Consider the following 72,089-nt stretch of genomic DNA (forward strand, 5'->3'; position numbering starts at 1 on the left):
GATTGTGAGATTTGTATTTCCAATTTAGGAATCTCCAATCCTCTGCCCCTCCAATGTGTGTATAAAACCCCATTGGTGGTAAAATGTGGCAAATGTAAAATTTCTTTCTGAAATCTTGGAATAAGAGCGTAATCCTTGTAAAACATTGAGATACTTCCTTTTGAAAACCAGATAGTAATACGTCCTCTGGATTATCTAAGTATTTTTTTCTGAATGTCAATTCTTTGTCAGGCATAAGGCTGATGGTAAGATTCTTTGTCCATTCTTGCAACTTATTGTCTGACTTGACCCCACCCAGTGCCAATTCATGGATATGTTTGTGTTAAAATATTTTGTCAATTCCCCCAGGACAATGGATTGGATCTGATTCTTGTCAATCTTCCAGTTCCTTTTGACCTGTATGTGTAAGGTCTCATTTTATGAAAGGAATGGAACCCTCCAGTTTTTGTTAATTGACAGTCTGGCATTCTCACAAGTGTTGGACAATCTTCAAATTACACCCCCTACCTGAGTGAGTTTCACTGAAGTGGTGTATGATCAGCAAATGCCAGGGGCACACAGTGGATAAGATCATCTTTAAAATTCATAAAAACACCTGACTTCCCTCCCAATGTACTAAAACAATCCATAGCGATATTAAGCAATAAGGGACAAAGGATCACCTTACTTAGCACCACAAGCTATCTTTATAAACACAAAATTAATGTCTCCATCACTGTCATATTATTTGTCCAAAGATTTATCATTGTATGAAATACTCCAGCTACTCTGTAATGATTTAAAAGTAATTTGTGCCCGATCAAATCAAAGGCCTGAGCTCAGTCCATGAAAGCTGCCCAATCTCTCCCATTTCCCTTTGTCCCATTAATAACGTTACTGACGGTGAAAGCATTGAGACTGCAACCCAGGGTTGTCCCAAGGAAACCTTCTGTCTCAGGGGAAGTACAACTGCTTCGCTGAGTCGTTTTGCAATACGTTTTGTAAATATACGAAGCCGAAGTGGCCCTATAGTTACTGGTCGCCAGTTATTGGTGGTCTTGGGGATAAGCACTGTCCTCCCATTCTCTAGCATTTCTGGTACCACACCAGTTTGGAGCCACAATGAAACCAGCCTGGGCAGACGTGTACTATCATCCATATGAATGGACTCTCTCCTTTAACCCAATACCATTGGGTCCTGCTGCTGTTCTGGGATCCACCCCACGAATGATCATCCATTTCCTCTACTCACTGGCTCCATCAGGTGATCAGTGGAAGTAATACCTCCATTAGACTTCAATCACATCATGAGCCTTTATTGGAGGTTAATGTCCCTCTCTGATCTATTCACTGACCCGATGGGCTTTCAACCTGGTATCAGCAACAGACACAAATCTGGGGGTCTCCAGCGGTCAGTTAGTGTTGAGATGGTTGTCATTTTTCTGGTGTGGTTAATATTTGTCACAATCCCCCAGCACAAGTGAGCTTACAGGGTGTGGCCAGGTATCTGTCCATCTGGAACTTGGAAGATTGACTGACTAAATCTCCCATTATTTATTTAATAGCACTGTCCAATGACAGTGCCTAGAGTCCACATGGGTTAGCAGATGACACCAAAATTGGAGGTGTAGTGGACAGCGAAGAAGGCGACCTCAGATTACAATGGAATCTTGATAAGATGGGACAATGGGCTGAAGAGTGGCTGATGCATTTTAACTTAGATAAATGTGAGGTGCTTCAATGTAATGGAGATACAAGTGGAACATTGCTCTTCATTTCATTAAACTGATGGAACACTCCCGTGTTATACAAAGCAGACGGCTTTCTGAATATAGTATCCTCTAAGCTATCACAATATTAGACACACACTGACTACCAAGTGTGACCATGTTTAAAATCCTGTCGTCAGCTCTCCAGTGGGACTGACTTCAAAGTGAGTGGAGAGAGGCCAAGTACTTAATTCAGGGCCATTGGGGTCTTCAGTAGTGACCGTGCAGGATGGGGTTTTGTGACTGTGTCTGTAGACCAATTCCACTTTATAACACTCTCCATGTAATGCCTTTCCCAGTGGAAGGATTTGATTGAATTTCAAATTAATTTCTTGTAATCAATAATGTTTGCTTTTTCTGGGATGTGGGTATTATTGAGAACACGTGTGTGTGTGTGTTATCACCCCTAATATCCCTTGTCCAATAAGCTGCTCAGTTCACTGTTGAAGTCTGTTCAGAGTCAGCCATGTTGCTCTTGATCTGGAGTCACATACCTACTAGACCAGGTAGAGACAGCAGATTGTTTTCCCTGGAAAGCTGTGTGTAAACTAACGGCTTGTACAACAATTATTGTCTCTGTCCTCAGTCCTCAGGCCAGCTTTACATTCCAGACTGGTCAGCTGAAAATCCATTGGCCTGCCAGGACACAGTATTTGAACCCATGTTCCCAGAGCAGTCGCTGAGCCTGCTGGATTGAGAGTCCAGTGACGCTGCCATTGTATCAGCATCTTCCCCACCACCCTGCCCTCCCCTTGCCTCTATCTAATTGACTTCCCCTTCAAAATGAAGAAGGCTCCTACCTGAATCACTGACCTCTTTCCCCCTCCTGATGCTCCCTGGCTTACTGTGTTCCTCCAGCCTCCTGCTTGTCCACCTTCTCTTCAAAATGGCTGTCAAATTGATGAACTGCATCTACTTCCTGCACTGATTACTATCCAATTGGTCTGGCAAGCTCTTCAAATCTCTCCCCTCACACGGCACTGCAACAAGTTTCATCTTGGAGGGTTTCAATAACTTCTAGAATTTCCAACTTTGGTTTCTGTGGACAGTTTCTAACGTATAATGGATGTGTCCCAGTGTCATGCCTTATTCAGGCAGTTCTTCAAACTCCTGAATACCAACTGCCCGTCACAATTACAACCCCAAATCCAAACGAGGTGAGGGTTTAGTGTCCACGGGAGTTGAAAGTAAGTGGAAGCTGAACTGAAATGGAAGACATTGTGGATGTGGAAAGGCTGTTCTCGTTTGGGACAATCTCAAACCAGAATTTGCTGTTTGTTTGAAAACAGTCATCAACTGAAGACAGATGAGAATGTTGTTGTTCAGAAGATTGGTCTGGAGCTGCCTTTATCAAACAAGGGAAGCAGAGTCTTTGTTTGAAGGTGGAGGTAGGTTTTTGATCATGAAGAGTTGGTTTGTAATGATGGCAGTGTGGAGTGACCAGATCAGCCATTATCCTGGTGAATGGCAGAACAGGCCTGTGTGGCTCCAGCCTGAGCTTAATGCTCATTCTGTTTGTTCCAATTTCTAACTCCGCCCAGACTCTCTCTGACACACATCTCACTAAAATATGAAGATCTCAGCCAATGAATGAAATCTCTGATGTTTAAATGAATGAAGATAGTCAAGAGACGTGTTAACATTTCAGCAAAGGCTCTCACTGTGGGTCAAAGCCCGATTTACAACTGCTCAGTGAAAGGAACGTGAATTGACTTAATGTTGGAATGTCTCAAACTGGCTGTAAGCAAACTAAATGGGGGGAGGGGAGGGGGAGCAGGATTTGGGTGGGTGGTGGGATGGTGTTAGAGCATGTTGGTGTGTGTTCAGTGAAGAGTTGGAACGCATTGATATTTTACCTGGAATAAGACTGATGTGTAGAGGAATCCACTGGAACAGGAGACTGTTCAACCCATTGGCCAGTTCCTGGGGTTATCTCATTCATCTTCTGGTCTTCATATGAAGTTCAACACCTTTGTTAAAAATTGTGAACCTTACCTTGCCTCTCGCTGATCATCTCCTCCCCTCCCCCATCCCACTTACTGTCCTTTCCAGGCTGGCAGAAGACACACACCATTGATCTGTCGGTCTCACTTTCCGATCACAGAAGCTGAACGATCAACATCTTTTCCCCAGCAGCACCTTATACCCATTACCCCCACTCCTGGCATACCCCCCCACCCCCCCCCCTCCCCCAAACTGCAGCATCATGACTGTCCCCTCCACACTTCACTTCAGCTCTGATGAAGAGCCATCCAGACTCGAACTGTGAGCTTACTGTCTCTCCATGGATGCTGCCTGACCCCCCTGTGATCTCCAGCGTTTCTGTCTGACATGTGACTCCAGATCCAGAGCAATGTGGCTGACTCATTTTTCTTGTCATCTGTGTGCAGGTGTCAGACACAATGAAGATCAACAAGTGTGTACATTTAATTTATATTCCACCACCAGCAGGAAGAAAGGAAACACCCGTGTGGCCAGTGACGAGCAGTGCCCTTCACATCAAAGGGCAAAGCTGGGTGACCAAACAGTAAGGGGAGGGCAGGGATTAAATCACAATACAGTTGGAGGGTGAAATAATACACTCCACTCCCAATATATACACAGTCCACAGACTCCACAGAACAATGCACTCCACTCCCTGGCAGGGACTGGGCTCAGGGACCTCCTCCCTCCGCCCATCCCATCTTCTCTTCCCCAACCCCCCACCCAGGCCCATGACCAGGCGATTCTGTAACGTGGTAGGGGTTGGGCCTGGGGTCAGGGATCAGGCACTGATTTTTTGGGGCCGGGTGGGGGTCAGGGTTCCTGTGCTAGGGTGACACTGGCACAGCCACAGGAGCATTGTCGTGCCAGGGTGGGACAGATCAAGGGTCTGTTTTGGGGGAAGGTGACAGGGTGGTCTCCGTGTGTGGGCCTGGCACGTTGGGTCGTCTTTAGCATCTTCTGTCCAACCGGACACTCACTCACCCCCACCCCCCTCTCCCCGCTCGAGGCTGAGGGATTGAAAGCCTCTGGCTTAGTTCCCACTGCTGGGGCTTGTGGTGTTGACTTTGGGGGAGAGGGAGTGGGGGCGGCAGTGCCACCCCTAGCCGTTGGTGTGGGCTGGGCAGCCTTCTGGGTGGGGCAGTTTTGTGCCCTACCTCATGGCACAAGTGGCTCCGCATGCCATCTGCTGTCCACAAGACACAGTAGGCTGCACCCTCATGGAGGAGGGTAAACGAGCCCTCTCTGACCTCCTCCCGGGCCAGGCAAATGAACACCTGGTGTCGGAAGGAGTAAGTGTGCTGGAGGGCAGGGTCTTTGAGACAGAGCAGGAGCGGTTGGACACCTGACCGCATCTCCCCCAAGGTGGTGAGGTGGGGAAGAAGCTGCTCACTGGGAATGAAGAGCAGGAAGTTGGAAATCATGACCCTTCGGAGGTTACAGCCCAGAGGGTCGATGGGCAGCTGTGTCCTGCCCACAGTGAGCCCCCTCTCCATAGCCAGGTGGGCCACCCACTCTTTCTTTAGGAAGAATACTGCCTTCCCGTACATCCTGGCTACAGCAACTATGGCCAGTGGGCCGACTCACACTAACCATGGCCTTACTGCAGGCCTCAATCGTCATGTCCAGGTGGTGGGTAGGCCTTGACAACGGGGCGTTTGGTGAGGTGCTGAAGGTGGTCGGGGTTGTAGCTGGGGCTGGTCTAAGGCAGCGGCTATCCTGGTGTAGGTACGGCTGGGGCCTGCTGTGCTTGGTCTCTCCATGAGTTTTGCTGTGTGATCCTAGGTTTTCTTCCTCTGTGTGAGCCTCAGGCAATGGTAATCTTGAGACTAGGAGGCTGAGGCAGTCGTACAGGCAGTCCAGAGTCCCAGTGGGCCCTAGTGACAGCAGAGGATTTGGGGCGAGGCAGCAACAATGTAGGTAGGCCTGGGTGTGTCTGTGGCCCAGGTATCAGCAGCAGTCTCAGGAACAGATAGATCCCAGCCAGCAGCAGAAGTAGGCCTGGGTGCAGGTGGGACCCAGCCAGCAGCAGCAGAAAGGGGCCCCAATGAAATGCAGTAGATGCAGGCCTGGGCGTGGGTGAGGCCCAGGCAAGGTCCAGGCCCCATTAGTGGGAGCAGGCCCAAACTAGTAGCAGCAATGATAGTAATAGCTGCCTGTGCAGCTGAGTACTGCTTCAAATAAGCAAAAAAAGAGAAAAAGCCAGAAAACAACCACCCACCCACAAAATAAACTCCTCCTTACTGCAAAGGAGCCAACAACAAAAATCAGTCTCCTCTTCTCTTGAAAGAGCAGAGTCCTTCCCTTCTCTCTCACACACTGGTCCAGCTTCCTCAGAGCCAGCTCAGAGAACAGAACCTCTGACCCTCCTGTTTAACTGCGGTAGTGTTTATTTTCCCCAGCGCGCACATTCTGTGCAGGTCAGTCCCTTGGTTATTTTTTCCCCCTGGGTTATTTTTCTGTGAACTTTCAGGTTCACACAACAGCCTACCCACCCTCCAGCTCTCGGGGTGACCTATGAACCTTCCGGCTCTCAATGAGGCCGACTAGACTCATGGACACAAGACAGTGCAGGTGCTAAACACAACAGGCAACATGAGTCAATTATCAACCACCAAACAGGAGTCCTTCCTGGTACAGAGTCCATTCCTAGGATCGGAGACTGTTCCAGTATAGAATACCTTGTCAGAAATGGGGTCCACTCCTGAAGGCAGCAAATGCACATCCCACAGCACACAGGTGTTCAGTCTCCATGGAGTCCTGGCCCAGCCTTGGAGAACTGGGCCCACTTACAGGAACATAATATACTGTAAAGGTGCAGTTAACTCACAGGGTGTGGTCCACTCCTGAAGGAAAGGTCTTCCCCCAAACTCCAGGATACAGCAAGTACTCACCTCCCAACACACACACGTGTTCAGTCTTGAGGCCCAGTCCCAGGGCTAGGCCTCCCCACAGGAACAGCTCCTCTGCTCAGATGTATTTTCTCACAAGGGCTCAGTCCAAACACCAAAAAGAAAAGTGAAAAACAAACAAAAAAACCAAGAAAACTAGAGGGCAAGGGCTAAGCCCTGCCACACAATCACATTTTTCTCTTTTACTTTGAGAAAAGGACAGAGTAAGACAGGCTGTAACCAGCCAGTGCCACAACAATCCCCTAATGAGGCCTGAGTTACACCTGAAACACTGGCTGTGTGGATCAGGCAGTTTAGAAATCAGTCCTCGATTTTTAAAAACAGAGTTTACAAAACTGGCTTTGTAAACCAGCCAGTTCATGAATCGGGCTTACCCCAAAAATCACAGTAACCAAGCAGAGATCTTCTCAACACAGGGTAATGTGGAGTCAAACAGTGCAGGGATTAAATCAAAACGGAGGGGGAAATGATGCACTCCACTGCCTGCGGCGCCCACCTCTCCCTGAACGACTCCAGGGTGTCGGTGGACACCGCGTGCTCCTTCTCCAAGGACACCCGGGCCCTAACGTAACCCCGGAAGAGGGGCAGGCAGTCGGCCCTAACGACCCCCTCCACGGCCCGCTGCCTGGACCTGTTGATGGCCAGTTTGGCCAGGCCCAGGAGCAGACCCACGAGGAGGTCCTCGGACCTGCCCTCCCTCCTCCGTACCGGGTGCCCGAAGATCAGGAGCGTGGGACTGAAGTGCAGCCAGAAACAGAGGAGAAGGTTTTTAAGAAAATCAAAAAGGGAGTGCAGACGCCCACACCCAATATATACATGGTCCACGGACTCCACAGCGCCACAGAACAAGCAGTTGGGCTGGGAGTCCGTGAACCACCGCAATCTGCGGTTGCAGGGGACTGCTGCGTGCAGCACCCTCCACCCCAGATCCCCGAGAGAAAGGGGGAGGACTCCCGCGTAGAGAGCCCTCCACTGGGGATCCCCACCGCCCGGTGGCAAATGGGCACGCCAAGGCGTGTCCGGACGGTGGATGAGGGAGAAGAGGTGGACGGTGTGCAGCAGCAGTCGATACAGGGCCTTCCTTTTTATATCCCTTAAGGGGACAAAATTAAAATTCCGGAGGCGGCTCAGGTTGTGGGGCACAGGCTCCCGCGGGAAGTACGGGACCTTGGGGCCAATGTGAAATTCCGTCCGGGCCGGGGTGAGCGCGGACGGGATCCCACCGCACACCTGAGCGTCCTCCAACCGGTGCACTACGTCGGGTCCGAGCACCGCCGTTTTAAGGCGTCGGATGGCGGTGGCCACGTACCGGACGTCTACCGCTGCCCTGCTCGCTATGTCCTGCGGCAGCGTCCAGCCCAGGCCCCCGGCACCCAGCACGTCCCCGACCCTGGTTGCCCTCGCCGCCACGGCCCTCCCCTCCGACAGCCACTCGAACCCGCGAGTACGGAGGTGCGGATTCCTGAGCAACGGCTCCCTGACGACAGCCGCTACTCCAGCCGGAGGGTAGGCGCGACGCGATTCGACCATGTTCCAGACAGTGATCAGGTCCTGGTAAAAGACAGGCAGCGCCTTGAGGGCGACCTCCAAACCGTCACGGTCGACGAACAGGAGCTGCGTGTCGTAGTTGAGGTTACGCACCTGGCGGAAAAAATACGTCGCCAGGGCGCACCACCTAGGAGGAGGCTCGACGTAAAGGTATCGCCGCAAGGTCTGAAGGCGGAACGTCGCGACCTGGGTGCGGACGCACACCAGCGACTGACCGCCCTCCTCGATAGGGAGACTCAGGACCTGCGCGGCGACCCAGTGCATCTTTTTGTCCCAGAAGAAGTCGACCAACGTTCTCTGGATGTCAGCGACAAAGCCAGGAGGAGGGACCAAAGTGACCAGCCGGTACCACAGCATGGCGGCCACCAGCTGGTTTATGACCAGCACTCGACTCCTGTAAGATAGCACTCGGAGCAGTCCTGTCCAGCGGCCTAGGCGAGCCGAGACTTTGGCCTCCAGCTCCTGCCAGTTGGCCGGCCAGGATTCCTCAGCCGGGCTGAGGTAGACCCCCAGGTAGAGGAGATGGGTGGTACTCCAGCTGAACCCCCGTAACTCCTCCGGCAGAGAGTCCACCCGCCACGGGCCGACCAGTAGTCCGGAACACTTGGCCCAGTTGATCCTGGCGGAAGACGCCGCCGAGTACACGGCCTGGCACTCGCGCATCCTCCCCAGGTCAGCCGGGTCGGTGAAAGTGAGGAGCACGTCGTCGGCGTAGGCCGAGAGGACCACCCCCGTGCCCGCGCCGCGCAGAACCAGCCCCGACAACCTCCTCCGCAAGAGGCGCAGGAAAGGCTCCACGCACAGGGAATACAGCTGGCCGGACAGGGGGCAGCCTTGACGCACTCCTCTCCCGAAGCGAAGGTGCGCCGTCAGGGACCCGTTAACTTTAACCAGACACTCTGCGGCGGCGTACAAAAGTCGGATCCGGGCGACGAACCGCGTCCCGAACCCGAACGCCCGCAGAGTCCCGAGCAGGTACTCGTGATCGACCCTGTCGAACGCCTTCTCCTGGTCGAGAGACAGGAAGGCGCTCGGCAGACCAGCCCGTCGACAGAAATGGATCAGGTCCCGGACCAGGTGGACGTTGTCGTGTATCCTCCGGCCCGGGACCGTGTAGGACTGGTCCGGGTGAATCATGTGGGCCAGCACGGAAGCCAGGCGAGATGACAACATCCTGGCGAAGATTTTGTAATCTGTGCTGAGGAGGGAGACCGGACGCCAGTTCTTTTTTTTTTTTCTTTTTTTTTTCCCTTTTTTTTTTACCCCCACACTTGTTTTTATTCCCCAGCACCCATGGTGTGTGCGCAGGTGTAAAACACAGTGAAGGACACAAAGTATACGAATCTTTATTCAATTTCCACCACCAGGAAGATAGGAAAAACACCCGAGTGGCCAGTGACAAGCACCGCCCTCATCTCCTAGTTATTTTTTCTTTTTTTTTTCTAGCAGCAGTGGTAGTGGTGGTGGAAGTCCTGGGGAGGGGCCCCAAGGCAAGCCCCAGGCAGCAGCAGGGAGGCAGGCCCCAAGCAGCAACAGGAACAGTCCTTGCACAGTCACAAGATGGTCCAATCTCTCCAGCAGGGAAGGAAACACACAAGTGGCCAGTCACAACTCCAGGGTGTCAGTGGACACCCGCGTGCTCCTTCTCCAAGGACACCCGGGAAACTCTTCTGGTTATTTTTTTTTTTTTTATTTTTTTTTTTATTTTTTTATTTTTAACCCCCACACTACCGCCTAAGTGCGGTAGTGCTTATTTTTATTCCCCAGCACCCATGGTGTGTGTGTGCAGGTGTGAGACACAGTGAAAAGACACAAAGTGCACGAATCTTTATTCAATTTCCACCACCAGGAAGATAGGAAAGACACCCGAGTGGCCAGTGACAAGCACCGCCCTCATCTCCTAGTTGTTTTTTTTTTTTTTTTTTTTTTCCCCTTTTTTTTTGTTTTTTTTTTCATCCCCCACACTACTGCCTAACCGCGGTAGTGCTTATTTATCTCCTAGTTATTTTTGTTAACCAGGGCCTCCTGATTGGCCTGGGCTTGAAGACCCCAATCAAGGACCTTGTAGGACATAAAGCACCTCACCCTCCCCAGGGGACTGGGTCAGCTCCTCTTGTACCTTTTTCCTGTGACGTGTCCACCCCAGCTCCGGTCCCTCTGATGCAGACTCTGACACGGCCCGTACCGGACTGTAGTTCCTCTCCTTGTATCTGGAGCATCTCGAGAGGTTCCTCCTCCTTCCAGCGGTAATGGTATCGAGGCTGCATCCATCTTGGCCCCTGAGGTTTCCTCGACACCAGCCAGAGGGGAGAGCCCATGGTTTCTGACAGGCCTTCTGGTTGTTGACAGGGGCCTAGTATGTTTTGCTCCTGCCCTGTTTGTGAGGGAACAGCTTTCAGGTGACCCACGTGTTGGTTCAGGACTGCCTCACTTTCCCCAAACTTTGTAAGTCACGGGACCTGACCTCACGTCGACCTCACCTCGTACCCGTACAGAGCCGTTTCCATGGTTCTGACACCAAACATCATCCCCTCAATGAAATGGTCTCCCTCGCTTCGAGGAGGCATGTGGCTGGCATTGGTGATCCTGCTGCTGTTTCACCCCAACAACCCTCCCCCAGTTTGGGGAAATATCAGGTTTAACCTGGTGCAGTGTCTGCTCCCCATCACCAACTCTGCTGGAACTATCCTGTTGTTGTGTCTGGGCTGGGCCCAGAATCGATCAGGAACCAGGACTGTTTGGTATCACGTGACGCAGTAGGCTGCTGCTTTAAGCCTGCCTTCAAGATTTGGAACAGTCTTTCCACCAGATCATTGGACGATGGTTGCCATGGAGCTGTCCTTATGAGGAAAATGGCATTTTCCCATAATGTGAGAATTTCCTGATGTCAATGATGCTCCATGGTCTATGACTGATACTTCCCGGACTCTCTGTATCGTGAGCAATGCTTACAGCTTCTCCATCATTCTCATCACGGAGTTCGCTGAATAAACATTCAGCGCGTCCAACTACTTAGTTCCTGGTCATTGTCAACGCCCATTGTGCTCATGGAAGGACCTGCATAGTCGATGTGTAACCGAGCCATTCCCACAAATGTGGGAGCTCAGCTGGTGGTAATTTTTATCCTTGGCACTCTGGGCACTGCCCACCAATGCAGCTGTTAGCATCCAATCCCGGCCACCAGACATAATTCCTTGTTTGTATCTTCATCTTGGAAACCCCTGGATGACCCTGGTGGGGTTCAGTCAGTATCTGGTGATGACCTTTACTCGGACAATCCCACTTGCTCCACATAGTAATCTGCCGTCCTCGACGGTGATCTGGTCTTGCTGGGATCGGAAAGGTTTCAATCCTGGTTGTGATGGCCCTTCTCCTTCCCCCATTCCCACCAGCTGTTTGTTTCACCAGGACAGGATCTTTGTGCCCACAGTCGGATATTGTCAGGAGTGACCGCAAGGGTGTCCAGGATGTTTTATACCAGAACGGACCCTTCCATGGGAACTGGGAGACCATTTACCCAAACAGTGTTTTTAATGCCATCTGATTTGGATGTTGCTTAGCCATTGAATTATCCCAACCCACGTGGAGGGGGCTTTGCAAGGTGGGCACTCTCCTGGGTACCAGCCTACAAGTTTGTTACTCAGGTCAGACCTTGTGGGACCCTTTGCTGTCTTGAGTCCACACACCAGCAGCAACTACAATGGCTGTCTGAGCCAGATCCTGAAGGACTCTTCAGCCATTTGGCCGAGGCTGGGCTTTTTTGTGAGGTCCTGCTGAGGTCTGGCCTTCGGGCCCTCTGTTCAGGACATGCCCAGCTTGAGGCGGATTGACTACACTCAAATGGTGCTGCCCAAGCTCAGTCTGACAGGTGAGTGTCCCCTTCCATTGGGATGGCCCGACAGCTCCCATGATGCACTTACTGCAGTTTCTAATGACAAAGCCAGGTGTAGTAGCTGTTTGAAGTCCAGTTGGGCTTCAGCCGGTAGATCCTTCTGTGTGGTTATGTCATTAATCCCACATCCCCACGTACTGACTAACAGTGGGAAAGCTGGCTCCACCCCCTTGTCTCCCATGCCTCAGATCGGTCTCTCAGCATCTCCTTCAGTATTAACCCAAAACCACATGCCTCTGCCAGTCGTCTCAACCTCGTCAAAGATCTCGACTGATTCCCCGGTCCTCCAACAGCTGAAGAAAACCAATGGCATCTTAGGAGTAGAGATGGTTTGTGGTCGTAATATTCCTTAAGCAACTGTAATTCTCGGAAGGTTCTGGTATCTGGTGACTCTGGGAACATTTAAACCCCTTGTGACTGAAAATGCTGTGGGTCTGCAAGCATTCCGAAGGATTGCTCATTGCTTTTCACCTGCCCCAGTGTCAGTTGCCCAGAAAAAATATTGCATTCTTTGTGCATGCTGGGCCCAGTCTTCGACAGCAGGATCTCCCATGGCCACAGAAATGACTGCGCCGATGTTTGAATTTTCTGATCCTCAGAGTTCTTACCGTCTCTGGAAGTGAGTTTTTAAATTCCAGAATAATTTCTCTCCGATCCCTGTGTCTCTTTTCTATCTTTAATGCCCTCCCCTACCTATGGACATTGTTATGTTTAGTTCTTTCAAACCGGATACATATCTGACCTGGTTCCTTTGTTGCTGACCTGCTGCCTCTGTTTCTGAAATCCATTTGTAGCCACTCGAGAGCCTGTTTACCATCTTCACAATCTCTTCACACCCCCACCTGACAGCACTGCAAACACCTCACTCGCCCCACCTACCAACTACCATTGGGGGGGAACGACCATTACCCCCACAGTCTCTGGCCCAGTCATCTGCCTCACCGGTTATTCAAAATAATTCAAAAAGGCTTTGACGTCTTTATTGTTGAATTTTGGTAATTTGGAAATAATAGCCTGTCTGCTAATCCTGAAAGTTTCTCTTTATTTCCATCTTTCTAAACTTCCTCGGCAAATTTGGGAAGTCTGTTCAAACCCAGAACGTTTTTGCAATGTTAAAAGCCATTTTCCCCAGCTTTTGATTTGACCAACCACAAGTAACCAAAACTAACCGTTTCTTTCCACCGAAGATTTATTTTAAGGTCTCAGTCAGTAATCCCCAAGTCTGGTTGAATCGATCCAACTCCATCCCAATCTGGGACCTGAGCCCCCAGACCCTGTCACCATGTCCCCCTTGATTTACTTGGACAGAGTACACTGGCTGTGACCAGCCAGCTCCGAGTCAGGTTCCTGAACTGAGGAGATTCTCAATCCCCGGGTAATCCTGGTCAGCCAGGAGTCCACCAGATTCACCTGGTCCCAATCACTACACGGGGTGGGGGGTGGGCAGTCACTGTGACTGTCACCCACACAGCTCTTTCCAGGGGGGAGCCCTGGGTTCAGAGGGGTGCTGCCAACTTCCTTGTGACCATGACTGGGTTTGGAGTGCCCTACAGTCGTGGGCAAAGTCTCCAATTCAACAGCATGGGGTAGGTCCAGAGGAAGGGGGTGGGTGGAGGCAGGTGAGGTCTATATCAGGGGCTTTGTGGTATATTCCTGCCCCTTCTCCCATTCCTGCCAGTTGGAGGGGTGAGCGGTAGGAAGCCTGGACCACACTTACACTTACTTTCCTGGATGGCGGTTGTCAAGTCCCTCCCTCCTACAGCGATCAATTTGTGGATGACCCATAATTCCACAGACCCCTCCCTCCCCCTCTCTGAGGTAATGGGAGACAAAGCTGTGGACCCAGCTTCTGCCTTTGTGGGTTAGTGTGGTGTGGGTCATATCCCTGAAATCACAGACATATTGGACAGATTCTCCAGGCAAAGCTGCTGGAGTGTTCGCCTGGTTGGCTGCATTTGTCTAGGGCCTCGATGGGTCTGCCTCATCTTGCCTGATGGCAGGAGGACCTCCGTTCCTGGTGTCAAGGGTGTCCCTCCTGATTTGCTGGTTCTCAGGGTGGGTCTGAGTGGCCTGCTGGCCTGAGGCATGTGACCCTCAGTGTCCAATCAGTGTGTGACGGCCTGGAGACCTGTTTTCATCAAATAACAGACATGGGTCTTTCCTTCTGGGTACATGGGTCAGGGGGTGGGTGCTGGGGGCATAGTCACCCTGGGGAAAGATGTTGGGGCTCCCTGTCTGTGGGGCAGAGGTGGATCAGGTGAGGCTGGGTCAGTGTTGAACCTCTCACTTATCTCCATGGGGAGGTAGAACCCCAAAGGTGCCCGTTTAGCCCGTTCTGGGCTGAGACTGGTTTCTCCTGGGGCCTGGATTTGTTCCTGGGACTTTGTTCCGTGTTCGGGTCAGATGTGTATCGCTCCATGTTACAGACCTGGAGGAGACCGGTACAGTCCCTTGGAGCTGACTGTAATGTTGTTTCAATCTGTCAATGTAGAGTAAGGCTGTCTCCTGGTCCCCAGTGACCCTCCCCTCACTAGAATAAACATTTCCAAATGGTGGCTGGAACTGTTCCACATGGATCAAGCTTTCCTGTCACTTTCAGTCTTGTTGCTTTGTTGAAGAGCTTGAGCCTGTCATTCTGCTCTGTTCTAGAGTGGAGTTGATTTCAGGAATGCCTGGATCCCATGCTGCCTTCCCCTGGGGAGTCTGTCCCAGCTGCAGGCAGCAGCAATCACTGGGATAAGCTTTATAGCTTTTTTCCCCACTTCCCAATGGGCTTCTCCCCACAGCTCCTGGACCAGGGAACCTTCACCCCAACGCCAGGCTGACTCCCTGGCACATGCTGCCCCTTTGGGCCATTTCACACAGATATTGCTTCAGGGTGTCCTGCTGTTTGTGCCATTGGGATCCCTTGTCATTTTAACAGATTTATGTCGTCCTTTAATCAATCCGGTTAAAAGGAAAATGAGGATCCGGTGAAGTCCCCCGGCCCGTGCTTTGCCTGTCCCAGTTTAAGGCTCCATGGGTGGTCAGTGCCAGTGTTTCTCATGTTCAGTTTATACCCTGGCCTTCACGTGGGGCAGCTGCTCTCTTCAAGACCAGCTCAGGCTGAACGTGCAAGATACCGGCAAGGAAGGCAGTTCAGGTTAAAAGGACGTAAAGGGTCACGTTGTACTGAAGCCAAAATGTTATCTGGAACGGGGGGAGGTCTCAAAGACCCTGTGGACACCTTAACCAATGTACACAGTATTAACTTCCCCAGGCACCATGGGGTGTGCTCGGAAGGGGCTACACTGCACCAGTCTACAGACAGGGAACCAGGTCACAACTTTATTTGAACAAAGGTTTAGAGTTCACCTTCAGACTGTTAAGTATTTATTTTGAACGATCTTATTCTTTAGAAACTGAAGCTCCTTCCCAGATACTGGTAGCTGGTCTGTCGAGTGTTTGTTCATCAGGAAGGGCTGAATTGCCCTTTCACACATCCTCATGTGTTCTGATGCCTCTAGTTGGCAATTGTCTGGGCTGAGATCTTGTAATGACTTTTCTGAGGCTGAATTGTCTTTTGTCTTGGTTCACGTATTCCCAGCATGCTTTGTATTTTGGCCAGTTTTGATGCCCTGTTTATTCCAGTTGCTGTGCCCATATTTCCAGCCTCCCTTCCTGACGGGTTTTATTTCCAGTATCTGCAGTCTTTTTAGTGTCTAACCAAGTTTGTTCCACTGTGAAGTCTCTTCAAAGTATGCCCACTTTGAAGAAGTTCTCTCCCAAGAAGGGTTACCCCCTGAAACTTAGACTCCCCCAGACACTACCTGGCTCGATGTGTTCTTCCAGCCTCCTGCCTGTCTGTTTTATTTCACTTGAGCAGTTAAAGGCGGCTGCAATGGCAGCATCCCATAAACACATCCTTTTGCAAAGGCAGTTGAGTCATACAGTTCTTACACCGCTGTTAGGAACCAGACCAAACCCCTCGAACATACATTGTGAAGATACACTAGCCCCCAAATGGCCAACCTGCCAGACTTGAAGCAAAACAAACTTTATTCATTCTCCATTGTTCAAATGTAACAAAAGAAACCAGAAAGTGGAGTACATAATTCCATTGCAAAACTTAACACTATAATTTTAATTAATAAACTGTAACTGTTCCAATATAGTAACATCACATACTTGTGACAGGCAAATTCAGTAAAAGAGATGATCTCATGTACAATGCTCCCAGTCCAGGAGGAAAAAAAAAGCATTGGGCGATGGAAAGATGAACTGCAGCTTCCAAGCTCAGCTTCAAGACCCCAACAACAACTGCGACGGAGGAACTGAACTTAACAATCCTGGCTGTGGGGGAGCTTGACCCCACCCATTCAGGCTGCTTCTATTGTTCCAAACTTTGTAAAACCAACCTAGACCTCAAGTTATTTATTGTCACACCTCACCACTTTTTAAACAAAAAAACCTCATCCATTCACAAAGATGGCTTCATTTGTTGAAAGCCTTCAGCTTTAGGCTGTTAGTAGACCACAATAAATACACCCTGACTACAACTGTGCGGACATTCACCATTACAGACCATTTTGTCAGTTTTCTCCTGGTACTGAACACCTCCATCTCTCTCAAAGCTGCAGCAATACATCAGTATTTATGTTCTCTTGTCCTGCCATGTGTATAATCTTCAAACTGGCTGCAATAATAAGCTCCATTTAAACAATCTGGAATTTTTGCCCTTAACCCTTGAAAGTTTTCGGGATAAATTATGATCAGTGTGTATACAATTATCTCTAACACCTTACTGACAATGAAAATGTTGAAATGTTGCAACACCAACTCTAAGCTCAAGGTCTCCTCAATCGTGGAATATTTATTTTGATAATTCAATTTGATTGCATTTTTTCCATAAATCTATCTTATTGTCGTCTTGCAAGAAGACAGCACCGACACCCACATCACTCTCATTGATAGCCACCTTGAATGACTTTGTGCCTGACACTGAGGCAGTGGTGAGCACAGCTTTCAGGATGTCAAATACCTTCTGCCTGTCTGTCTTCATCCACTGAAAGTTTATGCACTTCAAGTCCGTCAATGAAGCAGCCACATTGTCATCAGAAGGTTGTACGGTATTTTAACAATCAGACAGTCGCAGGAATCATGGTACTTCTCTCTTTGGAATTTAAAGCTCCCCAAAAACCTTTGTTTTCACATCCCATGGGCGATGTGTGTGTTCGATCACATGGCCCAGGAATGTGACTTGTGCTTTTGTGAATTCACTCTTCACCGAGTTTATCACCAAGCCTGCTGCCCGAAGGCAATAAAATAATTCTCATCGATGCTTCAAATGGAAAAAAAAAATGTTGAAGTTCATCAGAAATCAATGATTTTGGACAGACTCTCCCACCACAGTCCCTCCTCTTGATCCTGAACGAAGGTATGATGGATCACAAAATAGAAGACCAATCTCTGTCCGGTGGGTCTACAACCATTCAGACTCTAATAAAGCACAATATATACATAACCAACTGGAGTGTTACAGATGGCATGAGAAAGGTACATGGAACTCAGATCAGAAACTGGAATAAATAAGGTATCAGAAACATGAGCAAATACAAAACAAGAGGAAACTACAATGGCCACATAAATTCATAAAGTCATTAACAATAAAAGAAATTCAAACCGTATTCGTGCACAAGGGTGGCTAAGATTCACTCGCCTGATCAAACAACAAATGAAATGGCAAAGCCAAACAAGTTCTAAAATCAAACCAATTTCTAACAAAAAATTTCAGAACTGGGAACTTGAAAGTGAAGAAACGTTATAAAACCGGGGAATACTTTATACATTGGAAAATGGAAAATGGGAATATCGAGCAAATGTTTTAAATCTCAAAATTCGCTAAGAAAACAAATATTACAGAACATTGTATGCACAATGGTAACGAAGACTGATTTTAATTGGGTTTAATCAAATATCGACAAGGTTTCAATAGGCTGGGGGAGACCGGAAGTGGACAGAGGTCTCCAAATTCAGTTTGACAGTTTGTTCTTCCACTGGGTAAATGTAACAGTGAGGACTGGTGATGTACACTGGGCTCACCAGAGTCAGTAACACACACGGTTATCACTGTCAGGAAGGCAGACACAGGGATGGATTTGTATGTTGGAGCCCCAGTCCCAGAAATCCTCCCACCAAGTCATTACTCGAGTCTCCTTTACCTGTTCATTGGTATCATGGGCCTGCTGTATCGCCTTGGTGATGGTTCTATGGGCTGTGTCCAACCGGGCTTGAATCTGCTGTGACTCCTCTGGCAGGGGCAGGAGACCGGGATTATACTTCACTGGGTATTCCTCCACCGTTTGCTGGAGTTTCTCACTCCCATGGAATTCCACCCTGTCCCTTTTGTGTCTATTTATCAGCTGAGTTTGGCAGGGATGTGGGGCCTAATACAGAGGGTGGTGGTGGTGCTGACATTGCATTGGGCTGTCCCATAGTGATAAGGGCGAGGGGAGGTTGGGGCAGTATCCCCCCCTCCCCTGTAGGCCCCCCCACAGTTATGTTGGTGTCCAGATTGCGAACCTTTCTGGGGCAATTCAAGATGATGTTTGTCTTGAAGCCACGCAGCGTGTGTGAATTTGAATAAATTGGGTACAGGCCTGTTATCACAGGATTAGTTTGGTGCTCTTTGTCCAAAGTGGTGCCTATGAACCTCCTGTTCTTCTCTACTGCGTACTGTGTAGGATGTTGTCATCTCCTATCCATAGATCCTCATGAATCATGCCTGTGTTTACTGCCTCAGGCACCTTTAGTCTAATTCTGTCGTGTGTCATTATTGGGAATCCTAACACCATCCCTAATGCTTTCCCAGGAGTCCCTTTACAGTCTCCGTTGAGCCAGACTCTGGTCAGTTGCCTCAGTTGGCAGTCTGATCATTTGGAGTGTTTCTTTCCCTTAAATAATGATTCAATCTGTTCATTGCTGCTCCAGGATGGACCCTGTCCCTGTCTATCCCCCACTGTCCATGTTTGCTGCACAGGGTCCAGTTCTGTTCCATGCTGTCACCTTCCAATTCCCCTCATCATCTGGTTTCTCGTTTGGGAATCTCCTTCCAGCCCGGCTAATTTCACACTCACCATGTGAATGGATCGTGTCCTTTCCGAGTTTTATCGTCGCTTGTTGATGTAGGTGTACCCCTATCGAGCTAACCACAGCCAGATGATCTTAAAGGGAACGGGATAAAATATTGTAAACCAGAATCACTGATGAAAGCGAGGAATGAGCTGGGCTTTTCAACCGTGCGGTTATATTCCCGCTCATCATTTGTTGTGTGTTTAGTGCACTTTAATTAAATTACACCTGTATTACCCACCACCCTTAATTAGTGAATTAAAATAATTTACTTTTATTATTAAAACATTAAAATGTTAAACACTAAATAAAATTTAACCTATGACCCCAATTAAAATTAATCTAAAATTAAACATTTAAATATTCTAATGTTATTAAATTGTCAAATACAGAATCCTATGAGTCAATAAAAATCCTTAAAAGCTCAAGCGTTAAAGATAAAACTAGATTCGTGATGTTTTGAACAAAGGTTTTAAATTTCTCGATCCCCAAGGTCTTTCATTAGTTCATTGTTCTTCTCAAACCATTTTCCTCGGGATCCCGTCATGAATCCATAAAAGGATACTCTTGTTCCTTTCGTGAGGGCAATAGTTTCACTCTCTAGATGTTTATATTTTTCTTTCTTTTCCTCCCAAGCCTGTTCATGTGAGTTAGGTTACATGTTCATTCTGATTGTTACGTCTACCATCAAAATGTGATTTTCCTTTTTAAAGACTAATTCCGGGATCCATAATTTCCCATTTTTGTCTTTCGTGCGTGGTTCCATATATGTTACCCATTCTCTCATCTTAACAAACTTTGTTAATTCTTGCGCTATTCTATTGTCTCTTAATTCTCACATTTTACGTAGGGACACTATCCTGAAATGTGCGCGATTGTGGCTGAGGTCTCATTACAATAGTGACAATTGATGTCAAATGGCCCTCCATAGGTTAACGACACCCTTGTAGGATATAAATGTGTTTGTAATAAAAAAGAGTTTATTACTTTGGATGTCTTCGTATGCTGAATTTTTGTCAACCAATTATTGGAGCTGGTATTGTTCTTGAAGTGAAGGGTGTCCCCCCCTTGACAGGGCAAGGCCATCCATTTCTGATGTTCTATATTCCTCCAGTTGGTATAGTTCTTGTTACTAAACTCTTCGATACCATTGTTCTCCTCATCAGTAAGAACCATTTCTTCCAATTGCCCATTTATATTTGGATTCCAGATTTCCTTTAACGTTTCAATTTACTAAATTTTGTCATTTATACGAGAACCCTCGAATGAAAATGAGGCATGATCTGTATAACTTTTCGTATTTCCTTTAAAATGGCAATTGGAATAACTGTAGATAGTTTATTCAGCGCAAGGCCTCCCTCGCGTCCTAGTATATAAAAACCCATCTGCGATAGATTGTGGGAGATGTAATAATTCTTTAACCGCACTTTCAATTATATTATCAAGTCTATTAAGATAAATTAGTGATGCTTCTGATAAAATTAATAATAATAAAGTCTAGGGATAAAATATACTTTCAAGAGTTCCAATTTCTGTACGGGTATTAAGAGATCTTTTAAGATTATCGATCCAGTCTCCGAGCAGGTCTTCCCAATGCGATTGGCTTATCCCAATCCACGGATCAATTTTTGCACCTAGGTATTTATCGGCACTTCCAGGATCTATAAACTGTATCTCTCCCTCACTAAATTTCCAGTTGGCCCTATTATTATAAATAAATGTTTTATTTTTAGAAGCAAAGTAAAATCCTTTAGTTTTTCTTACGTTAACCTCCATGCCAGTATTATTGCAAAATCTATGTCAGTTTTAAATTGTAAGCCATTCCTTCGTAGGATTGGCTGATAAATGCTGTATCATCACAAACGCTAGGGTTACACAATAATAACTCTCCCTATCCTGACCTAAAGATATTCCTTTTTAACCATTTTCAATAGTGTTTATGAGGGAGTCCGTAACTTTATTAAAAAGAATCCGTGACAAGGAGTCATCCTGTTTAACTCCTTTTAAAACTTTGATCAAAGATTTTTTGGAATTAAAACCTTCAATTCTAGTAAAATTATTGTATAAACTTATTAATTTAATAAAATCTGGAGGAATTTGAATTCTTTTAAGGGCGTTAATTATCAATTTGTGCCCAAAAGTATCAAGGCTTTGGCCAGGTCGACAAATACCACAGCTAAGTCAATTTTCTTTTCCTTAGCTCCATTGATAATGTTCTCAAGTATTTTGAAGTTTTCTTCACAACCTGCGACCCCTGCCAAAAAAACCTTGCTTGCCGTTTATTTAAATTTATTACTTAACCTATTTGCTATAATTTTAGTAAAAATTCTCAGCAAAATTGGGCCTATTGTGATGGGTCTGTAACTATTAATATCCTTTAAACCGACCTCATCATTGACTTTAGGGATTAATACAGTTCTGCTTATCTTTAATACATCTGGGATACTGCCTATTTTAAGTCAGATTGTATAAATTCTGGGGATTACCGTATTATCTTTGTTAAATATTTTAATCCCATCTGAGTGTCATTGATCCTACCCGGCCGTGGTTTTAACATCCATCACCTTTAAGGCCTGATTGACGTCTTCCACCGTGACTGGGCTGGTCAGAATATCTCACAGACCCCACAAGTTGACCTTTATACTTGGCAAAGTCTCTTAAGTAACTTTTATCATTAGGAATAGACAATCTATTTTAAAAATGATCTTCTAGCTCCTCCTTGCTGAGTGGGCATTGACATTTGGATGGAGCTCCCATCATAGTTCTAGCTCGGTACTGTCTTTTATTTTTGTATAAAACCTGAATCTCTTTAATTTTCCTTCTTTCCTACTATATCTTCTCTTAGCATTGTTTAATCTTGTATTATCTCTTTGTCTAATATCCTGATGCTTAACAATTAAATCCTTTTTATGATTTATTACTCTCACTAATCTGTTATGAAATTTGGCCACTTAGATTTACATTGGAATAGGTTATCTACTTCATTCCTACTTTCATTACTGTTACATTTGGGATAGTGACAAGTGACTGAGTGGTAACTACCCTCCCAGCCGCATTGACTACACTTAACTCTTTGTGCTTTTATCCCCTGACACTGATTTAAGAGTTTTCTAAACAGTCCTGTTGTATTATAAATGTTGTTACAAAATTTACAAATGAAATTATTTATCAGGTACTCTATTAATATTTCTATTTCATCTTTCTTGGTAACATTTCTCTCTCTATTGCTCTCTGATTCTGATTCTGACTAAAATTAAAGAACCCTTTAAAATTAGAATTAAAAATTGTCCAACTATTAAAAGAACTAGATTCTAGAGGGGCCTTCTCTATGAATCCTTTAATTCGATCATGACATTTCTCGGCACTTTCACTGTCTCCCTCATGCCTGCCTGAGGGCAGTCGTACTGGAGTAACAATTATGGTCTCTTCCGTTTGCGTAGAAACGGATAGTTGAGTCCTTATTTGGCTAATGCATTTGGCACGCGGTGCTGCCAATAGCAATCATGTGCTTCACAGGAGGCTCCCAAGCACTGAGGATGTCACATAGACAGGGGACAAAACGTCTGCAACACAAATTCCCAGCTCGGCGAACAGAACCACAATATCGATGGGACACTGGGAAGCATAGTGTTTGAATTTGGGGGGAGGGGGAGCACCATTCGGGCAGTTGGGTTCTTGCTAAATTCACCACCTTAGATACCAATTCATGGGGATGGTATCATGCAGGACTTTTCCGATTAGTTTTAAACTAGTCTGCTTTGTGAACCGGATAGTTTAAACTAATTCAGCAGGGGGATGGGAATCGAAATTGTAGTTCCAGTGTCCAAGAGGTTGAGAGCAGTGAGGTCAGAAATAAGGTTTCAAGGTCACAAGAGTGTACCAACAGGCAGGAAGGTGGTTTGACGTGTGTCTACTTCAACACCAGGAGCATCTGGGATAAGGTGGGTGAACTTGCAGCATGGGTTGGTACTTGGTATTTCAATGTTGTGGCCATTTCACAGACATGGATAGAGCAGGGACAGGAATGGTTGTTGCAGGTTCTGGGGTTTAGATGTTTGGGTAAGAGTAGAGAAGATGGTAAAAGAGGGGGTGGTGTGACATTGTTAGTCAAGACCAGTATTACTGTTGCAGAGAGGATGTTTGATGAGGACTCCACTATTGAGGTCGTACAGGCTGAGGTTAGAAACAGGAGAGGTCACCCTAGTGGAGTTTTCTATGGGTGTCTGAATAGTTCCAGAGATGTAGAGGCAAGGATTATAAAACTGGTTCTGGATAGGACTGAGGGTAACATAGTAGTTGTTATGGGAGATTTTAACTTTCCAAATATTGACTGGAAATACTATAGGAGAAAGTGAGGACTGCAGATGCTGGAGATCGGAGCTGAAAATGTGTTGCTGGAAAAGCGCAGCTTCCAAGGAGCAGGAGAATGATGGAGATCGGCGTGGGGGCGGGGTTAGGTGTGGTGACAGAGATCGGTGTGGGGGCGGGGTTAGGTGTGGTGACGGAGATCGGCGCGGGGGCGGGGTTAGGTGATGTGATGGAGATCGGTGTGGGGGCGCGGTTAGGAGTGGTGACAGAGATCGGCGTGGGGGGCGGGGTTAGGAGTGGTGACGGAGATCGGCGTGGGGCGGGGTTAGGTGTGGTGACGGAGATCGGCGCGGGGCGGGGTTAGGTGTGGTGATGGAGATCGGTGTGGTCATTGTGCAGGTGAGTGATGTCACTGGGGGTGGAAGTTGCTGCGGCGACGGCAGAAACGGTGTTGTTCCCGATAACCGTGGACCCTCCTGAAGAAGGGCTCATGCCCGAAATGTTGATTCTCCTGCTTCTTGGATGCTGGCTGACCTGCTGTGCTTTTCCAGCAACACATTTTCAGCTCTGGAAATACTATAGTTTGAGTACTTTAGATGGGTCAGTTTTTGTCCAATTTGTTCAGGAAGGTTTCTTGACCCAGTATGTAAACAGACCAACAAGGGGCGAGGCCACACTGGATTTGATACTGGGTAATGAACCCAGTCAGGTGTTAGATTTGAAGGTAGGTTAGCACTTTGGTGATGGTGACCACAATTCGATTATGCTTACTTGAACGATAGAGAGGGATGAGTATATACAGCATCAGGGGACAGTCTCTAGTGACGTCCTCAAGGGAGGGCCGCACCAGGACGGACAGGAACACGGTGCAGTGGAGAAGTAACCACCAACTCCACATGATTTTTATGGAGTGCCCTCAGGGACGGGGTGTGGGGGGGGTGTGGATGCGAGGACCGGTGGGACACATAGTCATGGGGCGAGTGAGGCTAATACTGGAGTGAAATTACTGGCCAATAGACAGACCCAACTGGCCTCATCAGGAAATACAGGAATCTGAGAGTTCCCACAATGGGTCTCCCGAAGAGATTCACCGCAAGACAAGGATTAGATCATAGCACCAATTTCCTCAGGTTGATGCGTGGACTTAATAGAGACAGTGACATGGGGCACCAAGGTGGGACCCAATGTGAACAAAGCTGATTGGACAGTATCAAGCTGGACGGAAGCATCTAGGTCCACAGGACTGAAATAAACTCACCCATTCTACTCTAGTGACCTGACTGGCCTAACCAAGGGGGTCATGAGGCTTGCATATCAATCAGGGACTAGAGAGTGGGTAAAAAGGTCTGTGCGATGGGTAATTACAGGAGAGCGGGGTGTCAGGAGACGATGATGGATAAAGCTGAAACAGGGATTGGTGCTTCCTTCTAAATCCACTATCAGGGGGTACAGGAGAGGTTCATGGGGTTGTTCTGTAGTTGCCAGCACTACAACAGTGCCTGTGTGACAGGGTGAGAGCACTGCAACAGCAAACTCAGGGCCTACACCACAGAGTGATCAGGGAGCTCCAAGAACAGGCCCTGATCAGACCAGTGGATCGAAGCACCAAGTTTAGACAGGACTTGGTGACCCACCAGGGAAACAGCTGGATTCTTGGCAATGACAAATGTCTCCTGGACCTGGAGCTGACCTATCTGAATGGGAGCAGGTTGGGAGAACGATTCCACAATGTGAATTCCGGGTATACTGACAGTGGAGACACACGGGGTGGACAGATAAAATAGTCATGCCTGAGTCAACTGAAACCTTACCACGCCTCCCCTGAGCATCAATTTCTGTTATTGGGTCTTTGAGGGGAGAAGAAGATAGCTGGATCAAGGCAGCTGGACCGGAAACCCCTCATGGCACCCTGAGTGTGTCGTCTGGAAGGGGCCCATGAGTGTAAACGCTGGGGGATGGACAGAGGGCTGGAGTCCTGTGGATGCAGGAGGAGGAGCCAACTGCAGCCGACAGTCTCTAGCCCAATGGCCTTCTGAGCACACTGACACTATCCTTGGACCAGTACACTCCCTGCCTCCCCATCGAAATGAGCTGGGTAATATCTTCAGGGACTTTAAACATGGAACGGAGAATATGGAACATTACAGCACAGTACAGGCCCTTCAGCCCTCGATGTTGCACCGACCTGTGGAACTGATCTGAGGCCTATCTAACCGACACTATTCCATTTTCATCCAAATATTTATCCAATGACCATGTAAACGCCCTTAAAGTTCTCAAGTCTTTTCCTGTTGTAGGCCAGGCATTTCATGCCCTGACTGCTCTCCGAGTAAAGAACCTCCCTCTGACATCTGTCCTTTCTCTATCACCCCTCAGTTTAAAGCTATCTCCCCTCCCACTAGCCATCACCATCCGAGGAAAAAGGCTCTCACTATCCACCTTATCGAACCTTCTGATTATCTTGCATGCCGCTATTAAGTCACCTCTTAACCTTATCACTCACAAAAACAGCCTCAAGTCCCTCAGCATTTCCTCATAAGATCTTCCCTCCAGACCAGGCAACATCCTGGTAAATGTCCTCTGCACCCTTCCCAAAGTTTCCTCATCGTTCTGATAACACGGTGACCCGAACTGTATGCAATTCTCCAATTGCAGCCACACCAGAATTTTTACCAGCTGCACCATGACCTCCAGGCTCCAAAACCCAATCTCTCGGTCAATAAAACCACTCTATACTTTGTATACAACCCTATCAATGTGGGTGGCAACTTTCAGGAATCTATATACATGGGACACTGAGGTCTCTCTGCTCATCTGCATGACCAAGAATCTTACCATTAGCCCAGTGCTCTTTATTCCTGTTGCTCCTTCCAAAGTGAAACAGCTCACACTTTTCTGCATTAAACATAATTTGCCCCCTCTCAGCCCAGCTCTGCAGCTTATCTATGTCTCTCTGTAATGTACAACATCCTTCCGCACTATCCACAACTCTACCGACCTTAGTGTCATCCACACATTTACTAACCCATCCTTCTAAACCCTCATCTAGGTCATTTATCAAACTGACAAACAGCAGTGGCTCCAAAACAGATCCTTGCGGTACACTAATAGTCACTGATCCCCAACATGAACATTTTCCATCAATCACTATCCTCTATCTTCTTTCAACTGACCAATTTCTGATTGAAACCACTGGATCACCCTCAATCCTATGCCTCAGTATTTTGTGCAGTAGCCTCCCATGGGGAATGTTATCAAACGCTTTACTGAAATCCATGTACACCAAGTCAACCGCTTTACTCTCATCCACCTGTAAGGTCACATTCTCAAATAACTTCATACGTTTGTGAGGGACAACCTACCCTTCACAAGGCCATGTTGACTGTCCCTAATCAACTTATTGCTCTCTAGATGATTAAAAATCCTATCTCTTATAACTTTTCCACCACTTTACCCACAACGGAAGTAATGCTCACTGGTCTATAATTCCCAGGGTTGTCTCTACTCCCCTCCTTGAACAGGGGGAACCACACTTGCTACCTTCCAGTCTTCTGGCACTATTCCAGTAAACAAGTTTGACATAAAAATCAAAGCCAAAGGCTGTATAATCTGTTTGCTGGCTTCCCAGAGAATCCGAGGATAAATCCCATCCAAACCAAGGGACTTAATTAGAACATAGAACATAGAACATAGAACATAGAAGAATACAGCGCAGTACAGGCCCTTCGGCCCTCGATGTTGCGCCGATCCAAGCCCACCTAACCTACACTAACCCACTATCCTCCATATACCTATCCAATGCCCGCTTAAATACCCATAAAGAGGGAGAGTCCACCACAGCTACTGGCAGGGCATTCCATGAACTTACGACTCGCTGAGTGAAGAACCTACCCCTAACATCAGTCCTATATCTACCCCCCCTTAATTTAAAGCTATGCCCCCTTGTAATAGCTGACTCCATACGTGGAAAAAGGTTCTCACTGTCAACCCTATCTAACCCCCTAATCATCTTGTACACCTCTATCAAGTCACCCCTAAACCTTCTTTTCTCCAATGAAAACAACCCCAAGTGCCTCAGCCTTTCCTCATAGGATCTTCCTACCATACCAGGCAACATCCTGGTAAACTTCCTCTGCACCCGTTCCAGTGCCTCCACATCCTTCCTATAGTATGGCGACCAAAACTGCACACAATACTCCAGATGCGGCCGCACCAGAGTCTTATACAACTGCAGCATGACCTCAGGACTCCGGAACTCAATTCCTCTACCAATAAAAGCCAGTACGCCATATGCCTTCTTCACTGCACTATTTACCTGGGTGGCAACTTTCAGAGATATGTGTACATGGACACCAAGATCCCTCTGCTCTTCCACACTACCAAGTATCCGACCATTAGCCCAGTACCCCATCTTTTTGTTACTCTTACCAAAGTGAATCACCTCACACTTACCCACATTGAACTCCATTTGCCACCTTTCTGCCCAGCTCTGCAGCTTCTCTATATCCCGCTGTAACCTGCCACATCCTTCCTCACTGTCTACAACTCCTCTGACTTTCGTATCATCCGCAAACTTGCTCACCCAACCTTCTAACCCTTCCTCCAGGTCATTTATAAAAATGACAAACAGCAATGGTCCCAAAACAGATCCTTGCGGAACACCGCTAGTGACGGCACTCCAAGATGAACCTTTGCCATCAACTACTACCCTCTGTCTTCTTCCAGCCAGCCAATTCCTAATCCAAACCTCCAACTCACCCTCAATGCCATATCTCTGTATTTTCTGCAGTAGCCTACCATGGGGGACCTTATCAAATGCCTTACTAAAATCCATATATACCACATCTACCGCTTTCCCCTCATCTACCTCCTTAGTCACCTTCTCAAAGAATTCAATAAGGTTTGTGAGGCACGACATGCCCTTCACAAAACCATGCTGACTATCCTTGATCACATTATTCTTATCCAGATGTGCATAAATCCTATCCCTTACAATTCTCTCTAAGACTTTGCCCACAACAGAAGTGAGACTCACTGGCCTATAGTTATTAGGATTATCCCTACTCCCCTTCTTGAACAAGGGAACCACGTTTGCTAGCCTCCAGTCCTCTGGCACTACTCCTGTAGACAAAGAGGACACAAAAATCAAGGCCAATGGCTCTGCAATCTCCTCCCTTGCTTCCCAGAGAATCCTAGGATAAATGCCATCAGACCCAGGGACTTATCTATTTTCACCCTTGCCAGAATTTCCAACACCTCTTCTCTACATATCTCAAAGCCATCCATTCTACTTATTCGTGCCTCAGTATTCATATCGAAAACAATGTCCTGTTCCTGAGTGAATACTGACGAAAAGTATTCATTCAATGCCTCCCCAATCTCTTCAGCCTCCACACGCAACTTCCCATTACTATCCTTGATTGGACCTATTCCTACCCTAGTCATTCTTTTATTCCTAACATACCTATAGAAAGCCTTAGGGTTTTCCCTAATCCTACCAACTAAGGACCTTTCATGTCCCCTCCTTGCTGCTCTTAGCTCTCTCTTCAGGTCCTTCCGGGCTACCTTAACTCTCAATCGCCCCTATTGAACCTTCACGCCTCATCTTTACAAAGGCCGCCCTCTTCCATTTAACAAGGGATTCCAATTCCTTATTAAACCACGGCTCCCTCACACTACCCTTTCCTCCCTGCCTGATAGATACGTACTTATCAAGGACACTCAATAGTTGCTCCTTGAACAAGTTCCACATATCAATTACGCTCTTGCCTTGGAATCTACTTTTCCAATCCACACATCCTAAGTCATGCCTCACCGCATCATAATTTCCCTGCCCCCAGCTATAACTCTTGTCCTGCAGTACACACTTATCCCTCTCCATCACTAGAGTAAAAATCACCGAATTGTGGTCACTGTCCCCAAAGTGCTCACCTACCTCTAGTTCTAATACCTGGCCTGGTTCGTTACCCAGAACCAAATCCAGTATGGCCTCACCTCTTGTTGGCTTATCTACATATTGTGTCAGGAAACTCTCCTGCACACATTGGACAAACACTGACCCATCTAACGAACTTGAGCTACAGCTTTCCCAATCAATATCAGGAAAGTTAAAGTCCCCCATAACAACCACCCTATTACTGTCACTCTTCTCCTGAATCATCTTCGCAATCCTTTCTTCAACGATTCTAGGACTATTAGGAGGCCTGTAAAAGACTCCTAACAGGGTGACCTCACCTCTCCTATTCCTAACCTCAACCCAAACTACCTCAGATGGCAAATCTTCGTCCATCTTCCTTTCCACCGCTGTAATACTATCTTTGACAAGCAAAGCCACACCCACCCCTCTTTTACCCCCACCTCTGACCCTACTAAAACATTTAAACCCTGGAACCTGCAACAGCCAATCCTGTCCCTGATCTAGCCATGTCTCCGTAATAGCCACAACATCGAAGTCCCAGGTACCAACCCACGCTGCAAGTTCACCTACCTTATTTCGTATACTTCTGGCATTAAAGTATACACACTTCAAGCCACTCTTCCGTTTACAGGCACCCTCCTTTAAGATTGATGCCATATTCCTAACCTCCCTACACTCCAGGTCCTGCACCCTAAAGCTATAGTCTGGGTTCCCATGCCCCTGCAGAGTTAGTTTAAACCCCACCCCCCCCAAGAGCACTAGCAAACCTCCTCCCAAGGATACTGGTGCCCCTCAGGTTCAGGTGCAGACCATCCTGTTTATAGAGGTCCCACCTTCCCCAGAAAGAACCCCAGTTATCCAAGTACCGAAATCCCTCCCTCCCTGCACCATCCCTGGAGCCACGCAGTTAACGCAATTATTTTCATTATTTCCAGAATTGCTAACCCCTCCTCCTTGTGAACCTCAATCTTGTCTCGTTTAGTTTCCTGTATCTCAGTATTCTCCTCGACAACATTGACAAATTTCCCCCCAGGATATTGTCACCCCTTTGTTTCAGGTGTGGACCATCCTGTTTGTAGAGGTCCCTCCTACCCCAGAATGAGCCCCAACTATCCAGGAATCTGAATCCCTCCCTCCTGCATCATCCCTGTTGCCACGTGTTCAACTCCTCTCTCTCCCTATTCCTCACCCCCCTCAAGCATGTGGCACAGACAACAAACCAGCTTTAATCTTCCAGCTTAGCTCCTGAATTTCCGCATTACATCCCCATCCTTTTTCCTACTTACGTTGTTGGTGCCAATGTGGGCCATGACTTGGGGCTGCTCCCCCTCCCCATCCCCATCCCCCTCCCCCTCAAGGATCCTGAAAACCCAATCTGAGACATTGGCACCTGGGAGGGGACACACCAACCGTGAGTCTCTCTTGTTCCCCCACAACCTTTATCTGTTTCCCTAACTAAGGTGTTCCCAATGACTAATGCTCTGCTCCTTTCCCTGTTTCTCTGAGCAACACGGACAGACTCTGCCTGAGACCTGTGCCCCATTGCTTACCCCTGGTAAGTCATTTCCCCGCGCCCCCCCCCCCCAACAGTATCCAAAATGGTTTCCTTGTTATTGAGGGGAACAGCCTCAGGGGATCCCTGCACTGCCTGCTGGTTCCCTTTCTGTCCCCTGACTGTAACCCATCTACCACCTCCTTGTACCTGAGGTGTGACTACCTCCCTGTAACTCCTCTCAATAACCCCCTCCACCTCCCGAATGATCCCAAGTTCATCCAGCTCCAGCTCCAGTTCCCTTACACAGTTCTCAAGGAGCTGGAGTTGGGTGCACTTCCCACAGATGAAGTCAGTAAGGACACGAGTGGTGTCCCTTACCTCCCACATTCTCAGGAGGAACATTTAACTGCCCTCACCTCCATTCCCACGATTCTCAATTCCCAACATTCCAACTGAAAAATAAAGAAAACTAAAGTTATCTTACCAACCTGGCACACAGAAATCTATATTTGATTGGAGGATGAGGATGAGTGGGAGACAATACCTGAGTAGTGTTTTGGTTAAAGTAACCACCCAAATATGTTCCTTCACTTACCCAGCAATCCCGAGTCTGCTCCTGCTCACCGTGCGCTCCGCCTATTCACGAGGTAAGTTTTTAAATCAATGATTCACCTTCCCGTCAGCCCTGAATCGTCACTCCTGCTCTTCCTGCAGCTAAACAAAGGTGCAGGGCCCCTACACTCGAGGTAAGTTTTTAAATCAGTCACTTACGTTCCTGGCTCCTCTCCCCCTCCCCCACTCCCCAATTCTGCTGTTGCCAGGGGAGATTGGTCAGTTTGAAAGCAGAGGGTGAGGTGGGGGCTGCTGGGAAGGTCAATTTCCCTCTTCAAGGACTGACCTTGAGCGTGAGCAGCCTTTATTTTATAGACAGCAGCAGAGCGAGAGGTGGCTGCAAGCACCAAGGGGCTGCTGGGAATATATTTGGGCAGCGGCTGAACCTGAGACACTAAACGTGCCGTGTCTCCCACCTGCCCTCCCCCTCGAACCAAAACAAAGGGCTCTCTGGTGGGTTGGTAACGTAAGGCTTTTCTATTTACATTTCTGCTGTATCTTGTGTTTAGTTAAAACAATTACTTCTTTATAATTTATCTATGAATTGTTCATTTGAATAAGAGGAGAAAGTGAGGACTGCAGATGCTGGCAATCAGAGCTGAAAATGTGTTGCTGGAAAAGTGTATGCGTAGGGCTTGTCCATAGGGAATGGCTGTTTTTAATATGTTTTGGGTGGAAGCTGGAGAAGTGTAGCATTGTGAGGTTGTCTATGGGTTTGCGGCAGAGTGTGGTGCTGAGGTGTCCATCCTTGATGGAGATGCATGTGTCCAAGAATGAGACAGATAGTCGAGAGTAGTCCACGGTGAGTTTGATGGTGGGATGAAACTTGTTGATGTCACTGTGTAGTTTTATCAGTGACTCCTCACCATGGGCCCAGAGGAAGGAAATGTCATCAATGTACCTGGTGTACAATGTTGGTTGGAGATTCTGCGTAGAGAAGAAGGCTTGTTCGAACCTGTGCATGAAGATATTGGCATATTGGGGTGCAAATTTGGTTCCCATGACTGTTCCATATGTCTGGATGAAGACCTGGTTGTCAAAGGTGAAGACGTTGTGATCGAGGATAAAGTGGATGAGTTTGAGGATAGTGCTCGGAGATGAGCAGTTGTTGGTGTTGAGTACTGAGGCTGTTGCCGTGATGTCATCCTTGTTGGTGATGCTGGTGTAGAGTGCGGAAATGTCCATTGTGATGAGGAATGTTCCCGGTTCAACTGGTCCGTGGATGCTGAGTTTCTGTAAGAAATCCGTAGCGTCACGACAGGAGCTAGGGATCTCCTTTACAATGGGTTTCAAGATGCCTTCAACATAGCTGGACAGATTCTCACACAGGGTCCCATTGCCCGATACGATGGGATGTCCTGGTGTGTTGGCTTTGTGTACCTTTGGAAGGCAGTAGAAGTTACCTACATGAGAAATACGTGGGATGAGGGCACGTAGGGAACTCTGAAGGACTGGATCCAAAGTCCTGATCAATGTGTTTAATTCATGGATGGGTAATTCAGGATAGCTTATTGAAATCTCCAGCACAGACACAAACAGGACATGATTGGAGGTCCCGGTGTTGGACTGGTGTGTACAAAATTAAAAATCACACAACGCCAGGTTCATTGGCCTTCATCTCAAACCTGAATATTTTGATATCTTTTTGTAAGCTTTAAAATCAAATTTTGTTTGAAGAGGATGACTGAGAGATTACTGTCAGTCATTAATAAATATAATAGAAAACTGAGACCCTAATTTGGGTTCTAGGGAGTGGAGTGATTGTAACAAGGTCAGCCAGGTGGATCTCATAGAATAGGAGTTCCCTGATTGAGGATGTTAACCTGTTCCAATCAGGGAGCCCTGGCTGACAGTATGCTCTTAACATGGTCTTCATGGTCTGAAGCCACCTTTCCAAAGCTCCCTGGGATTCAGGATGGTATGCACTTTATTTAAAGTGCTGTATGTCTAAGTTGTCCATGACTTCTTTAAACAGGCTAATAGTAAAATTAGACTCTTGGTCTGACTGAATCTCTCTGGGTAGCCATACTCCGTAAATAAAAAGCTGCTAACTCCTCTCCTACCCTTTTGGCCGAAATACTCCACAATGGAATTGCCTCCGGAAATCTGGTGGACACACCCATTATGGTTAGAAAGCACTGGTTCCCACTTTTAGTTTTAGGAAGAGGACCTACACAATCAATGATAACCCATGTCAAAAATTCTTCGAATGCAGGAATTAGCAACAAAGTTGCTGGTTTTATTACTGCCTGTGGCTTCTCTACCATTTGGCAAGAATGACAGCTATGGCAAAATTTGTTAACATCCTTGTGCAGTCCAGGCAAATAGAAATAATTTTGGACCTTAGCCTGAGTCTTCCTCACACCTAGGTGACCGCCTCCTGATGCGACCTGTATCACTTCCTGTCTGTATGCTTCCGGCAACACAATCTGGTGCATTTCTGCCCATTTCTCCTCGACACCAACCTGCCGTGGTGACCTGGTGATTTTTAGTCACTCATGGAAGGAACATATACAGTTTTATTCGACTTGTTCGATTGACTTCAGAAGGCAGGCTTGGTGGTAATCCGAGCGAAAGGTGAATTTGCCAAAGTCCATGTCACCTTCCTGGGCCATGTTGTTGGACATGGACAAATGGCCCCACGGGATGTGAAAACAAAAGTAATTGGGAAATTTCCCACAGCATTGACAACAGTTGCAGCACGACCATTCCTGGGTTTGAGTGGATTGTATCGGATTGCAGCAGTGTAGATCACCCATTCACTGAGTTGTTAAATAAAGGGTAAGTTTCAGGCATTTGCCAGCCTCAATTCTGTTAGTCACTGCCCCAGTGTTAGCCACACCTGTTTACGTGAAGCCTTTGAAGGTGCCTATCGATGTCAGTGATGTGGGTGTCGGTGCGGTGCTCCTGCAGGAGGGCGATGGGGAATAGAAAGACCCATTGGGTATTTTTCCAGGAAGTTGAACGTTCAACAGAAATATTCAATGGTGGATAAAGAGATTTTGAGCTTGGTGTTGCCATTATAACATTTCAGTGTCTATATCAGCAATGTATCTGAGATAATCGTATTCACTGATCATCACCCATTGCCATTTGTGGAGAAGTTCAGACTGTTTCAATGGAGCTTGTTGTTGCAGCCTTTCCATTTGACAATTGTGCAGGTGGCAGGTCACGAAAACGGGATTGCTGATGTGTTATCGAGACTCGAATGAGACACAGAGGTGTTCAGTGGGGGGGGTGTGGCCCGGCCTGAATTTGTAGGTGCCTGTGTATGTTTGCAGGGGTGTAGTTAGTATTGTGTGTCTGTGTGTTTCAGCTACGATCCAGTTTTTTTGTCAGATTTTTGGAGATTGATTTTTTTTAAGGGGGATGTGTCACAAAGCTGCTCCTTTTCTTAAGGATACTGTACCCTTGCTTTGATTTGAAGATGCTGGTGTTGGACTGGGGTGTACAAAGTTAAAAATCACACAACACCAGGTTCTTGTCCAACAGGTTTAATTGGAAGCACTGGCTTTCAGAGTACACAACCACTTGATGAAGGGGCACCTTGTCTACACGTGAGAGATAGACAGCATTGACTGAGACACATGAGTACTTGCAGTGTACGTGGCGGTGGTGTTAACACGTGTGATGGTACAAGCCATGTTGAAGATCTGACATGTTTTGCAGTGGTTGCCAAGACAGGGTCGTGTGGTGTTTTGTTCGATGTTCTCCTGAAAGCTGGGTAGTTTGAGGTGAACGATAGTCTGTTTGAGGTTTTGTGGGTGTTTAAAGATGAGAAGTGACAGTGTAGGGATGGCTTTGACAAGATGCTCGTTGTCATTGATGACATGTTGAAGGCTGTGATATACACATGGTGGAGCTTCTCCACTCTGGGGATGTACTGGATGATGAAAGGTACTCGATGTGATGTATTCTGTGTCTGTCTTCTGAGGAGGTCATTTTCGTTTTGGCAAGTCGGAACTGGCAATCAATGAGTTGAGCTTTGTGTCTCATGGTACTGAGGGTATCCCTTTAAACCTTTATCCAACGTTTCTCCTCATCTGTTCATATGCTATGCATGTGTATGGCCTGTCTGTAGGGAATTGCTTCTTTAACACCCTGAGGGTACAAGCTGGAGAAATGCAGAACCCCATGGGCTTGTGGTCGAGTGAAGTCCTGAGGGGTTTGTCCTTTCTGGATATACGGGCATCGAAAAACAGTCCCAGTTGTGAAGAGCACTTCATGGTCAGTCTGATGGTTGTGATGAATCTTGCTGATATCACTGTGTAGCCCTTTCGGTATTCCTTACCATCAGTCCATAGGAAGAAAATGTCATCGATGTAGCTGGTGGACAGCGTTGTGTGGAGGTCCTGTGCAGCCAAGAATTCTCACTAGAACTTGTGCCTGTAAATATTGGCATACTGGGGTGCAGATCCGACCTCTATTGGCTGTTCCGTGTGTCTGGTTAAAGAACTGGTTATCGATGGTGAAGGTGCTGTGATCGAGGATGAAGCAGATGAGTTGTAGGATGGGTCTGGAAATTAGCAGTTAATGGTGTTGCGTACTGAGCTGTTGCAGCAATGCCGTTGCCGTATGGGATGCAGGTTCAGAGTGCCGAAACGTCCATTAGGATGAGGAATGTTCCTGGTATCACTGGTCTGTGGGTGGTGAATTTCTCTCGGAACTCTATCGTGTCATGACAGAAACTGGAAGTTCATCGTACAATGGGTTTCATGATGGCCTCAGCATCACCAGAAAGGGTCTCACAGAGTGTCCCATTGCCTGATCCAACTGGCTGACCAGGTGTGTTGGCTTTGTATATTTTCAAATGACAGGAGAGGTCTCAGGATGTGAGAAGTATGAAGGACGAGAGTGTAGAGGATTCTCTGAAGATCTTGGTCTAAGGTCTTGATCAGCTCATTGAGTTGATGGGTGTGTTCTTTGGTTGGTTCAGTAGCTAGTTGTCTGTGTGTTCCTGGGTGTACACTGGTCGGTATGCTTCTGTGGAGTAATCCATTCTATTATATATGATGGTGGTTCCTCCTTTGTCTGCTGGTTTGATAACAATGTTGCGTCTGGCCATGAGAGCATGGATGGCGTTGTGTTATGCGTCGGTGACATTCTGCACTGCCTTGTGAGTGCAGGTGATGAATCTGGCTTTCCCACATCTCCGGGCTGATTGAGCAGACATGGTGAGCCTAGAGCAGAGGGCCTTCTGCAGGGGTCCAATTCAACTCTTTCTTCTTTAGTGGCTGCACTATGGATCTCTCCACCAACTGTTCCGGTTCATTGGTTCCCTCACTGGGCTCACTGCTGACATCTTTCGGGTTGTTGAAGAATTCCCTAAACCTCATTTGCCTTACGAATTCCTCTGTGTCTAACACGAGACCAATGGGGCAGACACTTTGTCCGTGGGGCAGAAATTGAGCCCTCGGCTGAGAACTTCGATTTACACAACAACATAGAATCGCTGAGCAGAGACTGACAGCTAAGATTCTGTACCCATGAAGACAGCCTCAACTGTGGTCCTGGGTTTATGTTGCGATACACATGATACTACCAGACTGCTCTGTATTTGTAAAATCTTCCTTACTGTCTATTTTGACGCCAGTATCTTCATAAATTGTTTAATCTGAGTAAATTAACTTGTACAGTTTTGAATGACTTACCACATTGCTTAAAACATTCACATGAGACTCTCCTCCTTATTGTGTTATTCCAGTTATCTTACTCGTCTCCAGCATCACATTATTTGTTAATTATCTCTCGACCTCATTTAATGGGTACATCGGTCAGCCTTCTGCTTGTTACCCACCTGTTGATATTTTTCTTACAGGGCGTGATGCCCTTGATCAAATGCAGATGTCCATTATTCAGCCTCTCGACACATCACTCACCCCATTTGTCTGATCTTTTGTTCTCTCTGGTCATTAATCTCTCTGGTTATAAATGGTGTGCCTGTGTGCTTACATCTCACTGCACCTGACAACAGGGTAACTCTTCAAACACTTGGGATTTCAATTAAACCTATTGGACTATCGGCTGATATTGTGTAACTTTGGCCTTTTCCCATCCCGGGCTAACAACGACACCTATGTTCGGGACACCACCCACGCCCTCCACCTCCTCCATGATTTTCACTTCCCCAGTCCCCAATGCCTTATCTTCACCATGGACATCCAGTCCCTGTACACCTCCATCCCCCATCACGAAGGACTCAAAGCCCTCCGCTTCTTCCTTTCCCACCGTACCAACCAGTACCCTTCCACTGACACCCTCCTTCGACTGACTGAACAGGTCCTCACTCTGAGCAACTTCTCTTTCCAATCCTCCCACTTCCTCCAAACCAAAGGAGTAGCCATGGTCACCCACATGGGCCCCAGCTATGCCTGCCTCTTCATAGGATATGTGGAACAGTCCATCTTCTGCAGCTACACTGGCACCACCCCCCACCTTTTCCTCCGCTACATCGATGACTGTATCGGCGTTACCTCGTGCTCCCACGAGGAGGTTGAACAGTTCATCCACTTTACCAACACCTTCCACCCTGACCTCAAATTCACCTGGACCATCTCAGACTCCTCCCTCCTCTTCCTAGACCTTTCCATTTCTATCTCGGGCGACCGAATCAACACGGACATTTACTATAAACCGACCGACTCCCACAGCTACCTAGACTACACCTCCTCCCACCCTGCCCCCTGTAAAAACGCCATTCCATATTCCCAATTCCTTCGTCTCTGCCGCATCTGCTCCCAGGAGGACCAGTTCCAATACCGAACAACCCAGATGGCCTCCTTCTTCAAAGACCGCAATTTCTCCCCAGACATGATTGACGATGCCCTCCACCGCATCTCCTCCACTTCCCGCTCCTCTGCCCTTGAGCCCCGCCCCTCCAACCACCACCAGGACAGAACCCCACTGGTCCTCACCTACCACCCCACCAACCTCCATATGCAGCGTATCATCCGCCATCATTTCCGCCACCTCCAAACGGACCCCACCACCAGGGATTTATTTCCCTCCCCTCCCCTATCAGCATTCTGAAAAGACCACTCCCTCCGTGACTCCCTCGTCAGATCCACACCCCCCACCAACCCAACCTCCACTCCCGGCACCTTCCCCCAAAACTGCAAGAAATGCAAAACTTGCGGCCACACCTCCCCCCTTACTTCCCTCCAAGGCCCCAAGGGATCCTTCCATATCCGCCACAAATTCACCTGCACCTCCACACACATCATTTATTGCATCCGCTGCACCCAATGTGGCCTCCTCTATATTGGGGAGACAGGCCGCCTACTTGCGGAACGTTTCAGAGAACACCTCTGGGACACCCGCACCAACCAACCCAACCGCCCCGTGGCTGAACACTTCAACTCCCCCTCCCACTCCGCCAATGACATGCAGGTCCTTGGACTCCTCCATCGCCAGACCATAGCAACACGACGGTTGGAGGAAGAGTGCCTCATCTTCCGCCTAGGAATCCTCCAACCACAAGGGATGAACTCAGATTTCTCCAGTTTTCTCATTTCCCCTCCCCCACCTTGTCTCAGTCGAATCCCTCGAACTCAGCACTGCCTTCCTAACCTGCAATCTTCTTCCTGACCTCTCCGCCCCCGCCCCCACTCTGGCCTATCACCCTTACCTTGACTTCCTTCCACCTATCGCATTTCCCACACCCCTCCCCCAAGTCCCTCCTCCCTACCTTTTATCTTAGCCTGCTGGACACACTTTCCTCATTCCTGAAGAAGGGCTCATGCCTGAAACATCGATTCTCCTGCTCCTTGGATCCTGCCTGACCTGCTGCGCTTTTCCAGCAACACATTTTCAGCTCTGATCTGCAGTCCTCACTTTCTCCTTAACAACGACACCTCCACATATTGCCAACTGTGAAAGCAGAGAGCACTGAGACCCAAATTCTGATGGAAACTGATCATCGACCTGTGGGTGATGGTGTTGTTTTTCTTGTTACCAAGTCGAAAGAGTGTGTGGTCACTTTAAAAGAGAGTTGCCCTTTATGAGCTAAGAGATTGTAACAGTACATGTGTCTGTGATGGGTGAAGAGAGAGCTCGACATTGATAATATGTATCAATCCACTTGGGGGGGGAGGTGTTTTGATGTTAAGGTAACCAAATTTGAATTTAACCAATTAATAATTATGCCCAGGATGCAAAAAACCAATTGAATTTAAATTTTATAGTATTGACGACATCAGACCAATGAGAGGGTACGATGTTGGGGATGTGGAAAGGAAGGACATTTTGAACATTAATGAGAGTGAACTGCTGATTAAACCAGAGAGTGCATTTCATCTGAAACAGGCTCTCAAAGCTTCAAACGAAATCTCCCAGAAGGCCCCATCTATGACAGAGACCAAGGAATTTTATACAAAGGCACTGGTCGGAAAAGAGAAAAAACCTCAAAGACAACAGCCCAGGGAGAAAGCAGTAAATTTGGAAGGACAGAGGAATACAGCAGATTGGGATGGACAGAAGGAAGCAGCAGATTCAGAACAGAAGGAAGACAGCAGAGGAACTGGATGGATTTTGAGAGATTAAGTTGATTTAATGTTTAAGAATTGTGTTATTGCAGTAGTATTTTTATAGAGTTGGGATCAGACAGTGATTACTGAAGAACAAAGGGAGCTTGGGTTTGTTGAAAGTTTTTGTTTAGTGTCCACTGTTAGAATTAGAAAAAATAAACTGTTATTTTCTTTAAGCTGTGGAAATCAAGCGGTTTTCTTTCCTTCACTCTCACATTTAACAGATTGCGAGGTGAGGTGAGCTTTTCTGAATGTTTTAGTTTTCCTTCGCAGAGGATTTAGAGTAACACATCGTAACATTATCTAAGTTTCTTTGTGAGATCCTGTTTTTCACAAGAGTCCAAGCAGATCAGGAGATCCACTTAAATATAAGGAATCCAAGTATGACCTTCACAGACCCATTAAGACAGCCAAGGACCAATACCGCTCCAAACTAGAGACCCAGACACCCGGCAACTATGGCAAGGACTGAATGACATCACAGGTTCGAAAAAGAGACAGTGCAAGATAGCAGACAATGACACATCCCTCCCGGATCGTCTCAATGCCTTCTGTGCTCGCTTTGAGCAGAATTTCAGCAGAGAGGTAATACCTATTCAGAAAAGTCCTGACGAATCTAGCCCAACAGTCACTGGATCAGAGGTCAGACCAGTTTTCCTTTGTGTGAATCCAAGGAAAGCGATGGGACCAGATGGAGTGCCAGGCCGTGCACTTAGAGCATGTGCAGATCAACTCGCAGAGGTCTTCATGTACATCTTCAACCTCTTCCTGCAGCAGGCCACTCTCCCTGCCTGTTCCAAGAGGGACAACATCATCCCTGTGCCTAAGAAGGCTCATGCAGCCTGTCTCAATGACTCCCGCCCAGTGGCCCTAACTTCAGTGGTCAAGAAGTGCTTTGAAAGGCTGGTCATGGTATTAATCAACTCCAGCCTCCCCACTACTCTTGACCCACTCCAATTTGCCTTTCAGACCAACAGATCCATGTCAGATGCCATAATCATTTGCCCTTCACTCCTGCCTAGAACATCTTCACACCAAGAACAGCTACATAAGAATCCTACTCATTGACGACAGTCCAGCCTTCAACACTATTGTCCCCTTCAGACTGATTACTAAACTTAGTGAACTCAGACTAAGCCCCACTCTCTGCAACTGGATCCTCAGTTTCCTGACCCACAGGCCACAATCCGTGAAGATTGGGGACAATATTTCATCCTCACGAACACTCAACACTGGAGCCCCCCAGAGGTGTATACTTGGCCCCCTATTGTACTCACTGTATAGCTTTGACTGCATCACCAAATACTAACACTATTCACAAGTTCGCTGATGACACCACCATATTCGGTCGAATCTCAGATGGCGACGAAACAGACTATAGACGGAAGGTGGAAGACCTGGAAAAATGGTGCACTGAGAACAACCTAGCTCTCAATGCCAGCAAAACCAAGGAACTCATTATTGGCTTTTGGCAGGATGTTCCTCATTCCATCCTACACATTAACAGCACAGAGGTGGAACGAGTGGAGAGTATCAAGCTCCTTGGAGTGGTCATCCACAACAAGCTTCCTTGGACTTTTCATGTGGACACACTAGTTACAAAGGCCCAGCACAATGAGAGGATACTTAATTGGGGAAAAGGAAACTATGATGCTATCAGACGTGAGTTGGGAAGCATGGACTGGGAGCAATTGTTCCATGGAAAGGACACTATAGACATGTGGAGACTGTTTAAGGAACAGTTGTTGCGAGTGATGAATAAATATGTCCCTCTCAGACAGGCAAGAAGGGGTAAGATAAAGGAACCTTGGATGACGAGAGCAGTGGAGCTTCTCATCAAAAGAAAGAAGGCAGCTTATGTAAGGTGGAGGAAGCAAGGGTCTTGTTCAGCTCTGGAGGATTACAGGCAGGTGAGGAAGGAGCTCAAAAATGGTCTGAGTAGAGCCAGGAGGGGGCACAAAAAGACTTGGCAGGAAGGATTAGGGAGAATCCAAAGGCATTTTACACTTATGTGAGGAATAAGAGAATGATCAAAGAAAGAGTAGGGCCGATCGGGGATAGCAAAGGGAATTTGTGTATAGAGTCTGAGGAGGTAGGGGAACCCATAAATGAGTTTTTTGCTTCTGCCTTTATACTAAAGAAAAAGGACCTTGTAGTGAATGAAACCATTGAGGAGCAGGTAAGCATGCTGAAATGGATAGAGATTGAGGAAGCTGATGTGCTGAAAATTTTGTCAAACATTAAGATTGACAAGTCACCAGGCCAGGACCAGATTTGTCCTCGGCTGCTTTGGGAAGTGAGAAATGTGATTGCTTCACCACTTGCAAAGATCTTTTCATCCTCGCTCTCCACTGGAGTCGTACCTGAGGACTGGAGAGAGGCAAATGTAATTCCTCTCTTCAAGAAAGGAAATAGGGAAATCCCCGGCAATTACAGACCAGTCAGTCTCTCATCTGTCGTCTGCAAGGTGTTAGAAAGGATTCTGAAGGATAGGATTTATGACCATCTGGAAAAGCATGGCCTGATTAAATGCAGTCAACACGGCTTTGTGAGGGGCAGGTCATGCCTCACAAGTCTTGAGTTCTTTGGGGATGTGACTAGAAAGGTTGATGAGGGTCGAGCTGTGGATGTGGTGTATATGGACTTCCGCAAGGCATTTGATAAGGTTCCCCATGGTAGGCTCGTTCAGAAGGTCAGGAGGAATTGGATACAGGGAAATTTAGCTGTCTGGTTACAGAATTGGCTGGTCGACAGAAGACAGCGAGTGGTAGTAGAAGGAAAATATTCTGCCTGGAAGTCAGTGGTGAGTGGTATTCAACAGGGCTCTGTCCTTGGGACTCTACTGTTTGTAATTTTTATTAATAACTTGGATGAGGAGATTGAAGGATGGGTTAGTAAGTTTGCAGATGACACAAAGGTTGGAGGTGTTGTTGACAGTATAGAGGGCTGTTGTAGGCTGCAGCGGGACATTGACAGGATGCAGAGATGGGCTGAGAGGTGGCAGATGGAGTTCAACCTGGATAAATGCGAGGTGATGCATTTTGGAAGGTCGAAATTGAAAGTTGAGTACAGGATTAAAGACAGGATTCTTTGCAGTGTGGAGGAACAGTGGGATCTTGGGGTGCAGGTACATAGATCCCTTAAAATGGCCACCCAGGTGGACAGGGTTGTTAAGAAAGCATATGGTGTTTTGGCTTTCATTAACAGGGGGATTGAGTTTAAGAGCCATGAGATCTTGTTGCAGCTCTATAAAACTTTGGTTAGACCGCACCTGGAATACTGTGTCCAGTTCTGGTCGCCCTATTATAGGGGAGATGTGGATGCTTTGGAGAGGGTTCAGAGGAGGTTTACCAGGATGCTGCCTGGAATCGAGGACTTATCTTATGAAGAGAGGTTGACTGAGCTCAGACTTTTTTCATTGGAAAAAAAGGAAGAGAGGGGACCTAATTGAGGTGTACAAGATAATGAGAGGCATAGATAGAGTCGATAGCCAGACTTTTTCCCAGGGCAGAAATGACTAACACGAGGGGTCATAGTTTTAAGCTGTTTGGCGGAAAGTATAGAGGGAATGTCAGAAGCAGGTTCTTTCCGCAGGGAGTTGAAAGAGCATGGAATGCATTGCCAGCAGTTGTGGAAGCAAGGTCATTGGGGATATTTAAGAGACTGCTGGACATGCATATGGTCACAGACATTTGAGGATTCGTACATTAGGTTTACCTTACATGAGGATCAATGGTCGGCACAACATCGTGGGCTGAAGGGCCTGTTCTGTGCTGTACTGTTCCATGTTCTATTTAACGTCTCTTGTTCCTCAGGCAGCAGAGGAAATTTGGCATGATGGTGAATACCCTTGCCAATTTTTATAGGTGTGCTAGCAAGAGCATTTTGACTGGGTATATCACTATGGTAACTGTACCATTCCAGATCGGAGATGGTTACAGAGAGTGGTGAACCCGGCCCAGACAATCACAAAGGCCAACCTCCCATCTATAGAATCCATCTACCAGGCCCGCTGTCAAGGAAAGGCCGCCAGCATTCTCAAAGATCCATCCCACCCTGGCAATGTTTTTCTACAACCTCTGCCATCAGGGAGAAGGTACAGAATCCTGAACACACACACCAGCCGGTTTCGTAACAGTTTCTATCCTACTTCGATCAAATACTGAATGAACTCACAAACTCTTAACATTCAGCTGTACCTGTGTTTTTGTTTTTGCTGCTGTTTATCTATTATTTACTCATCTATGCTACTTAACTCTGTGATCTGCCTGTATTGCTCGTAAATCAAAGCTTTTCACTGTGCCTCAGTACATGGGACAATAAATTCAATTCAATTCTCTCAGACTCACACATGACAAGAATGTTGAAACAATAAAGTAACTGGCTGTCACTGACTGGATAGCTTCAGTATGTTGTGAGGTAATTACAGCAGGTACATAATTTCACCTTATTCCTTTTTGCACGCTGTTGTATAGCTCTAGATTATACACTGGATTAAAAACACTGGACTGTTCTTTTCCACACAGCCCACAGTTTGATTGGCTTCTGTGAATTCTAACTCTGGGACACTGTTTCAACCCTGAATTTCTTGAGGACAGAAATCTCCTCCACTGTCAGTTTGACTGTCCAAGAACCTGGGAATCCTCCTTGATGTGTACCCCATGAGTAATTTGCCCAGCTCACATTATTTAAGACATTATGTTTCCTTATCCACAGCCATCACGATCCTCACTAACACGACCATAACTACTGTTAATAATAAGACATGTTTATAATAACAGAAGTAGCGATAATGCGAAAACGAGAATAATAACTTGAGTCAATATTTCCAATGAATGGGATATTTGATTCCGTACTGAGTTTAATTATTTTTTCCCTGAGTAGGTATGAAGAATAGACAATCGATGTGATTGAGCTGAAGTTGGGACGGTCAGTGTTGTTGACATTGGGTTGTACCTCCAGCTGTCATCTTTCAGAATTTCTATTTGACAGTTTTCCCCTGATCTGCTGAAGAAACCGAAACTGTCGGTTTGCACCTTTTTATAAAGAATTTAACAATTGACGTCACCAAATATTTTACTGAACTTTTTAATTGCTCTCTGAACTTGGCCTGAGTCACCACGTAAATAAATGTGTTTGTGCAGCAGCTAAGGTTCCGCAGCATATAGGCAACATTTTCAAAGATATAGAAGGAATACTCATCTAGGTAAGAAGAGACATTAAAAATATATAAAATATACACTAACCAAAGAAGTATAAAACTGCCCGAAATGCTGAAGAGTAAAATCACAGACTTTCTTCTGTTTCCCATCTCTGGGTCACTGTGGTCCAGGGCCTTGTTTTGACACTTTAGGCCCTTTCGGATTCGACTGACCTTGAAAATGTGTTTGACTGTCAGAATGTTGAGGAACAGAATTAACCCGAATGGTATCAATGGGGTTAAAACCTTTTCAAACCTCCGAAATCCAATCCATCTCGGGTCAGTAAAATAACTTCGCTTATTAGAGCAGAAAAGCGGTACATTATCAACTATCACTTTAGGTTTAAATCTGAAGTAGATGGGAATATTTTTTAAACAGAGCAGAGTGCCTGTTGTTGAGAGAACCACGGCTGCAGTTTTCTTGGTACAATATCTCGTTTTCAACTTCTGGTAACAAATGGCTCCAAATCGGTCAAAGGTGAAAGAGACAGTGAACCAGACAGAACAGTCGATAGCTGCACGGAGCAAGACATAACGAACACTGCATACAGGAGTGATACTCAGGAAATTTAATGGGAAATAATAGTCATTGATTCGATGAAGTATGACATCAGTGATTATTGCCAATAGATCCGCTGCTGCCATGGCAACCAGGTACAAAGTGATGCATGGAGAAAGACCACACTTTCCCTGCGATAAAACCACGATTGCCAACACATTAACTGTACAAAGAGAAGCAGAACACACCACAACTGAGATGTGATATCACTGACAGTTTCCCGATTAAAGCCAAGACTACAAGGGCGAGATTTAAAACAAAATGCGTGAGGACCCGGCTACGGTTAAGTCATAGATTATTTTGTTAAATATTTCAATAAAATTATAATTATGTCTGTTCTTGATTTCATTAGACCTCATAACATGGTTAAATAAGACAAATGTGTGTTCTGCTTCAAGCCGAATGATTGAACCACATTTGGAACAGAGCGCCTTACACTTACATTCAGATCAATAAGAGTTCGGCTCAGGGCTGTCTCCGGAGTATATTTTGAGAGGTTTGGGATGGTGGGGTTATGGGAATTGGTCTGGTCGCATATTCAAATTATATCGGAGACATTGCAGAAATTAGGACATTTTTGTTAGACGTGTTTCCGTTCAGCGCATATGAGAGACATTAGTCATGAACCAACAGAGACAATATAAATAACAAAGTGTTTAGAAATGGAATGTGGGGTAACATAATGACGACATTGTGGGCGCCCAGTTTGAATTTCACTAATAAAAGACGGTCGCTCAGAAATCCACGAATGAATTCAAATAAATCCTTTACTCAAAGAGTTGTGAGAAAATGGAGTGTCTGCCATGTGCAGTAAACGAGATGAATAATTGTATAAAGGAAGCGAAATCTCTCAAACTCTGGAAAACTGATATACTAAATGTTTACTACATAATATTTAAATCATTATATCAGCTTGCTCATGACCCCAAATTGGCAGCTTCCTGGGGAGGGGAATAGCTCAGGCAGCAGCAGTGAGTCCAACAATAACACGACTTGGAAGAAATGTCCGTTTCTGCCCTGCCCTGAAAAGCATCCTGGACCGAACGGTCCTTCAGAAACCCAGAGGGTCAGTGCAGTCAGGTTTGTATTCCCGTTCGGGCCTGAACTCGGTAAAATGATAATATACTCAACGGGGCCAATAAGAATGGGTTCACACAGGGACCATTGATTTAACCGTGCATGACTTCCCAAAAAAGTATAAAATGTTATAACAGAGAACAGAATTGAAATCCAGGCAGTTGAGCCAACAGATTAATTCCCACAAGTCATTCACGATGACAGCGTTAGTGTAATGATATTCCTGACTACCTCCATATAGATGGCACAACAAGCTCCACATGAAGAGACAGATGACACTCGAGAATATCGAGCTATTTCCACGGTCACGGAAGCAGCTCGAGCTGTTGAGTAATTCCACACAGAACAGTAATTACCTCATGTACATCATTCTGCAACCTCCTGGTTTACAGACACTTACCAGGTACCCCAATGACCGCCAGCATCAGGTAATATATTTTTCTGACGAACTGAATTGGTTGATGCATTTTCGTTATGAATTATTCTGTCCCTTCGTGCTGATGGGCAAATCACTGAATTACCTTCATTTCCAGAGCATGTATCTTATGCCCTAAAAGTTATCCACTGGGACACTGAGGTTTCAACATTGCTCAACCTGTTTTCGCCTCATTTGAGCAAACAGCTTGCGATTGTTGCCTTAATTCCCTGTTGATGGGACAGGTTTAGCGATGAGGTGGTGCAACACAATGTTCTCATGAGGTTTATCGAATCGCTGCAAGGACAACTTCATTAGTACCAGCCCCCTTCCTCGTCCCCATTGACCTGTGGGACATTGTTACCTCTATCTGTCAATGAATTGGCTTCTGATTGAATCCGGACTCAGAATGTTATCAGCCCCTTCATTTCAGATGATGCCATGAGGTGACTTTACAATGTTATTATCACTGGATTATTGCTCAAAAGAACCAGTTTATATTTTCATGGGAATCTGCATTTAAATACAGGGATGGCATCAACGTGGGGTTTGAAACTATATTTTTATTTAAATATTGATTAAGGTTCTAATACTGAACAGGAAACAAGTTCTGAATGTCAGAAAAGCCCATCTTCTTCATTACTGTCCAAAGGCAAAAGTCACATGGCACCAGGTTATAATCCAACAGATTTATTCCAAATCACAACAGGAAGCACTTCAACTGATGTAGGAGCAGCGCTGCCAAAGCGGGAGATTCTGAATAAATCTGTTCGACTAGAACCTGGGGTCATCTGACTTTCCCCACAGCAGTCCAACATCAGCATCTCCACATCATTATTGTCCATTAGGGAAGGAAATGTGCTGTGTCATCTTGGTCTACGGCTATACGTGACTCCAGTCCCATAACTGAGGCACAGATAGGCGGTATTGTGGGGGCGAGAGACTCACGTTTGGTATGTTGCCTCCCAGGTGCAAGGGTACGTGACATCTCTGATCATGTTTTCCGGGTCCTTAAGGGGGAGGGGGAGCAGCCCGAAATCGTGGTCCACATTGGCACCAATGACATAGGTAGGAGGAGTGCTGAGGATGTTAGGCAGGCTTTTAGGGAGCTAGGTTGGAAGCTCAGGGTTAGAACAAACAGAGTTGTTGTCTCTGGTTTGTTACCCGTGCCACATGATAGAGAGTCGAGGAATAGGGAGAGAGAACAGTTAAATGCGTGGCTACAGGGATGGTGCAGGAAGAAGGGATTCTGGTTTCTGGATAACTGGGGTTCTTTCTGGGGAAGGTGGGACCTCTATAAACAGGATGGTCTACACCTGAACCTGAGGGGCACCAATATCCTTGCGGGGAGGTTTGCTAGTGCTCTTGGGGGGGGAGGTTTAAACTAACTCTGCAGGGGCATAGGAACCTAGACTGTAGCTTTAGGGTGCAGGACTTGGAGTGTAGGGAGGTTAGGAACATGCCATCAATCTCAAAAGAGGGTGCCTGTAAACAGGAAAGTGGTTTGAAGTGTGTATACTTCAATGCAAGAAGTATACGAAATAAGGTAGGTGAACTTGCAGCGTGGGTTGGTACCTAGGATTTCGATGTTGTGGCTATTATGGACAGGATTGGCTGTTGCAGGCTCCAGGGTTTAAATGTTTTAGTAGGGTCAGAGGTGGGGGTAAAAGAGGGGGAGGTGTGGCATTGCTTGTCAAAGATAGTATTACAGCAGTGGAAAGGACGATGGATGAAGACTCGTCATCTGAGGTAGTTTGGGCTGAGGTTAGGAATAGGAAAACCCAGTTAGGAGTGTTCTACAGGCCTCCTTATAGTCCTAGAGACATAGAAGAAAGGATTGCGAGCATGATTCAGGAGAAGAGTGAAAGTAATAGGGGTGGTTGTTATGGGGGACTTTAACTTTCTAGATATTGATTGGGAAAGCTATAGCTCGAGTTCGTTAGATGGGTCAGTGTTTGTCCAATGTATGCAGAAGGGTTTCCTGACACAATATGTAGACAGGACAACAAGAGATGAGGCCATACTGGATTTGGTTCTGGGTAACGAACCAGGCCAGGTTTTAGAATTGGAGGTAGGTGAGCACTTTGGGGACAGTGATCACAATTCAGTGACTTTTACTCTAGTAATGGAGAGGGATAAGTGTGCACTGCAGGGCAAGAGTTATAGCTGGGGGCAGGGAAATTATGATGCGGTGAGGCACAACTTAGGATGAGTGGCTTGGAAAAGTAGGCTTCAATGCAAGGGCGGAATTGATATGCTGAGCTTGTTCAAAGAGCAACTATTGAGTCTCCTTGATAAATATGTACCTGTCAGGCAGGGAGGAAAGGGTCGTGTGAGGGAGCCGTGGTTTAATAAGGAATTGGAATCCCTTGTTAAAGAGAAGAGGGCGGCCTTTGTAAAGATGAGGCGTGAAGGTTCATTTGGGGCGATTGAGAGTTATGAGGTAGCCAGGAAGGATCTGAAGAGAGAGCTAAGAGCAGCAAGGAGGGGACATGAAAAGTCCTTAGTTAGTAGGATTAGGGAAAACCCAAAGGCTTTCTATAGGTATGTCAGGAATAAAAGAATGAATAGGGTAGGAATAGGTCCAGTCAAGGATAGTAATGGGAAGTTGCGTGTGGAGGCTGAAGAGATTGGGGAGACACTGAATGAATACTTTTCATCAGTATTCACTCAGGAACAGGACATTGTTGCCGATGTGAATACTGAGTCACAATTAATTAGAATGGACGGCTTTGAGGTATGTAGGGAAGAGGTGTTGGAAATTCTGGAAAGGGTGAAAATAGATAAGCCCCCTGGGCCAGATGGCATTTATCCTAGGATTCTCTGGGAAGCAAGGGAGGAGATTGCAGAGCCATTGGCCTTGATTTTTGTGTCCTCATTGTCTACAGGAATAGTGCCAGAAGACTGGAAGATAGCAAATGTGGTTCCCTTGTTCAAGAAGGCGAGTAGGGATAACCCTAGTAACTATAGGGCGGTGAGCCTCACATCTGCTGTGGGCAAAGTCTTAGAGAGAATTGTAAGGGATAGGATTTATGAACATCTGGATAAGAATAATGTGATCAAGGATAGTCAGCATGGTTTTGTGAAGGGCAGATCGCGCCTCACAAACCTTATTGAATTCTTTGAGAAGGTGACTAAGGAGGTGGATGAGGGTAAAGCGGTAGATGTGGTGTATCTGGATTTTAGTAAGGCGTTCGATAAGGTACCCCATGGTAGGCTACTGCAAAAAATACGGAGGTATGGCATTGAGGGTGAGTTGGAGGTTTGGATTAGGAATTGGCTGGCTGGAAGAAGACAGAGGGTAGTCGTTGATGGTAAAGGTTCATCTTGGAGTGCAGTTACTAGCGGTGTTCCGCAAGGATCTATTTTGGGACCATTGCTGTTTGTCATTTTTATAAATGACCTGGAGGAGGGGCTAGAAGGTTGGGTGAGCAAGTTTGCGGATGATACGAAAGTCAGTGGAGTTGTTGACAGTGAGGAAGGATATGTCAGGTTACAGCAGGATATAGATAAGCTGCAGAGCTGGGCAGAAAGGTGGCAAATGGAGTTCAATGTGGGTAAGTGTGAGGTGATTCACTTTGGTATGAGTAACAAAAAGATGGGGTACTAGGATAATGGTCAGATACTTGGTAGTGTGGATGAGCAGAGGGGTCTTGGTGTCCATGTACGCAGATCTCTGAAAGTTGCCACCCAGGTTAATAGTGCGGTGAAGAAGGCATATGGCGTACTGGCTTTTATTGGTAGAGGAATTGAGTTCCGGAGTCCTGAGGTCATGCTGCAGTTGTATAAGACTCTGGTGCGGCTGCATCTGGAGTATTGTGTGCAGTTTTGGTCGTCATACTATAGGAAGGATGTGGAGGCACTGGAACGGGTGCAGAGGAAGTTTACCAGGATGTTGCCTGGTATGGTAGGAAGATCGTATGAGGAAAGGCTGAGGCACTTGGGGCTGTTTTCATTGGAGAAAAGAAGGTTTAGGGGTGACTTGATAGAGGTGTACAAGATGATTAGGGGTTTAGATAGGGTTGACCATGAGAACCTTTTCCACGTATGGAGTCAGCTATTACGAGGGGGCATAGCTTTAAATTTAGGGGTAGATTCTTTACTCAGCGAGTCGTGAGTTCATGGAATGCCCTGCCAGTAGCAGTGGTGGACTCTCCCTCTTTATGGGCATTTAAACGGGCATTGGATAGGCATATGGAGGATAGTGGGCTAGCGTAGGTTAGATGGGCTTGGATCGGCGCAACATCGAGGGCCAAAGGGCCTGTACTGCGCTGTATGTTTCTATGTTCTATGTTCTATAACTATGTGATTGACTGCCCTCTGGGTAATGGAGAATGATTAGATTAGATTAGATTAGATTAGGTTGGATTAGATCAGATCACTTACAATATGGAAACAGGCCCTTACGCCCATCAATTCCACACCGACCCTCCAAAAAGCAATCCACCCAGACCCATTCCCCATACATTTACCCCTGCCCATAACACTATGGGCAATTTAGCATGGCCAATTCACCTGACTTGCACATTTTTGGACTGTGTGAAGAAACTGGAGCACCTGAAGGAAACCCTGAATGTGCAAACTCCACACACAGTTGCCTGAGGCGGGAATTGAACCCAGGTCTCTGGCACTATGAGGCAGCAGTGCTAACCACTATGCTACCATGCTGCCCCCCGCATCCACTGGGTAAGACATGTTGGCCCAGCCAATAACGCCACATCCGATGAAAACAAAAATTTTAAACAACGTCTGAAAAAATTTATTTGCTTCTTCCTTTAATCCCCAAATTGGTGTGATTTTATTTTGACTCCTTGTCTTGTTTTTCTGTTGATTTAGAATATTTGAAGATTCCATGATTTGAAGATCTTTATCAGACTTCCTCTCAAGTTCCGCCTCCCTCTGGGCAAAACATTGTCCACATCCGACCCATCAACTTGATACAGTCCTCACCCCCAACCCGTTTTCTGTGCACTGTCTGAAACCCTTCAGCCGTTCCTCAAGTGTGGCCTCCAGAACTGGGAAGTTTGGAGAGATTATGAATCGCTTTCATTCCAGTAAAATCGTTTCTATCCTGGTCTCGCCATCCTATGTTTTTATCTACGTCGTGTCCACCACTGGTGATGTCTGTGAGATTGTGTTTCTTTCACAATGAGCTGAAATATTCAAATAACTTTGAAGTTCATTCCTGTTCCTAGCTCTCCTACACACCGGAGAAGTTCATACAATCGACTTCTTCCTATAGAGACTCGATCGCCCATATTTCCGTTTCTCGGATAGTATCACTTTCCATCTCAAAGCATCAGGCAGAATTTCACTTTATTACATTGATGGGCCCCTAACATATGGTTTCCAAGGTCCTTGGAAATATCTGCTCTGTTTAGGCCTGCCTTCCTCACACCTTCCCTTTATCTTCAAGCAGCAGAACACTATTCCCATGAACACCTCCATGTTCAAAACATAGTTCCATCTCATTTCCACCAGGGCTCCCAAAAAGTCATCAACAAGCTTTTTAAAATTCTATTTCTTGTACCAACACAGTGTCCCGAACAACATTTGGTATTACCATGAGTTTCCTTCCTCCCCAACCTTTCCCCTCCCCAAGGGATGGTGACCGTCAGTCTTAATTCCAGATCCATAACTCACCTTATCTGATCTGTCCGTCGTTGTTCTACTTTGTTCACCATTTTTAATATAAGCAACAAATTATTCACACATTTACAATTCTTCTTTTTATCAATCCCCAAGGTGCAATTTATCGGGCAACAAATATGAATTGAGTGATGACTTGGTGCGACATTGTTTAATATCAATAATTAATAGCTGGCAGTGAATTTCGGGTGAGGTGAACATGGGTCGCTTGACTGGAACTGCCCAGCGTTGACATCAACCCCATTGTTTGGGATCTGCATTCCCCAGATTAGAATGGGGCATCTCAGTCCCTCAGGGCAATTAGGACACCAGGGATTTTTATTGACTATCGACAATAATTACACTGTCGCCATTAGTCCCGCTTTAAATTCCCAATCATCTTCATTAAATTATTATTGTTTTTAAATCACTACAGAGAGTAGTAAGGGTATGGAATGCTTTGCCTGCAACGGTAGTAGATTCGCCAACTTTAAATACATTTAAGTCGTCATTGGACAAGCATTTGGACATACATGGAATAGTGGTGGTTAGATGGGCTTCAGACTGGTTTGACAGGTCGGCGAAACAGAGGGCCGAAGGGCCTGTACTGCGCTGCAACATTCTATGTTCTATGTACATGCTCCAGTAAAATGTGAATGTGTGTCCAGAATCATGTAGTGGCACTCTGGGTCACTAACACAGAGATATTACAGTTACATAACAGCCTCTCTGCTAATTCAGCTCTGAAATCTCTCTTGTTCCCTGAAACAGTTTGGAACGCAAAGATGATTTCAAATGGATTATTGATACATTTAGTGATGGGTCAACACCCGCCCATTTGATGCTCAGAGCTTTGCACAGAGAGAATGTTTGTTTGTTTTTGCTGTGCAACAATCGCCAAATGTGAATCTGAAGGTTATGTTATGGCCCAGACCAGACCTCCTCAAAATATATGAAGCAGACAGCAGATACCCAACAGTGTTCTTATTTTAAAGGCAAATCGAAAGTATCTGTTTGAGATGGAATGTGAATGATTAAAGGACTCAACATTCAGCAAAATACAATTTATTTAAACACTCTTTAAGACACAAGTGAAGTTAGAGAAATTTGGAGCAACATAACTCATAACTTCACAGAATAATGAATACAGTAACCATTTATAATTAATGATGCCAATATAGTAACATCCTATAAAAACCTGCTTGGGGAAAAAAGGAAAATTCAGACACAGATTCTCACATGGAATTCTCCACTTCAGGAGGGAAAAAGGAACATCAAGAGAAATTTCAGAGGGAAGAGCAGCCAGGAGACATTCACTGAAGCTTCCAACTCTGTTGAGATCCCAATCAATTCTGATGATACTCAGAGCTCCTGGTCTGTGAGAGCTGGTCACACACATTCAGGCTGCATTAAAAAAATCCAAGGCCTCCTCAGCTGTTCACTCAAGTGGGCTTCAGTTGTCAGAGTTAACAATCACAGTGCACCAGGTGATAGTCCAACAGGTTTATTTGGAAGCACAAACTATAACCTGGTGTTGTGTGATTTTTAATGTTGTCCACTCCAGGCCAACACTGGCACCTCCACATCATGGCTTCAGTCATCAGCTCAGTGCTTCTGCCTTATACCTGTGCTCAAAAAAAAGAACAAAATAATCTCTGAAAGTGACAATATCAGCACAGTTGGAATGAAAATTAATTTCCTCGTCTTAAAGTCTGTTTTATGAAGACAGAAGAAGGTGTTAAAAACTCAGCTTGGAGTGAAAGCTTGAGTATGTAATATTAGCGTTTGGTAAAATTAGTTAGGCAGTAAACAGAACGTTTACGTTATATTTTAAAAATCGTTTTCAAAATAATAAGAAGGTTTTGGTTAATTTTTGTTTTGGAACTGGAAACAACAAATTAAAACAAAAAGGAAAATGATAAAGATTGAAACATGAGGAAATACTCCTGAAACAAGAGGTCTCAAAGTACATGAACGTATCTTGGTCATGAAAGATGGGGACAATCTCGAGAAAACTCTTCATCTCACTAACAAGCAAACCCTTCACCTTTGTGGGTGGCACGGAGTCTCAGTGGTTCACACTAGTGTCTCACAGCGCTCGGGGACCCAGGACCGATTCCAGCCTCGGGGGACTGTTTCTGTGGAGTTTGCACATTGTGCGGGTGTCTGGCTGGGTTTATTCCCACAATCTAAAGACATGTAGGTTCGGTGAATTGGCCATGCTGAATTGCCTGTAGTATTCAGGGATGTGTAGGTTTGGTGAATTGGCCATGCTGAATTGCCTGTAGTATTCAGGGATGTGTAGGTTCAGTGAATTGGCCATGCTGAATTGCCTGTAGTATTCAGGGATGTGCAGGTTTGGTGAAGCGGCCATGCTGAATTGTCTGTAGTATTCAGAGATGTGCAGGTTCGGTGAATTGGCCATGCTGAATTGCCTGTAGTATTCAGGGATGTGCAGGTTTGGTGAATTGGCCATGCTGAATTGCCTGTAGTATTCAGAGATGTGCAGGTTCGGTGAATTGGCCATACTGAATTGCCTGTAGTATTCAGGGATGTGTAGGTTCAGTGAATTGGCCATGCTGAATTGCCTGTAGTATTAAAGAGACATTCAGGTTTGGTGAATTGGCCATGCTGAATTGCAGGTAGTATTCAGGGATGTGCAGGTTTGGTGAATTGACCATTCTGAATTGCCTGTAGTATTCAGGGATGTGCAGGTTCGGTGAATTGGCCATGCTGAATTGCCTGTAGTATTCAGGGATGTGCAGGTTTGGTGAATTGACCATACTGAATTGCCTGTAGTATTCAGGAACGTGTAGGTTCAGTGAATTGGCTGTGCTGAATTGCCTGTAGTATTCAGGGATGTGCAGGTTTGGTGAAGTGGCCATGCTGAATTGCCTGTAGTATTCAGGGATGTGCAGGTTCGGTGAATTGGCCATGCTGAATTGCCTGTAGTATTCAGGGATGTGCAGGTTTGGTGAATTGGCCATGCTGAATTGCCTGTAGTATTCAGGGATGTGCAGGTTTGGTGAATTGGCCATGCTGAATTGCCTGTAGTATTCAGGGATGTGTAGGTTCGGTGAATTGGCCATGCTGAATTGCCTGTAGTATTCAGGGATGTGTAGGTTCAGTGAATTGGCCATGCTGAATTGCCTGTAGTATTCAGGGATGTGCAGGTTTGGTGAAGCGGCCATGCTGAATTGTCTGTAGTATTCAGAGATGTGCAGGTTTGGTGAATTGGCCATGCTGAATTGCCTGTAGTATTCAGGGATGTGCAGGTTTGGTGAATTGGCCATGCTGAATTGCCTGTAGTATTCAGAGATGTGCAGGTTCGGTGAATTGGCCATACTGAATTGCCTGTAGTATTCAGGGATGTGTAGGTTCAGTGAATTGGCCATGCTGAATTGCCTGTAGTATTAAAGAGACATTCAGGTTTGGTGAATTGGCCATGCTGAATTGCAGGTAGTATTCAGGGATGTGCAGGTTTGGTGAATTGACCATTCTGAATTGCCTGTAGTATTCAGGGATGTGCAGGTTCGGTGAATTGGCCATGCTGAATTGCCTGTAGTATTCAGGGATGTGTAGGTTCGGTGAAGTGGCCATGCTGAATTGCCTGTAGTATTCAGGGATGTGCAGGTTTGGTGAATTGGCCATGCTGAATTGCCTGTAGTATTCAGGGATGTGCAGGTTTGGTGAATTGGCCATGCTGAATTGCCTGTAGTATTCAGGGATGTGTAGGTTCAGTGCATGGGTCAGGGGTAAATCTAGAGTAGTGGGGGAGGGGAATGCATCCGGCTGGGTAACTCTTGGCAGGGCCGGTGTGGACTTGTTTGGAGAAATGGTCAGTTTCCACCTTGTAGGGATTCAATCATATATTCAGGGAGGAGTATTTGCTTCATACCTAACCTCAGTGAGAAGGTAAACAACATTGTGTGTATTGATGAAAATGCAATGAATTTGAAGTCCCTCTTCCTGTCGTCACACTCTGCTGAAGCGACATGGTTTCACAAGGAAAGGTCTTGAGCACTCATCTCTTTCAGAAAGATTTAAACGTGTTTGTGAAGAGCCTAAATGTCTTCTTTGCAGAAAGCTGTATACACTCAAATTCAGAAATGTGTGATGGAGAAAAGGGAATACCTGCAGAATTGGGAAGAATGAACTGAGTGATCTTCAAGGTGGGCAGAAGGTAAAAGTTGCTGGAGGAGAGTTTAGAGAATACGCGGCAAGTTATTGTCATGGAAGCATTCAAAAATTGTGTCACTTTGTGAACACTGTACATCAATACAAAAGATCACACTGAAGAATTTGCAATCACCTCGATCTGGACCAGCGTAGTGACTTGTTCACTTCTACATTCTGCTGAGGTCACCAGGATTGTATCTCCCTGCGTTCAGTCAATTCGATTCACTGAAGGAGAAATTAGGAAACGCCAGTTGGCATATAATCTTCCAAATGCTATACGCAGTAATACCATTTCGACAATGGGACTAAAGATGTGTGCTCCATTTCCAGCTGCATCTCGAACCAAACATCCAGAACAGTTAAAAAATGTGGTGCTGGAAAAACACAGCAGGCCAGGCACCATCCGAGGAGCAGGAGAAACGACGTTTCGGGTATAAGACCTTCTTCAGGATGATGCTGCCTGGCCTGCTGTGTTTTTCCAGCACCACATTTTTCAAACTCTGGTACTCCAGCATCTGCAGGCCTCACTTTATCCAGCACAGTTAGACCAGACACTTCTGCGGAAGGGGGACAAATAATCTGGTTTTGTCCTATCACCACAAAGTGAATAATATCTAGCTCCACTAATTGTTGCCCTATTGGTTATTCACTGAACTGATCCACAACTGATGGTCCTGTCATCAGCCGTGCTAGCAAGGAGTGTCTACTCAACTCGAACCTCTTCAATGACGGTGAGAGTGGGTTCAGACACATACATTTTGCTCCTGACCTTTTTAAGTGCCCTGTACCTACATGGACAAAAGAGATGAACTGCAGAGGTGAGGAGAGAGTGACTGCTCTTTACATTGAATGAAATTTGCCTGAGTTTTGCATCAAGGCATCCTGACAGTTGTGGATGAACAGGTTAGAGAGTAAAATCAGGCAAGTGGTTGAAGCCGTGCTTGGCAGAGGAAGATGCTTGTGGTTGTTCAAGGTGGTCATCTGAACTCCCAAGTCATCTCTGCAGGAGCTCCTCAGAAGCTGTATTGCAAAGATGAGAACAAACAGTCTTACCGCAAATTCAACCCAAACTCTGAGTCAGATATGTAGACGACACCTTTGTAATCATTAAAAACACAGAAATAGAGAACACACACCAGATCATCAACGCCTCACTCACAGGAATCCGATTCACTAGAGAGAAAGAATAGAGCAACCAACTCCCATTCCTAGACGTGATGATACAGAGAACACCGAACGGAGAATTCACCACAAAGGGATACAGGAAAGACACACACACAGACCAAGTCCTGAACTACGAAAGCAACCACCCCAACACACACAAAAGAAGTTGCATTAAGACACTGTTCAAAAGGGCCACAACACACTGCAGTACACCAGAACTGCAAAAAGAGGAAGAAGAACATCTATACAATGTATTCGCCAAAAACGGATACCCCCGCAATTTCATCAACAGATGCCTGAGGGAAAGACAACGGAACGAGGACATGCCACAACCCAAAGGACTAGCCACACTACCACACATCAAGAACATTTCCGAACTGACAGCCAGACTACTGCGACCACTAGGACTCATAACAGCACACAAACCAACAGCCACTCTCAGACAACAACTCACCAGGACGAAGGAGCCGATACCCAGCATGAGCAAAACCAATGTAGTGTACAAAATCCCATGCAAGGACTGCACAAAACACTACATAGGACACACAGGAAGACAGCTAACGATCCGCATCCATGAACACCAACTAGCCACAAAACGACACGACCAGCTATCCTTAGTAGCCACACACGCAGATGACAGGCAACATGAGTTCGACTGGAACAACACTACTATTAGAGGACAAGCCAAACAGAGAACAGTCAGGTAATTCCTAGACTCTGTGGATGAGTGCCATGCCTCTATCAACAAACATATCGACCTGGACCCAATATACCGTCCACTGCAGCGGACAGCTGGAACTGACAACCAGAAGCGGCAGAGACAAACCACTATAATTTCCGGAGGAAAGATTACAGAAGCGCTTCACAGCAGGCTCCCAAGCACTGAGGATGTCACTGAGACAGGGGACGAAATGTCTGCAACACAAATTCCTAGCTCGGCGAACAGAACCACAACAATGAGCACCTGAGCTACAAATCTTCTCCCAAACCTTGAACACCTCCGGGCGAGAGAGGCTAAGGCAAGCCAGGAAATGGGAATCCTGTGCCAACCGCCTAAGTGCCACATACGAACAACTCCGGTTCCTGCACGAATGCTGAAAGAATCGAATCCTTCCACCATGTGTCAGATACAGACCACCAGTCAACAATCCACAAGCCAGGGACACAGCCAGACAGAACTGATTCAGGATGATCCAGGTAATGATTACAGACGCTCACAACAGACTTCACAAATACAGACAAGAAATTGCACGCCAAAGATCGTTAATTTCAAAAACCACCAATCAGGAATGGACCCGGACCATAGAACAGGCCATCACCATAGGACAGAACAGGACCACACACCACAAAAAAACGGCACTCAAAGAAAAAATGGCCAAACTAACACACAACAGAGAGGACACCACAACACACACCTGGGTAAGAAACCTCTCCCACAGACAGCTCACAGACACGGAAAGAACCATACTGGCCAAGGGACTCAACTACAACCACAGGGACGCCAAGACAGCAGACTTCCTAGCAGCACTAGAATGCACACTCAGGAACAATGGACTGACAGAAGAGACACAACAAACAGTGAGACAAAGTATCGTACCGCTGATAACAAGGAAAAGACAAACACATAACCTCAACACCAAGGAGAGGGAAGCACTAAAATCACTAAGAAACGATGAGAACATAATCATACTACCAGCAGACAAAGGCAGAATGACGGTCATCCTGGACAAAGCAGAGTACATCCAAAAAGCACAACAACTATCTGCAGATTCCAACACCTACCAAAAGAGAAAATTTGACCCCACCCCACAGCTCACCAATAGAATAAACAACACACTGAGGAACCTACAAAAAAACAGGCAGATAACCAGGTTTGATCTACAGAGAATGAAACCTGAAAGCAACAACACCCTCAGATTCTATGGATTACCGAAAGTGCACAAATCAGACATCCCACTCAGACCCATCGTATCACTACCAGGGACACCATCACACAAACTGGCTAAAGAACTACAGCAGAAACTGAAACACCTGATCAGCGGATCCAGACAATCTATACAATCGACACAGGAATTCTTGGACATCATCAGAAATATACACATAGACAAGGAAGAAACTATGGTCTCATTTGATGTAACGGCACTGTTCACCTCTATTGACAAAACCCTAGCCAGAGAAACAATAGCCAACCTGCTGGACATATAGAACAGACAACAAGACGGGGAACCTATCAACAAAGACGACATACTCAAACTCCTGGACCTGTGCCTCACAACACACTTCACATTCAACAACCAAATATATGAACACATCAACAGCACACCCATGGGCTCACCCATCTCTGGACTCATAGCAGAAGCTGTCATGCAAAGGATAGAACAAATAGTCTTACTGCAAATTAAACCCAAACTCTGGGTCAGATATGTGGATGACACCTTTGTAATCATTAAAAACACAGAAATAGAGAACACACACCAGATCATCAACACCACACTCACAGGAATCCGATTCACTGGAGAGAAAGAAAAGGACAACCAACTCCCATTCCTAGACATGACGGTACAGAGAACACCGAATGGAGAATTCACCACAAAGGTTTACAGGAAAGCCACACACACAGACCAAGTCCTGAACTACGAAAGCAACCACCCCAACACACACAAAAGAAGTTGCATCAAGACACTATTCAAAAGTGCCACAACACACTGCAGTACACCAGAACTGCAAAAAGAGGAAGAAGAACATCTATACAATGTATTCGCAAAAACGGGTAAACCCGTAATTTCATCAACAGATGCCTAAGGGAAAGACAACAGAACGAGGACATGCCACAACCCAAAGGACTAGCCACACTACCATACATCAAAAACATTTCTGAACTGACAGCTAGACTACTGCGACCACTAGGACTCATAACAGCACACAAACCCACAACCACTCTCAGACAACAACTCCCCAGGACAAAGGACCCAATAACCAGAATGAGCAAAACCAACATAGTATACAAAATCCCATGCAAGGACTGCACAAAACACTACATAGGACAAACAGGAAGACAGCTCACAATCTGTATCCATGAACATCAACTAGCCACGAAACGACATGACCAGCTATCCTTAGTAGCCACACACACAGATGACAAGCAACATGAGTTCGACTGGGACAACACTACTATTATAGGACAAGCCAAACAGAGAACAGTCAGGGAATTCCTAAAGGGATGGCACTCATCCACAGATTCAATCAACAAACACATCGACCTGGACCCAATATACCGGCCACTGCAGCGGACAGCTGGAACTGACAATGGGAAGCAGCAGATTCAAACCACTATAAACGCCGGAGGAAAGATCACAGAAGCGCTTCACAGGAGGCTCCCAAGCACTGAGGATGTCCCCTAGACAGGGGATGAAACGTCTGCAACACAAATTCCCAGCTCGGCGAACAGAACCCCAACAACGAGTACCTGAGCTACAAATCTTCTCACAAACTTGAAAGTTTGACTAAGCTCAGACTTTTCCCTCTGTAGAGAAGGAGGAAGAGAGGTGACCTGATCGAGGTATACAAGGTAATGAGAGGCGTGGATAGAGTCAAAAGCCAGAGATTTTTCCCCAGGGCAGGATTGACTGGTACAAGGGGTCATAGTTTTAAGATGTTAGGAGGAAGATATAGGTAGTTTCTTTACGCAGAGAGTTGTGAATGCATTGAATGCGATACCAGTGGTGGTCGTGGAAGCAGAGTCATTAGGGATATTTAAGCGACTGCTGAACATGCACATGGATAGCAGTGATTGAGGTATGCGTAGTTTAAGTTATTTTATTTTGCATTGGGATGAATCCTCAGCACAACATCATGAGCCAAATGACCTGTTCTGTGCTGGACTTTGTTATGTTCTATGTAACCCCAAAGAGAAACACACACAGACACACAGACTCACACCCAAAGAGACACACACAGGCACACAGACCCACACCCAAAGAGACACACACAAGCACACAGACCCACACCCAAAGAGACACATACACAGACACACAGACCCACACCCAAAGAGACACACACAAGCACACAGACCCACACCCAAAGAGACACATACACAGACACACAGACCCACACCCAAAGAGAAACACACACAGGCACACAGACCCACACCCAAAGAGACACATACACAGACACACAGACCCACACCCAAAGAGAAACACACACAGGCACACAGACCCACACCCAAAGAGAAACACACACAGGCGCACAGACCCACACCCAAAGAGAAACACACACAGGCACACAGACACACATCCACAGAGAAACATACACAGGCACACAGACCCACTCCCAAAGAGACACACACGCAGGCACACAGACCCACACTCAAAGAGACACACACACAGGCACACTGACACACACCCAAAGAGATACACACACAGGCACAGAGACCCACACCCAAAGAGACACACACACAGGCACACAGACTCACACCCAAAGAGAAACACACACAGGCACACAGACCCACACCCAAAGAGAAACACACACAGGCACACAGACCCACACCCAAAGAGAAACACACACAGGCACACAGACACACATCCACAGAGAAACATACACAGGCACACAGACCCACTCCCAAAGAGACACACACGCAGGCACACAGACCCACACTCAAAGAGACACACACACAGGCACACTGACACACACCCAAAGAGATACACACACAGGCACAGAGACCCACACCCAAAGAGACACACACACAGGCACACAGACCCACACTCAAAGAGACACACACACAGGCACACTGACACACACCCAAAGAGATACACACACAGGCACAGAGACCCACACCCAAAGAGACACACACACAGGCACACTGACACACACCCAAAGAGATACACACACAGGCACAGAGACCCACACCCAAAGAGACACACACACAGGCACACAGACTCACACCCAAAGAGAAACACACACAGGCTCAAACCCAAAGAGACACACACAAGCACACAGACCCACACCCAAAGAGATACACACACAGGCACAGAGACCCACACCCAAAGAGACACGCACATAGGCACGCAGACCCACACCCAAAGAGACACACACACAGGCACACGGACTCATACCCAAAGAGACACACACACAGGCACACGGACCCACATCCTGAGAGACACACATACAGGCACATTGACACACACCCAAAGAGACACAGACACAGGCACACAGACTCACAAACAAAGACAAACACACAGAGGCACGCAGATTCACACCCAAAGAGGTACACACATAGGCACCTAGGCTCATACCTAAAGAGACACACAGGGACACAGATTCACATTCAAAGAGAAACTGACACAGATGCTCAGACACACAATCTAAGAGGCACAGAAACAGGCACACCACACACACACACACACACACACACACACACACACAGTCATACAGACTCACACACAGGCACACAGACACACAGACACACACACAAAAAGAAACACACAGACAAAAAGACCCATACCCAAAGAGAAACACACACAGGCACACAGACCCACACCGAAAGACACACACTCACAGGCAACACAGACTCACATCCAAAGAGACACACACACAGGCACACAGACAGGCACACAGGCACACACCCAAAGAGACACACACAGGCACACTGACTCACACCCAAAGAAAAACACACAGGCACACAGACTCACACCCAAAGAGACACACACGCACAGGCACACAGATTCACATCCAAAGAGGCACACACACACAGGCACACAGATTCACATCCAAAGCGAAAGACACATAAGCACATAGACCCTCACCCAAAGAGACACATGCACACACAAAAACACATACGCCAAGCTACACGTATACACAGATGCACACATACAGATACCTGGGAGATGTACTAACTCAGATTTGCTATGTCAGAAAGCAGTCATAGAGTCTTAGAACATGGAAATAGACCCTTCCTCCTATTTTGTCCATGTTGGCCATAATCCCAAATTAAACTAGTCCCACCGGCCTGCTCCTGGCCCATAGCCCTCCAAACCCCTTCCTGTTCATGTACTTATCCAAGTGTCTTTTAAATCTTGTAACTGTGCTCCCACTCACCCCTTCAACAGAAAGTTCATTCCATACACGGTCTGCCCTCTGTGTCAAAGCCAAGATGTTGTTTGATTTCAGGAAGAAGTTGGATATGACACTTGGGGGTGAATCCATCAAAGCCACGTAGGAACAAGCAGGAACAGGCTATTGATTTGGATCATCAGGAGTGATCATATTGAATGGTCCAGCAGGCTCAATTGGCTACCAACCCAAAGAAACCCAAACATACAAATAGAAAGCAGGAATCATCAACAGTGCTTCACCCGAAGGCCCACTGAAGGTGTTACCTAGTAGGGTGATGAAACGTCTGGAAATGAACCTTCCAGCTTAGCGAGCAAACCTACATCCAGGACCATCACCCTGCGACACACTACAGACACTGCCAACAGAGCGTCCTGCAGTTGTGATGTCCTTGGCTCTGACCTCAGAGAGAGCCAGAATACCATCTGCAACTGAGGAAATGTCAGTCTCTACCCCTCACTATTAACTTTCCTCCCACTATTGTTCTCCCTCTCGTTCTGCAGGTCACTGGGCTGTATCAGTTGGAGGGGTGGTGACTGGTTTATCATTTACAGGTTTGTAATGGGTGGTCAATCTACATGGGTTGCCATTTCTGCATCAGATACAAGACCAGTAATTGTTACAGACTCTGTGTCAGCTTCTCTATCAGTTGGAGGCAGTGTTATTATTGCTGTGTGTGTCGTTGTAACCTTGTGTATTGACTTGAGATACTAGATTTGATTTTGACTGTGTATATATTGGTGTTACTTGAATTCATTTCAAATTCTTTATTGGCTGCATTCCACATGAAATAGTATCATAAATTCTCCTCATCAATCCGCAGTTTAACCACATCCTGGAGGGCAATTGCATCACCTTGGAATTTGGCATCTCACATTTGGGGTATAATCACTGAATGGGTCCAGTCCAGTGAAACAATGTGAGGTTTGCAGATGGGACGGGGTAGATCGAATGGATATCGTAATTATTGGCCAAATAAATCTTCACATTTCGACAACTGAATTCTTGTGAATAGAGATGGTACATGAGTCACAGCGTTAAATATATTTATCACAATATGGATGGAACATTGTGTCACAATATTGTTTTTTTTACAGAAGTTGAGTGATGTTGCAATCTTACTATCCCCATGTTGGGACTCCCTCCCAAAGGCTATAAGTTAAAGGCCTTGAGAATTCAACAGCGCAGAGTTTAAAGAGAGAATTGCCTGCAGCACAAAGGGTAAAATACTTTCGAAAATGCTTGAAACATTTGGGATTATTGACAAAGTATTCTAGGTGATACTTGCCATTACGGGTGTCACTGGTAAGTCATGGTAACTATTGATATTACACAAACCTGTGTGTAAGATGCTACCGGGTTTTATTCTTGAACTGTTCATGTTCCATTCGACTCTATTGGTCACTGTTACAGAAACACTGTCTCAGTGATATCATTTGGTTGATCAGATATCCGGAATAAATACTTTCTTCATTCTTTATACCTTCAATTGATAAGAAACCTCTGCTTATAACTCAAAAACTCCACACATTACAAAGATATTGCCTTTAGTGGAACATTGTGTGATATTGAATCAGGCCTTAGAGAAGGGAAACTCTCTGAAGGAAGATATTAGATGAAGTCAGAGTAAGAACACTGGGTGTAGGTCATTCAACAAGCTGAATATTTTGTCACCCTTTTGTATATTTTGTGATGCCCATTAATGATGTAGAGGAGACTGTACGCTATTGGAGGAGAGTGACAATAACAAATCACTTTGTGAATGACACAGAGCTTGGCTGGGTACTTGATGAAGGACTTCTGCCCGAAACCTCAATCCTCCTGCCCCTCAGATGCTGTCTGACTGGCTGTGCTTTTCCAGCACCACCCTCTTCGACTCTGGGTCGTTGACAGTGGGGAGGAGAGAGGAACATACAGAGGAGTTGGTCAGATGGGGAGGTCAGTGTCACTTCAGATTAGATTCCCTACAGTGTGGAAACAGGCCGTTTGGCCCAACAAGACCAGACCGATCCTCCGAAGCGTAACCCACCCAGACCTATACTCCTACCCTCTTACCCTACATTTATGCACCAAACACTTTGGGCAACTTCTGGCTAATTCACCCGACCTGCTCATGTTTCACTTGTGGGAGGCAGCTGGAGGAAACCCACGCGGCCATGGGGAGAATGTGCAAACTCCACACAGACTGTCACCTAAGGCTGGAATTGAACTGGGGTCCCTGGTGCTGTGTGGCAGCAGTGCTAACCACTGAGCCACCATGCTAGCCTAATTTCATTCTGGCAAATGTAAAATGATGCACTTTGGAAAAAGGAACAAGACAAGAGAATACTCAATGAATAGCAGGATGCTAGGAAGCTCAGAGGAACAGAGGGATCTTGGGGGGTGTGTACACAGACCCAAGAAAGGACCAGGACAGGTGAAGAGGATTATTAAGAAGGCATAAAGGACACTTGCCTTTATCAGTCACGGTATAGATTATAAGAGCAGGGAGATGATATTGGAGCTGTACATGGCTGGATGCACAGTATGGATCTTGCAGTTGCTCCTGAGATTGCAGGCTTACTTACAGATTGATGATAGTTTTATTATAGTCATATTTCAACAATATAAGATTTTTATTCATTTTGTTTCTTTAAAATGTAAACATCAAAAAAAATTATGATTTGTTTTCAAACAGACTTTCTCTTTCCCAGCTCTTCAAAGGCTTACAGTGACTGGCTGACCATTGGTTGCTTCACCGAGAAATGTCCAAAAAAAACGACTATACACATTTTAAGAAGAGGTTCTTTCTCCAAAGTTAAAAATCACACAACACCAGGTTATAGTCCAACAGGTTTAATTGGAAGCACACTAGCTTTCGGAGCGACGCTCCTTCATCAGGTGATAGTGGAGGGCTCGATCGTAACACAGAATTTATAGAAAAATTTGCAGCTCTTTCTCCACATTATAATAGGTTTTTTTTTGATTAACTGAGTACGTTTTTTTAGATGGAATTGTGTTTTCATTTTGGAGGGTCCGACATGTGTTCAACTCTGGAGAAGAATTTTGTTTCAAAAACTTATTGAAGAGGAGTCATTTTAATTCAGTTAATGATATAAAGTGGTTGATGAAAGATTGAAATGATCGGCTTTCTTTTTAAATTGTTTTGCACTTTTAACATTACTTTCTGTAGGTATCGAAAGTGAGTTTGTTATATGTACAAGGTATTTTGAAAGTTGCTTTTTTAGGCTTAACGTTACTGTGAGCAGAAAGAGACACAGAGTGAGATAGCTAATAGATTTCAAAAATAATTACCCAGTAGGGTCAGTCAGATGGGTGACTGTCAGGAAAGTATGCAGTTAGTTCAAAAGTTATTGGTGGCTATTCCTCGACTGAATAAATATTCTCGCCCACCTTCCGAGGACCCCTTCGCCCACCTCCAACACACTGCATCCACCTGGACACCCCGCGCTGGCCTAGTACCCACCCTCGACCTCTTCATTTCCAACTGCCACCGGGACATTAACCGCCTCAACCTGCTGACCCCCCTCCCCCACTCCAACCTCTCACCCTCACAACGCGCAGCCCTCCAATCCCTCTGCTCCAATCCTGACCTCACCATCAAGCCAGCGGATAAAGGGGGCGCAGTGGTAGTCTGGCGCACTGATCTCTACACCGCTGAAGCCAGACGCCAACTCGAGGACACCTCTTCCTACCGCCCTCTCGACCATGATCCCACCCCCCATCACCAAACCATCATCTCCCAGACCACACAGAACCTCATTACCTCAGGAGATCTCCCATCCACAGCTTCCAACCTCATAGTCCGGGAACCCCGCACTGCCCGGTTCTACCTCCTTCCCAAAATCCACAAGCCTGACCACCCTGGCTGACTCATTGCCTCAGCATGCTCCTGCCCCATTGAACTCATCTCTACCTACCTCGACACTGTCCTTTCCCCCCTAGTCCAGGAACTCCCCACATACATTCGAGACACCACCCACACCCTCCACCTCCTCCAAGACTTCCGTTTCCCCGGCCACTAACGCCTCATCTTCACCATGGATATCTAATCCCTCTACACCTCCATCCGCCATGACCAGGGCCTCCAAACTCTCCGTTTCTTCATCTCCTGACGTCCCCAACAGTACCCTTCCATCAACACTCATTTGTTTGGCTGGACTGGTCCTCACACTTAACAATTTCTCCTTCGAATCCTCCCACTTCCTCCAGACCAAAGGGGTAGCCATGGGCACACGTATGGGGCCCAGCTATGCTAATCTCTTTGTTGGCTATAAAGAACAGTCCATCTTCCATAATTACACCGGCATCACTCCCCACCTCTTCCTCCGCTACATTGATGAAGGCATTGGCGCCACCTCGTGCTCCCGCGAGGAGGTTGAGCAATTCATCAACTTCACCAACACATTCCACCCTGACCTTAAATTTACCTGGACCATCTCTGACACCTCCCTCCCCTTCCTGGACCTCTCCATCTCCATTAACGATGACTGACTAGACACTGACATTTTTTATAAACCCACCGACTCCCACAGCTACCTGGATTACACCTATTCCCACCCTACCTCTTGCAAAAATGCCATCTCGTATTCCCAATTCCTCCGCCTCCACCGTATCTGCTCCCAGGAGGACCAGTTCCACCACAGAACACACCAGATGGCCTCCTTCTTTAGAACCGCAATTTCCCTTCCCACATGGTTAAAGATGCCCTCCAACGCATCTCGTCCACATCCCGCACCTCCGCCCTCAGACCCCACCCCTCCAACCGTAACAAGGACAGAACGCCCCTGGTGCTCACCTTCCACCCTACCAACCTTCGCATAAACCAAATCATCCGCCGACATTTCCGCCACCTCCAAACAGACCCCACCACCAGAGATATATTTCCCTCCCCACCCCTTTCTGCCTTCCGCAAAGACCGTTCCCTCCGTGACTACCTGGTCAGGTCCACACCCCCCTACGACCCACCCTCCCATCCTGTCACCTTCCCCTGCCACCGCAGGAACTGTAAAACCTGCGCCCACACCTCCTCCCTCACCTCTATCCAAGGCCCTAAAGGAACCTTCCACATCCATCAAAGTTTTACCTGCACATCCACCAATATCTTTTTTGTATCCATTGCTCCCGATGCGGTCTCCTCTACATTGGGGAGACTGGACGCCTCCTAGCAGAGCGCTTTAGGGAACATCTTCGGGACACCCACACCAATCAACCACACCGCCCTGTGGCCCAACATTTCAACTCCCCCTCCCACTCTGCCGAGGACATGGAGGTCCTGGGCCTCCTTCACCGCTGCTCCCTCACCACCAGACACCAGGGAGGAAGAATGCCTCATCTTCTGCCTCGGAGCACTTCAACCCCAGGACATCAATGTGGACTTCAACTGTTTCCTCATTTCCCCTTCCCCCACCTCACTGCAGTTCCAAACTTCCAGCTCAGAACACACCAGATGGCCTCCTTCTTTAGAGACCGCAATTTCCCTTCACACATGGTTAAAGATGCCCTCCAACGCATCTCGTCCACATCCCGCACCTCCGCCCTCAGACCTCACCCCTCCAACCGTAACAAGGACAGAACGCCCCTGGTGCTGACCTTCCACCCTACTAACCTTCGCATAAACCAAGTCATCCGCCGACATTTCCACCACTTCCAAAAAGACCCCACCACCAGAGATATATTTCCCTCCCCACTGTCCCCATGACTTGTCCTACCTGCCTATCTTCTTTTCCACCTATCCACTCCACCCTCCACTCCCCCACCCCCCACCGACCTATTACCTTCATCCCTTCCCCCACTCACCTATTGTACTCTATGCTACTTTCTCCCTATCCCCACCCTCCTCTAGCTTATCTCTCCACGCTTCAGGCTCACTGCCTGTATTCCTGATGAAGGGCTTTTACCCGAAACGTCGATTTTACTGCTCCTCGGATGCTGCCTGAACTGCAGTGCTCTTCCAGCACCACTAATCCTGAATAAATATTCAGTTTTGGGTACTGTTGAAAGGGACAGTCTGTCAGAAGAAAATGGCAGGGGCTATCAGTTATTGGATTAGTGGTGCTGGAAGAGCACAGCTGTTCAGGCAGCATCCAAGTAGCTTCAAAATCGACATTTCGGGCAAAAGCCCTTCATCAGGAATAAAAGGCTTTTGCCCAAAACGTCGATTTCAAAGCTCCTTGGATGCTGCCTGAACTGCTGTGCTCTTCCAGCACCACTAATCCAGAATCTGGTTTCCACCATCTGCAGTCATTATTTTTACCTCGCTGTCAGTTATTGGACAATAGGAATGATACTTACGTTAGGCAGCATTTGACAAAACTTAAAAGAATTATTTTCGAAGAGACTCCCCTGTCAGGAGAAAGAGACACTGGAGATTCTGTACCAGTGAGCTTAAATTTTGGATAGTATGACCTCTTTGAACATATCAAGCATACAGATAAATGTAAGGTTGAGAAGCCAGAAATGATTGCACACATTTGGAGTTATGCCATTTTTAGGGAAAAGATCCTGTTGTTTTCTCCTGACAGGAGAGTCCCCCATAACAATAATTCTTTTAAATTCTGTCAAACGTTGCCTAACATAAATTTTATGGAGTTAATATAAGAGGTTAGGAGGAAGATTAAAAAACAGAATCTTAAAAGTAGCAGTCTCTGGTTTAGTTCTGATGCCAAACTTGAATGAGGGAAAGAACAAAAAGGTTAAAGCAGATAAACCAATGGCTGAAGAGCTGGTGTATCGTTCAGTGATTTTTAAAAAATTCATTGGTGGATCTTGGGTATCGCTGGCTGGGCAGCATTAATAGCCCATCCTTATTTGCCTTTGAGAAGGTGGTGGAGAGCTGCCTTCTTGAAACGCTGCAGTCCACTTGCTATGGGTTGGCCCACAATGCTGGAAGGGAGGGAATCCCAGGATTTTGACACAAAGGCTGTGAAGGAACAATGGTATATTTCCAAGTCAGGATGGTGAGTGGCTTGGAGGGGAACCTACAGGGGGTGGTGTTCCCAAGTACCTGCTGCCCTTGTCCTTCCAGATGCAAGTGGTCCTCAGTTTGGAAGGTGCTGTCTAAGAATCCCTGGTGAATTTCTGCAGTGCATGTTGTAGATAGTACACACTGCTGTTACTGAGCACCGGTGGTGGGGGGATTGAATATTTGTAGGTGTGGTGCCTATCAAACAGGTTGGTTTGTCCTGGATGGTGTCAAGCTTCTTGAGTATTGTTGGAGCTGCACCCATCCAGGCAAGTGGGGAGTAGTCCATCACACTCCTGACTTGTGCCTTGTAGATGATGGATAGACTTTGGGGTGTCAGGAGGTGAGTTACTCACCGCAGTTTCCTTACCCCCGACCTGCATTTGTGGCCACTGTGTTTCTGTGGTGAGTTCGGTTGAGTTTCTGGTCAATGGTAACCCCAAGAATGTTGACAGTGGGGGGGTTCAGTAATGGTAATACCGTTGAATATCAATGTGCAATTTTTAGAGTGTCTCTTATTGGTGATGGTCATTGTCTGGCAATGGTATGGCGCGAATGTGACTTGCCTCTTGTTGGCCTAAGCCTGGATATTATCCAGATCTTGTTGCGTTTGACAACAGACTGCTTCAGTATTTGAGGAGTCGTGAATGATGCTGAACACTGTGCAATCATCAGCAAACATCCCCACTTCTGATCTTATGACAGAAGGAAGGTCATTGATGAAGCAGTTGAAGATGGTTGCACC

General features: G+C 46.4%; 1 protein-coding gene across 1 annotated transcript; it reads right to left on the bottom strand.

Moving 5' to 3' along the window:
• Positions 1-5,608: 5,608 nt before the first annotated feature.
• Positions 5,609-47,353, bottom strand: LOC140465568 (probable G-protein coupled receptor 139). Its single transcript, XM_072561110.1, has 3 exons — positions 47,287-47,353; positions 45,131-45,972; positions 5,609-5,905 (listed from the first exon to the last, which is right to left on the bottom strand). The coding sequence occupies exons 1-3, from the start codon at positions 47,351-47,353 to the stop codon at positions 5,609-5,611; spliced, it is 1,206 nt and encodes a 401-aa protein (XP_072417211.1).
• Positions 47,354-72,089: the final 24,736 nt, after the last annotated feature.

Source organism: Chiloscyllium punctatum, chromosome 42 (genome assembly GCF_047496795.1).
Source record: "Chiloscyllium punctatum isolate Juve2018m chromosome 42, sChiPun1.3, whole genome shotgun sequence".
Lineage (NCBI taxonomy): Eukaryota > Metazoa > Chordata > Chondrichthyes > Orectolobiformes > Hemiscylliidae > Chiloscyllium > Chiloscyllium punctatum.

Coding starts and splice junctions, on each gene's coding strand:
- LOC140465568 (XM_072561110.1), bottom strand. CDS start 47,353: ATGCATCAACCAATTCAGTTCGTCAGAAAAATATATTACCTGATGCTG. Junction 45,973..47,286: donor GGCGGTCATTGGGGTACCTG/GTAAGTGTCTGT, acceptor CTCTTTGTACAG/TTAATGTGTTGGCAATCGTG. Junction 5,906..45,130: donor GAGAGCAATTAAAAAGTTCA/GTAAAATATTTG, acceptor GCTTATTTGAAG/CAGTACTCAGCTGCACAGGC.